The 72,089-nt window shown below is 38.1% G+C and overlaps 2 protein-coding genes across 6 annotated transcripts; both read right to left on the bottom strand.

Moving 5' to 3' along the window:
• Positions 1-18,111: 18,111 nt before the first annotated feature.
• Positions 18,112-23,241, bottom strand: LOC139437449 (transport and Golgi organization protein 1 homolog). Its single transcript, XM_071211484.1, has 6 exons — positions 23,195-23,241; positions 23,014-23,104; positions 22,718-22,856; positions 20,206-20,306; positions 19,030-19,109; positions 18,112-18,244 (listed from the first exon to the last, which is right to left on the bottom strand). The coding sequence occupies exons 1-4, from the start codon at positions 23,219-23,221 to the stop codon at positions 20,222-20,224; spliced, it is 342 nt and encodes a 113-aa protein (XP_071067585.1). The 5' UTR covers positions 23,222-23,241; the 3' UTR covers positions 18,112-18,244; positions 19,030-19,109; positions 20,206-20,221.
• A 2,508-nt stretch (positions 23,242-25,749) lies between these two features.
• LOC131275494 (septin-14-like) lies at positions 25,750-61,327 on the bottom strand. Of its 5 annotated transcripts, none has more exons than XR_009182957.1 (7): positions 61,041-61,326; positions 60,524-60,620; positions 57,278-57,446; positions 34,982-35,068; positions 31,830-31,952; positions 25,946-26,056; positions 25,750-25,839 (listed from the first exon to the last, which is right to left on the bottom strand). XR_009182957.1 is itself a non-coding variant. In XM_058286018.1 (4 exons), exons 1-4 carry the CDS (start codon positions 61,080-61,082, stop codon positions 56,218-56,220), a joined length of 435 nt encoding a protein of 144 aa, XP_058142001.1. In that variant the 5' UTR covers positions 61,083-61,327; the 3' UTR covers positions 56,207-56,217. The 5 variants fall into 5 exon arrangements, 1 of the variants encoding a protein (XP_058142001.1); XR_009182958.2 differs by having other exon boundaries at positions 25,756-25,844; XR_009182960.2 differs by lacking the exons at positions 25,750-25,839; positions 25,946-26,056 and adding an exon at positions 29,538-29,711.
• Between the last annotated feature and the right edge of the window lie 10,762 nt (positions 61,328-72,089).

Here is a 72,089-nt window from a genome sequence, read left to right as displayed (position 1 = left end):
ATCCATTGCACCTGGTGAGTACATCTCTGGGCATCCCTGCACCCCATAGTCAATGGTGCACATCATAGTCCACACTCTCCCATGTTCCATCCAGTGGGCTCTGGGGGGATCTACAATGTTCCGTAGTTGTCTGTGAAGCACCACCCAGGACAATTCCAAGTCCCGAAAATGCCTCTCCATCTCATCTCTTCCTCCCATTCCCCGCACCCAGCAGCCACCATGGCCACCCTTCCCACACCAATGCCACATTTTCTCTATGGACATTGGATTGGTTGTGTCCATTGCACATCTATGTCAAGTGGGGGCTTAGATTCCACATGGATACTGGATGCAGTCCTTCTGCTTTCAGTTGTAGGCACTCTAGGCTCCATGATGTGGTGGTTGACCTTCCTCAACTCCATGTTAGCTGAGTGGGGTAAGTCCAATAAATCAGAGTGTAGGAGCTGAAGTCTGTTGAGGCTCAGGGCCTGGCTATCATATTGTCAGTCCAGAGATTCAAATCCCCTAAATATATCTTAAACCCCAACACCAACTACAATTGCAGTAAAGTAGCATGAAAGTCTTGTGAAAAGAGATCCCATCTGAGTCCATTTCCATCATGCAGAAACACCAGCTCCAAAGAAGGGCCATCTGACATGGCAGTGAACCCCATCTGCCATGACCATAGGACCCGTGGGTCTCTTTATCCCTCAAAAGAACCAATACCTGGGGTTGTATCTACTTTATCTGTCTCTTAGACTCTGCTTAGTTGTGCATAAGGGCAATCCTTCTGACAATCTCCAGACTCTTTTTTAGAGACTCGTAGCCATATAAACTCATTTCTCCTTTCCATTTCCCCCTTACATTAGGTCAAACAGCATTTTAAAGTCATGTTATTATATGTAGACAGGGATATTCTGCTGATCCGCATTGAACCTTTAATTCAAGGTCATTTTCTAGTTGCATCTTCAGAAGGTATTTGGTAGTGATCCCTCAGTGCCAGGGAGGCTCATCCCCGGGTGTCATGTCCCGTGCTGGGGGGAATGCACTGCATCTACATGCTGAGTTTGGCTTCGAGACTGGCCACATTTGAGTAATATGAAGGCTGTCAGGAGGAAACTCCCAGGCACAATTCTGCTCTAGGCCTTGTTCTTATTGCAGGCGTATAGGCTCACAAGCATAGTCATTAGTATCAGGGGCTCACTGTTGGACCCTCATTCCTTCCTGGTTCTTACCATTGCACCTGGGGGACTGCCGCTGCTCCCCCAGGGACCACGACAGAGCCCCCCTGGCCAGAAACCCAGTATCCCCCCAGCTGTTGTTTTTAATTGTTTCCACTAAGAGTATATCTAAACATTACCATGCACCCTGGACATATGCCCTGTATAACTCCTTGTCAATCATATATAGCCTGTCAATAACATCCCATACCAGTATTCCTCCACCACCATTGTTGAACCACTCTGTGATCCAAAACTTCCTGTAAAGTGAATCCCAATATAATGTCAGGTTCCCTTAATAGTAAAATGGAATATAGCGATGAGTTTAAAGGTTAGATCTAGAGTACATATTGATTTGGAAAAATTTCTACATCCTATCTTTTTCTTTTCTTTTTTCTTAATTATTGAGCTTCTCTTCACAAGAGTCTTAGATCACAGTAATTCATATATACAATATACAGTACTCCCACACATCCACCATAAAACCTTTTCCCTTCCACAGCGATAATCTTTTAACTTATTCATATCATATTTACTGAGACTGATGTACAGACTCTGAAACAATAGCTTTCAAACAAGGTGACATCTGTGCTTACATTGTGGTCCATACTTTAGGATATACAGTTTTCTAAATTTTTTAGTTCTCCTATGTCTTACATTATGGTTTATATTATTAGTCTGTCGTCCCCTATATGTTTTTGGTGTAATATTACATGTTTTATATTCATCCTCGTGTACTCTAGTGAAACTCCTCTCTTGCCCCCACATTTACCTTGGTTCCATCCATTCAACATCCATTTTCCCCTCCCCTTGGTGCCCACAGTGACAGCCAATCTCCATTTCCCGAGGAACCACGTCCAGAGATACTCGCAACAGTGTTCAGGGCCTGACTTGCTCAACTGCCCTAATGCCCTGGGAGCCACCCTTTCTCTCGAGAGATACAGTTCTCTCTATTTGATGGCATTAGTCCTCCCCAGGATGTGGGTCCACACCAATTCTCACTTCTTGGGTCTCTACCCAATGGTACAACCCACCCTGGCAAAATGAGCATTCAGACATTCCCCAGGAGTCTGTCCCACATCAGACCATCCCCTCTGAGCATCCTAAACAGGTAATCCTCCTAATTATATTTTGATACGATTTTCTCAGCATTTTACTCTCAGCCAACACCTAACACTCTCCTATGTTCGTACGTTGCCCCTCCCTCCCCCCAATTTTGTGGGCAGTATTACCCATCCGCCCATCCCCAGCCCCCCTCAAACCCGCAAAGCCCCACCCAAAGGCAACCCCTTGCCCCCATTTTATCTCTTCTTTGTGCTCATACTTACCGCCAGCTCATCATAGATTCCACCCCTGCAGATGTCGGCTCACATCCTCCCTCAACCCCCCGATTTCCTGTAAGCCTATGTTCCAGGCTCTAGCTCTCTGAGGCAGCTTGCTTATTTCATATTATTGAGGTCATGTAGTATTTGTTCTTCAATGCCTGGGTTGCTTCACTCAACATAAGGTTCTCAAGATTCATCCATGTTATCACGTGTGTTTGTAGTTTATTTGTTCTTACAGCCGAGTAGTATTCCATTGTGTGTATATACCACATTTTATTGATCCAGTCGTCTGTTGATGGGCATTTGGGTTGATTTCAACTTTTGTCGATAGTGAACAATGCTGCTATGAACATTGGTGTGCATATATTGGTTTGTGTCCTTGTTTTCAGTTCTGCTGGGTATATACCCAGCAGTGGTATTGCTGGGTCATATGGCAAATCTATAGTTAGTTTTTTGAGAAACCGCCAACCTGTCCTCCAGAATGGTTGGATCCTTCGGCATTCCCACCAGCAGTGGATGAGTGTTCCCCTTTCTTCACATCCTCTCCAGCACTTGTATTCTTCTGTTTTTTTCATAGCTGCCAATCTTATGGGAGTAAGATGGTATCTCATTGTAGTTTTGATTTGCATTTCCCTCATAGCTAGAGATTTGGAGCATTTTTTCATGTGCTTTTTAGCCATTTGTATTTCTTCTTTGAAGAAGTGTCTTTTTAAATCTTTTTCCCATTTTTTAAATGTGTTGTTTATCTTTTTATTTTCAAGATATAGGTGTTCTTTATATATGCAAGTTATAATTCTCTTATCAGATATATGGTTGCCAAATATTTTCTCCCATTGTGTAGGTTCCCTTTTTACTTTCTTGACAAACTCCTTTGAGGTGCAGAAGGCTTTAATTTTGAGGAAGTCCCATTTCCCTAGTAGTTCTTTTGCTGTTTATGCTTTTGGTGTGATATTCATGAAGCCATTTCCTATTACAAGGTCCTGTAGATGTTTCCCTACACTGCTTTCCAAGATCTTTATGGTCTTGGCTCTTATATTTAGGTCTTTGATCCATCTTGAGTTGATCTTTGTATAAGGTGTGAGATGGTAATCCTCTTTCATTCTTCTACATATGGCTATCCAGTTCTCCAGGCACCATTTGTTGAATAGGCCATTCTCTCCCAGTTGAGAGGGTTTGGTGGCTGTATCGAATATTATATGGCTATATATATGAGGTTCTATATCAGAAATTTCAATTCGATTCCATTGGTCTGTGTGTCTCTCCTTATGCCAATACCATGCTGTTTTCACTACTGTAGCTTTGTAGTATATTTTGAAGTCAGGAAGTGTGATTCCTCCAATTTTGTTTTTCTTTTTCAATATGTCCTTGGCTATTCGGGGCCTCTTTCCTTTCCAAATAAATTTCATAGTTAGTTTTTCTAGTTCCTTAAAGAAGGCTGTGTTGATTTTTATTAGGATTGCCTTGAATGTGTAGATCAGTTTTGGTAGGATAGACATCTTAATGATATTCAGTCTTCCTATCCATGAACAAGGAATATTCTTCCATTTATTTAGGTCTTCTTTGATTTCCTTGAACAGTCTTGTATAGTTCTCGGTGTATAAGTTTTTTACCTATTCAGTTCAATTTATTCCTAAGTGTTTGATTTTTTTATTTACTATTGTGAATGGTAGTTGTTTCTTGATTTCCTCCTGATCTTGCTCATTATTGGTGTACAGAAATGGTACTGATTTTTGCGCATTGATCTTAGAACCTGTGACTTTACTAAACTCATTTATGAGTTCTAGAAGCTTTGTTGTAGATCTCTCAGGGTTTTCTATGTATAGGATCATGTCATCTGCAAATAATGAAATTTTGACTTCTTCCTTTCCAATTTGAATGCCTTTTATATCTGGTTCTTGCCTCAGTGCTTGAGCAAGTACTTCTAAGACAATGTTAAATAGGAGCAGAGACAATGGGCATCCTTGTCTTCTTCCTGAGTTTAGAGGGAAGGATTTTAGGATTTTTCCTTTGTTTTTTTTTTTTTAATTTTATTTTAAAAATATTACATTAAAAAAATATGAGGTCCCATTCAACCCCACCGCCCCCACCCCCACTCTCCCCACAGCAACACTCTCTCCCACCATCACGACACAGGATTTCTCCTTTGTAAACAATGTTGGCTGTAGGGTTTTCATGTATACTCTTTATCATGTTCAAAAAATTTCCTTGTATTCCTATCTTTTGGAGTGTTTTTATCAAGAAAGGGTGCTGTATTTTGTCAAATGCTTTTTCTGCATCTATAGATATAATCATGTGGTTTTTTTCCTTCAATCTGTTTATATGGTGTATTACATTGATTGATTTTCTTATGTTGAACCATCCTTGCATACCTGGAATAAATCCCACTTGGTCGTGGTGTATAATTCGTTTAATGTGTTGTTGAATACGATTAGCAAGTATTTTGTTAAGTATTTTTGCATCTAGGTTCATTAGAGAAATTGGTCTGTAATTTTCCTTTCTTGTGGTGTCTTTGTTTGGCTTTGGTACTAGGGTAATGTTGGCATCATAGAAGGAGTTAGGCAATGTTCCTTCTGTTTCGATTTTTTGGAATAGTTTCAGCAGGATTGGTGTTAGTTCTTTCCGAAATGTTTTGTAGAATTCACCTGTGAAGCCATCTGGCCCTGGGCTCTTCTTAGTTGGGAGATTTTTAATAACTGATTCTATCTCTTTGCTTGTGATTGGTTTGTTAAGATCATCAATTTCTTCTTTCGTTAATATGGGCTGCTTATGTTTTTCTAGGAATTTGTCCATTTCCTCTAAATTGTCATTTTTGTTGGAATATAGTTTTTCAAAGTATCCTCTTATGATAGTCTTTATTTCTGTGGGGTCAGTGGTGATATCGCCTTTCTCATTTCTTATTTTGTGTATTTGCATCTTCTCTCTCTTTTTTCTTTTTAGTCTTGCTAAAGGTTTGTCAATTTTGTTGATCTTCTCAAAAAACCAGCTCTTGGTCTTGTTTATCTGTTCAAGTGCTTTCATATTTTCTATTTCATTTAGTTCTGCTCTTATCTTTGTTATTTCCTTCCTTCTTCTTCCTGTTGGGTTACTTTGTTGTTGTTTTTCTAATTCCTTCAAATGTGCAGTTAGTTCTTCAATTTTTGCTCTTTTTTCTTTTTTGATATATGAATTTATGGCTATAAATTTCCCTCTCAGTACTGCTTTTGCTGCATCCCATAAATTTTGGTATGTTGTGTTATCATTATCATTTGTTTCAAGGTCATCATTGATTTCTTTTGAGATTTCCTCTTTGACCCACTGTTTTTCTAAGAGTGTGCTGTTCAATTTCCAAATTGTGGTGTGAAATCTGGGCCTCTGTCCCTTGCAAATTTCCAGCTTCACTCCACTGTGGTCAGAGATATTGTTTTGTATGATTTCAATCTTTCTGAATTCTTTAAGCCTTTCTTTGTGGCCTAGCATATGGTCTATCTTGGAGAATGATCCATGTGTGCTTGAGAAAAATGTATATCCTGCTGTGTTTGGGTGTAATGATCTATATATGTCTATTAGATCCAGCTCCTCTAATATACTGTTCAAATGTTTTGTTTCTTTAGTGATTCTCTTTTGAGATGTACTGTCCAGAGTTGATAGTGGTGTATTAAAATCCCCCACTATAATTGTAGCTGCATCTATTGTTTCACTTAGATTTTCCAGCGTTTGCCTCACGTATCTAGAGGCACCCTTGTTAGGAGCATAAATATTTATGATTGTTCGATCTTCTTGACAGATCATCCCTTTCACTAATATGTAGTATCCTTCTTTGTCTCTCACAATTTTTCGCATTTAATTTTGTCTGATATTAATATAGCTACTCCTGCCATTTTTGGTTATTTTTTGCTTGTATGATTGTTTTCCAACCATTCACTTTCAACCTCCATGAGTCTCTGGGTCTAAGATGTGTCTCTTGTAGACAGCATATAGATGGGTCATATTTCCTTATCCAATGTCCCAGTCTGAATCTTTTGATAGGTGCGTTTAATCCGTTGACATTCAGTATTATTACTTTCAAGGAATTATTTGTGTTAGCCATATTTTGATTGGATTTGTGTTTGTCATATTTTGTTTGTATTTTTTTCCTTCTATTTTTGTCTTTTTTGTTGCTTTTACACTCTCCTCCAACTCTGCCTATCCTGTTTTTTTCCTTTCTTCCTGCAGAACTCCCTTTAGAATTTCTTGAAGGGGAGGTTTCTTGTTGGTATACTCTTTCAGTTTCTGTTTATCTGCGAATATTTTGAACTCTCCATCATTTTTGAATGCTAGTTTAGCTGGATAGCGTATTCTTGGTTGGAAATTTTTTTCCTTTAGTACCTTGACTATATCATACCACTGCCTTCTTGCCTCCATGGTTTCAGATGAGAAATCAGCACTTAATCTTATGGAGCTTCCCTTGTATGTGATGGTTTTCTTTACTCTTGCTGCTTTTAGAATTTTCTCTTTGTCTTGAGCATTGGATAATTTGACAAGTATATGTCTTGGGGTGTGCCTGTTGGGGTTTATGACCAGTGGAGTGCGCTGTGCTTCTTCGATATGTACATCTGTCTCTTTCAGTAGATTTGGGGAGTTTTCAGCCATTATTTCCTGCAAGATTCCTTCTGACCCCTTTCCCTTCTCCTCTTCTTCTGGAATGCGTATAATATGTATGTTTGAGCGTTTTGCATTACCATTCAGGTCCCTAAGTCCTAGCTGGATTTTTTCTATCTTTTTATCGACCACTTCTACTATCTGTTTGATTTCCGATGTACTGTCTTCCTCATCACTAATTCTCTGCTCTGCCTCTTCTAGTCTGCTGATATTTGCTGCAAGTGTATTTTTGATTTCTTGAACTGTGGTGTTCATTTCCATCATATCTGTTATCTTTTTGCGTATATCTGCAATTTCCCCTCCAAGTGTTTTCTTCATGTTGTTAACCTCTTCCTTTACTTCATGAAATTTGTTGGTGATAAATGTTCTGAGATCTTTCATTGCTTGCGCGAAGTTCTGATCCCCTTACTGATTTTTAGTTTGTTGATTGGATTCAGCGATGTTTTCCTGATTACTGGTTTGGTTTGTAGATTTTTGTTGCTGTCTGGTCATCATATTATCTTGACGGGTTTAATCAGTTCCTTAGCTTCTTTGTCTAGTCTTGGAGATTAATTAGCCGTTGTTTTGGCATAAGTGTTATATCTTCTCTTTGTCACTTTGGTCTTCTTATTCTAATTTCTTATTGCTGGTTAAGTTGACTTTAAAGGAAAGCATTAGTGCTGCGGAAAGGCAATTGCGTAAGCAAGGAAAAAATGTGTAAAGTAGTATTGGTGATATATGTTAACAAAGCAACAATATGAGATCTGGGAGGATGGAGGTTAGATTCATGTAAATTGTGTAGAGTTATAGCAGTAGGTAGAGTACCTATAATGAGGCAGATGACTAAATATGGGAGGAAGATGGTATGAACTAAAAAGCTATTGTTTTCGTGAGAGAGGGAAAGAGAAAAGAAAGGTAATATTTTCAAGAATGCATAACAGACAGAAAACAAAACAAAGGTATTAGAAATTAAGAGTTAGACACTTTGTGGATCAAAGAAAGTGGGGTGGAATATAGGAGAGATAGTAGATGATGGTGGATATCAAGATGTAGGGGAAAGGGGATAGTGTAGATAGCCAAAATCTATTCTCACAGAAATGAGGCAGTGGAGGATGAGGAAACCCAGCAAATGTGAGGTGTTTCCTGCAGCACCTATTGTATAGTTAAGATAAAATAGAATAAGAAGAAGATGGGGGACAAGAGAGAGAGGGAAAAAAAAAAGACTTTGGGGGATATGCTGGGAGAAAAGACTAGGGGATAATGCAATGTTAGCAATCAGAACATTTAAAAAAATAGAAAATAAAAATAGAATAAAAACAAAAACAAAACAAAAGAAAATAAAAAAGAAAAAATGCAAACATTGAGGGCTAGGACATTCAAGGACCTCAGATGGGCCTCAGGGCGTGATGGATTCAGGGATGGAAAATCTGAGATATCGAGGACTCAAGAGATGTGAGTCTCTGGGGTGTGAGCCGCCAAGGTTTAGGGGACTCAGACCTGGCAACCTGAAGTCCGGTTAACAGGAAGCCTGGGAGCACCACAGTGCATCACAGCCTTCAGGGATCCCCGCAGCTGGGTGCCGGCCCTATGGGTGCGGTCACATCCACAAGCTCTATCCTGTGTTCTGTACCCCACAATTCACTCACTCACTGGGGTCTTTTCTGTGGATATCAGCCTTCCCCAGCCCCTATAAAACTGTTGCCTCTCCCTCAATAAAGTGGACTTGCGTGTTTACCTTGTCTCCGCGGTAGTTCTTCTGCCGTGCGCCCTCCAGTCCTGAGAGCCCCCGACAAGGGCCTGGCCTCCCTTGTCCCCAGTTCGTCGCCTGCTTCTCCGGGCGACCCCTTCGTTGCCTGCTTCTCCGGGTGACCCCTTCATCGCCGGCTTTGCCGGGCGACCCCGTCAGCCGAACCGCGCAACCCCTTGTGAGACCGATCCCTCGTCTGCTGCCGGACCGACCCCTCATCCCAAGTGGGACCGACCCCTCGTCCAGAGCTGGACCAACCCCTCGTCCGCAACCAGACCCCACCTCTACCGACCGAGCAAGCCGCCGCAACAAAGTTTAGTAATTTTAGCCTTAAACATTTCATTTATATCAACCCTCCTATTCAGGTAGACCAAATACTTAACTTCAGGCAAACAGTTCTATCTTGTTATTTCTGCTTCTGTATCCTATTCAAAGCATCCTCCTTACCTAAGATTTTCATCCCTGCTTTGCTCCTCATCTTCCCAGATCCAGCTTGGGTTTTGCCTCATTCTCCAGACTCCCCCTGATTCTCAATGGTCTAAATTGCATTTGTACTTCATTGGGACTTATGGCTTGCTATTAATGAGTGTTGAAATCAGTTAGCTCATATTCACTACCCAGTCTTCCATGAGGCATGGCAGACCTCTTTTTGAGTAAATTTTGTATGATATTCCTGCCTCTGTTATTTCCATAACAGTAATAAGAATAACATAGTAAGCCATATTGCTACTAAGGAATGCATTGATGTCATGGTTTCACTTCAGGGACTTTTAATCTTTGCTGTGGTTGGGAGTATGGATGAAGTAAAAGTAGGAAAAAGAATCATCAGAGGCTGCCGGTACACTTGGGGCTCCTACAAAGTAAGTAATATGAATGTGAGAGGACTCAGAAACAATTATGATAATATGCCATGAATGTCACCTCACAGTCTGAGAAAAGAACTTGAGCTTAAGCTAATTTTAGTAACTCTTGCTAAACTGTAAATTAAATTACTAACAGGAGACCAGATTGTGTTTTCAAATGTGCTGATGCTTATTTGACTATGACTGATTTTCATTAGAGTTTTCTGGATGCTGGATTAATCTAAAATCCACAGAGGTTGTATAGGACTGCCTGGTTAAGTCCAACGTGCCATGTGCATATTTTTTCTCTTTGTGTGGTAAACCATGACATTCAGATGATGGGAAAGATTTTGAACAAAAGGAACTTTCAGCCAAATTGAAGCATAAACACTGGGTTTTAAGAATGCCAAATAAATTAATGGCTACTAATAATTTATAAAAAATTCTTTTAATTTTAATTTTAAAGGGAGTTTTAGATTGCAGAAATGCTACATAAAAATATGAGTTCCTATATACCCCACCTTCTCCCCCTCCCTCACTTCCCAATTAACAATATCTTTCACTATTGTAGTACACTTATTATAATTGTTGTACTCATATTGAAGCACTGCTACTAACATTGGGCTACTGTTTTCATTATAGTTTAAACTTTGAACCACACAATTTTATAGGTTATGACAAAACGTATAATGGCCTTTACTCATCATTGCAATGTCATGCAGGACAATTCCAATGTCCCCCAAGTGCCCCATTTTATACTTATTCTTCCTTCTCCCTCTCCTCATTACCTCTGGTTGTCACTGCTTTTATATGTATGTTACAATTGTCCCATTTTTAGAATATTAATAAGTCTACATTTGTCCATGGTTGCATTTTCCCTTATGTTTGTTCATTCCTCACTCTTGAGGATTTTAGGGTGGTGATACCTGCTCTGATTCTGATTGAGAGGGGGATTAGATCCCATGGGACAAGTGGATGGAATTGATTTGTTTAAAAAAAATTCATGTAAAATAAAGCTCTAATTTTCTCCCCTAAAGAAACACAAAGCTAATTGTTAGGTTTTTTTCTTATTAAATTTTACTGAAAATGCTTCTTTCATAATTTTTATTACAATAAAGGACCGAGGTTTTTAAGTTAGAACTCCTACCCTACACTTTGATGTTAGACATTGCGAAAACAATATTAGAAGAAAAGTTTCAGAGAAAGAAAGAGAAGCAGTTCTGACAAAATATTGATCACAAACATATTTAAGTTCAATATTATAAGGAACTGTCAAACAATTAGTTTTTGTATCTTTTTTGTAGATTCCATTGGATTTTTTACATAGCCAGCCATGTCATCTGCATAAAAAGATAATTTTATTTCTTCTTTCCCTATGTACATGCATTTTATTTGTTATTTGTTTGTTTGCTTCTTGTTTATGTGTGCTATCACTGGCTAGAACCTACAGACTATGTTGACCAGAAGTAGGTAATGCAAAACCTAATTTTAGTATTAGGGCATTTCTGATTGGGAATTAGTCTTTCCTCTTCAATCTTTTTGGAAAAGTTTCCATAGTTTTGGTATTATTTATTCCTTAAATATTCAGTAGAATTCACCAGAGAAGCCCTCTCAGCCTTGAGTTCTTTGTGGGGAGATTTCTATGTAATAAAAATTTCTTTAATATATACAGGGCAACTCAGGTTATCTATTTACTCTTCAGTGATTTGGGATCATTTGTGACTTTCTAGGAATTTGTCTATTTTATCTCAACTGTCAAATCTATTACGTAAAGGTGTTTTTAATATTTCTTTATCATCCTTTTCAATAACCATAGAATTGTTAGGGGTTTCATACCTCTTATTCCCATAACAGTAATTTGTATATTCTTTTTTATTTTCCTGATATCTATGACTAGAGGTTTTTAGGTTTTAATGTTCTTATAATTCTCTATTATTTTTGTTTGTGGTCACATTGATTTCCACTACAGTCTATATAATTTTCTTTTTTTTCTGCTTTTTATGGATTCAATTTGCTCTTACTTTTCCAGTTTCTTGATGTAGAAGCTAAATCCATCGTTTTGAGATCATTTTATTTCCTGTTATAGATATTGGGTTGTTTACATCTTTTCTTAAATACTGCTGTAGTGGCATCCCACAAGCAGATGTTGTGTTTTCATTTTCATGCAGTTCAAAATACATTATAATTTACCTTTGATTTCATCTTTATTCCATGGTGTTTTAGAAATGTGTTATTATTTTCCATGTTTTCAGGTAAGTCTCTATTATTGATTTCTAATCTAATTCCATTATTGTCCTTCCGAATTTATTGAGGCTTGTTTTATGGCCCACAATAGGTCAATTTTGATTATTGTTCCAGAGGCATTTGAGAATGTTTATTCTGATATTTTTGCACATAGTGTTCTGTAAAGAACACTCAAATCAAGTTGGTGGATATTATAGCTCAAGTCTTTCCTGCTTTTGTATCAATTACTAAGACAGGGTGTTGGAATTGCTGACTTTAACTGTGCATTTGTTTATTTTTCCTTGCATTTCTATTCATTTCTGCTCTTGTGTTTTGAAGCTTTATTAGTAATTGCACACATGCAGTTTAGACTACTTGAAGCCTCTTTATTAATTGACCCTTTTTATTAAATGACGTTATCTGTGTCAGTATTCTTTGTCCTGAAATCGCCTTTTTCTGGTAATATAAACACTCTGCCTTTCTTTTGACTAGTGTTACCATGGTATGTCTTTTTCTACTCTTTTACTTTCCCTTTTATGTGTCATCTTTAAAGTGAAGTTCTTCTTGGCCATATAGTTGGGTCTTGATTTTTATCCAATCTTATCATCTGTGCCATTTATTTAAGGTCTTTAGACTATTAATATTCATGTGCTTATTGATATGTTTATGATGAAATTTGATTCTATTTTCTTCTCTGTTCTTTATTGTTGTTTTTTCACTTTCTCTGCCTTCTTTTTGATAAATTTTTAAAGTGTTCTTTAAACCTACGTCATCTCCTTATGTGAGATATTGGCTGTGACTTACTTTTTTAAGTTTAGTTGTTGTTTAGGGTTTGCAGTATAAATTTATTTTAAAGATCTATTTATTTCCTTCTGCCCCACCCCCATTGTCTGTTCTCTTTGTCCATTTGCTGTGAGTTCTTTTCTGTCTTTCCTTCTCTTTAGGTGGCTGGAGTGGAAAAGAGGTGTTCAATCACTTGTGCCACCTTATCTCCTTGGTTTGCTGTGACTCTTATTGTCTCTGCTCTGTGTCTCTTTTTGTTGCGCCATCTGGCTTCACTAGCTCTTCACTCAGGTAAACTTGCCATGAAGTCCTGCACTCCTGTGTGGGCCAGAACTCTGCTCAGGTGAGCTCACTGTGTGTGCTAGCTTGCATTCACCAGGAGGCCCCGGAAATCAAACCCTGGACCTACTAAATGGTAGATGGGAACTCAATCGCTTGAGCCGCATCTGCTTCCATGTCGTATAAATTTTTACCTTATCTCTGTTGGTAGAGGCATTGTACCACTTCGTGTATGGTAGAATTACCTTAATATAGCATCTTTCTACTTACTTCCATCTCACCTTTTATGCTACTATTGTTAAACATTTTAAATTTACATGTATAAACCCCACAAGAATTTGTTATTTTTTAAATAATCATCTTCAGAAGAAATTTTTAAAGAAAAAATGTATCTTATAAATTTACTCATGTATAAACCATTTCCAGTGCTGTTGATTCTTTTGTATTGATGTAGATTTCTCACTGGCATCATGTTCCTTCTGCCTAATGCACACCTTTTAACATTTCTTGTAGTGTGGATCTGCTGGAGATGCATACTTTCCACTTTTGTAAGTACTTATTTATTTTGCCATTGTTTTTTATTCATTTGCAAAAAAAAGTTGATTTTTATGTATTTTTGAATTCCATTTGCTAATGTTTTGTTGTATGTTATTAAAAAATTCCTTATTTTCAGAAAAGATTTTAACTTTTCTATAGTGAAAATGCTGTCGATAAGATTGGTATTGTCATTCTGAGTTCTGCATACATTGAGGGATAAGGAATAAAAATGGATGTTGGTAAGATTGGCAAGCAGAATTTTTAGCATAGAAGAAAAACAAATGCAGAAGAATGCCCAAAGAGGTCAAGTAAAAAGCTTGTAATCTTAGGAGGCAGATTTGGCTCAACTGATAGAGTGTCTGCCTACCATATGGGAGGTCCAGGGCTCAAACCCAGGGCCTTCTGATCTGTGTGGAGAGCTGGCCCATGCTCAGTGCTGATGCACACAAGGCGTGCCTTGCCATGCAAGGGAGTCCCCCATGTAGGGGAGCCCCAAGTGCAAGGAGTGTGCACCCACAAGTGGAGCCACCCTGCCTGAATAAAGCACTGTCTGCTCAGGAGTGGTGCTACACACATGGAGAGTTCATGCAGCAAAATGAGGCAACAAAAAGAGACACAGATTCCCAGTGCCACAGACAAGAATGCAAGAGGACACGGAATAATACACAGTGAATGGACACAGAGAGCAGGCAACTGGGGGATGGGGCAGAGGGGAAGGGGGGAGAGAAATAAAAAATAAATGTGTCTTTTAAAAAAAAACCCAAAAACCTGTAGTCCTGAATTGGTTTGGAGTCTAAATGTGAGCTGATGGTAGATTTTTATACTTCAAAAAAGAAGGAACATAAAATTTCTAGACCCATTGACATACCCAATAGCAATCACCCCCTAGCTCTCAGATAGTGATCACTAAATATAATTTCCCATTGAATCAATCAGGTCTGGGAACCCAAAGTCTGGGAACTGCCTGGGATAATCCTGCCAAAGAAGCTCTCAAAGACTTCTTTGCTGTGTCAAAAGAAGTCAGAATGCCACACTAATGAAAGAAGATGTTGATGTGATGGGAGTGGGGGTGTGAGGAGTAGGGTATATGGAAACCTCTTATTTTTTAATGTAACATTTTGTATGATCTATGAATCTAAAAACGTAACAAAAAACAAGTCATGAACCAACTGGAGCCTCTTACTGATGCTAAAAATTTAGAATCAATAACAATTAACTTTAGTGGGCTAAAACAAATTTAGTATATAATATTCATGCATATATGATGATACTTAAAAAACTCCATCACTTTTGGAGGATACTAAGGAGCCAACTCATTATTTTTCCTTATTTTGAAAAACCACTAAATAAAGTGAAAGAATCAAGCATAGTGACCCCCAACAATATATGCAATGCAGATAAGAATCTGAAATCCCTGGAAGCTTATTAGTTGATAATTCTTCACATGAATTTGTTATGTGCCTTGGTTCATGTAGTTTTCCAGATTGGACTATTGTCTTTCTGCATGTGTGTGTGTGTTAATATTTTTTCTTTTTTTAAATGCACCTCTTAATAATAAAGAAGATAATAGTTCCTCTTCAATGGTCCCACTTTATTTTCTTAAATTAAAAAGTTAGCTTCTCTGCAGTTCTCACTAATCTTTCCAGTTATGGTTCCTTTATCTTGAAAATGACAATCGAATTTACAAGCAATTAATGTACATATTGTAAAAGTCAAACAATATGAGGTTTACACTGAAAAACAGGAATCCTCCTTTCCCGCATCTCCCAACCCCATTTCTTTTTTTTTTTTTTTTGCTATTTACCTCCCTACTTCTAAATGACATGCTTATGTTGCAATTTGTTGATATTTCTACTTTATTTTCTACTACTGTGAAAAGTGAAGGTCTTTCACTCCACCTCTTTCATTCTACCTCTCTCCCACCCATGTAATTTACCTCCCCTATTCTTCCAGAAGACCTATACTCATTTTTATTAAATAGGCACTAACATGATCATGCCTATACAAAGACTGTGCACGAGTGAACAACACTGTATACTTGAAATACATTTCTAAAGGAAACAGTGTTTTCTGTGGTGTTGAAAATTGCCTCTCTTTTCACTTGCTTAGTTCTCAATGTGTTACTAGATAGCTGGGAATTTCTCTGTCCCAGCTGTCAAACTCCTGTGATTAGGTCACAGTAAGTAGCTCCCTTGTTTCTTTGGGGATATCCCTCCTGGGGCTCTGCCCTACTGCTCCCAGCTTCCCTGGGTGAACTCTTGGGCTGCTGCACCGCTGCTATCCCTGGAAGTCCCTTCTCATCATTCTATGGATTTCCCTCTTCCACAGAAGCCACAACTTTTACTTTCTTCTTTACTCCCTCATTTTTTCAGGGCTTCCTGAGAAAAAAGAGTTCATGGAAAGCAAATGTGTTTGACCTTGTATCACTGATAACATCTCTATTATATCCTCACTTTTGTTAATGTTGCTGGTTATCCTTTTCAGGTAAGAAATTTTTCTGTCAAAAACCTGAAGGTGCCCTGCATTGTCTTTTTTTCTCTCCTAGTTCCAGGTTTTTTTCTCTGTTTCTTTTGGTGGCTCATTCACAGTTGATCTTTCTTCAAATGTTTAGTGAACCTTAGCTGTGTGTATTAAAAGCAAGGCATTAAAAAGCCAAGGCTCAAGTAGTTGAGTGCCTGCCTCCCACATACGGGGTTGGATCCAATCCCTGGGCCCAGGATCTAAAAAAATAAAAATAAGCCAACTAGAAATTCTGAGAACACCCTTATCAACTGGTGAACTTTACTTACTGGAGGTAATTTTCACTGAGCGACCCTAGACCTCTTTTCTTAAGATTGTCAGTTTCCTGAGATAAGAAGCTCCCTGCCTCCCATGAGGAGTTGGGAGCTGGTAATAATGAAGGACAGAAAGAATTGAATGCCCATTTGATATGGGGGAACTTGTAAATATCACTCACTAAATCCATTGGCATGTGATATTTAGTTTCTCAAGTGCAGATTCCTAAGAAGCAAATCCCTATACCTGAACCAGGTTGCTACGTTTTTAGAAGCAAGTGAAGTGGAGAGGGAGAGAGAAGGGTTGAAAGGGAGTGGTGCACAAGGGGAGAAATGAAGATACTAGGGTACACATGGAGGGTAAGAAAGTTGAGGAGACTTTTGTGTTTGCAGCCTCTTAAGCAAAGAATTTCAATAAAGAAAGTGTAAGTGATCTAAAAAGCAATGGGAGGCAGTGATCAGAAATACCTAACACTGGGAATTCAGTGGCATTGTGCTGTACAAAATAAGGTCCAAGATGTAGAGAAAGGGTCATTGACTAGAGAGAGAGCCAAAAAATAAAAGTGCTGTCCATCCACTAGTGAAAGGATTTTTAAAATGATATATCAAATAGTGGAATATGATTTGACAAAACAAAGAGTGAGGTACTGATACATGCTATGACATGGATCAACTTTGAAAGCATCATGTTAAGTGAAATGAGCTTGTCACAAAAAGACCACATATTGAATGATTTCATTTATGTGAAAAAACTTTATTTATATGAACATTTAAAGTAGCTCTTGTATGCTGACACAACTGGGGGTCCTCTCCAAATCTCCAACTGGTTGTCCTGTAAAGCAAGAAGGTTTTGTTTATTTCAATCTGATCATAGTTTTTTCTATATACATTTTCTCCTCTATGGTATTTCTGAGCCCACTGATGTGATGTTAACGTGTGCCAACATCTGTTTGTCTGTGTGTAATGAAAACAGTCTTCAGATGGCAGATAGAGATCTCTGAATTTAACTGACTGGTATGCATCTTAAAATTATCCTTTATCTTGTGGAAGCTGAATTTTAATAAAGAGGTCTTTCCCTTACCTTTTGAAACAGCGATTGCAAATCTCTGGACCCACACTCTTTATACTCTTACTTCAGATTAATGCAGTTCAAAAAACATTTTTTGATAATCTTCGGTGTACATAAAGTTTTACTTAAACTGTGAGAAGAGTGCCCAACCTATGCCAGACATTTTGTAAGATACTTTCTTTAATGTACTGTATCTTTTCATCCTCACAATAACCTCATAAAATCAATATCATTCCTGTTTCATAGATAACAAAACTGAAAGTCTTAGGAGACCCCAAAGGAAATCTCTCTCTCTTGCACCCTGGAGGCCTTCACTGGTGTTTCCATTAGTAGTGATCATGACCTTGTGCTGCTTAATGCATGTGTCATTCTGACAGGACATTTTCAGCTCTTGCAATTGGGGGCAGGGCATAACCCTTCCAGAGCAGGACACCCAGAAGATGTGCAACACACATCTGCAGAATTGACATTTCTGGCTTTCTATAAACAGCCTATTTCCTTGTCTACAAGAGACACCTGCTGCCTGGCTCTGTGGGGGGGGGGGGGGGGGGAATGATGCAGCCCAGTGTGTGTCTTAAGAAACTTGAAGAAAGGCACAGTGTCCTTTCATTGCAAAGCTCTGTAGGATGACCTGAAACATTTTCTAGAAGGAAGGGATGAGAGATAGGAAGAGTCCAATTTACTAGTCTGTTTGTGTTGTTCTGATCATCTTACCAACTGGTGAAGGTGGAGGCAGCAGGTCAGAACTGAGAGGCCACCAGGGAGGCAGAGATGGCCCATATCGTAGCATCGCTGACAGAGGGCCTCCCATGGGGTAGAGCATGAGGGGGCGTCCTGGGAAAAAGGGGGATCCTCTTGAATCCTATTGATCTGCAGGTAAAGTTTTGAAAAATTTTGATGTCATAGACAAAAGCACCATTGCCGCGTAAAGCACAAACCCTAAGGAGCAGGTGTCAGCACCTGGCATGTCCCCTCCACTAGGATCCCAAATAGCAGCATCAGTGCCAGAAACTGTACTCCTCAGATAGACTTCATTTCCAGAACCTTCGCAGCCCTGCCTCCACCTTCATCATAGTAGATTCTTATTTAGAAATGAGATGAAACAGAAGGAATGGAAATGAAATCCCAGGCTCTGCACATGCGGTTCTAGATACTGTTTAGAGCCCTTCCACAATCTTATCATGTCTTCTCTCTGATTCTCAGACTCTGCAAGTAAAGGATGAACACCCTGCTGTAAATTTGAGGAAACAGACGTTCTGAGAAGAATTAGATCCATTCCCAGGGCCACACATTCTGCTTGCAGGTGCCTGCTCATATTCCCTCTGCTCGCCTCCCTGAGAAAAGAGTCATCTAGTCTCTGGAGGTTTTCCTGTGGGCACGAAGTTCTTTCAGATAGGTGTGGAGTCCTGGAGTTCTAGGAATGTACTTTCTGACAAAAACAATGTTACATATGGAAGTGAGCTATGTAGAGGTAACTCAATTGGGAAAGTGTCTGGTTTTTGTGCTTTAAAAAAAGAAGAGAGAGAGGGAGAGAGAAAATTCAAGTATAACATAACACACAGAAAGAAGTAAGGCCAGAAAATGGGATTAGAAGAAAAGAGAAAAGTTTTGTTCAATACTTGTTAGAATTGAAAACAATCGAGGGCAGCATTTACCTTGCTGTCCACCAGCTCCTCAGGGGGGGATGCACTTCTGCAGCTGCTGTTCTTCACGGGAGCAGCACCAGGTTCTGGATCTGACAAAGGACAAAGGACAAAAATCGGCTGAGGTCTATTCTGACTTGTAGTTCTGTGAGGAAGGATTACAAACCCTCTGCCTCCTTCCTCCACCATCTTAAACTCCTTAATCCACTCAGGTCCCTCACCAGAGGCAGAGAGTTTTCCAGACACCCCAAATGAAAGCTGTGGATGAGGGGAATGCCCATTCCCTGAGCTCCACAAAGTTCTGCCGGTAAGTGTAGGCGGCTCCCTAACAAATTAGTCAATTCTCGGCAGGGCAGGGCTCCAGTCTAGTGGGAACTCAACACTAAAACCAGGATCTCCAATATATAAAGGGAATTCACTTAGATTTAAGACACATTAAAAATTAAAATAACTGCCTTGGATAGGAAAATTTTCAGGAAAACTGAGGCACTGGTCTTTTTCTTCAAGCCACAGGTAGATTTTAAAAATTCTTTCAGTCTATATAAAACCTGACTTCCATATCTTACCAGGCAACATATGAATATTTATGACTGAAAATGGACTCATAGGCATTAATGCATGATAATGAGAAGAAGAAGAAAGATCCATGGGGCATTAGGAGAAATTCATCATCTTGGAGAGTAAAATTACAGAGAAAGACAATTTATGAATAAAGTATTATGCTACAGAATACAAATAAAGGAACCTCTAACAATAGTAAGCAAATGCTTCCTCTCCCAATACAGGCCTTGCAGTAGACTATCCACCAAGGGAAATCACAACAATTTCTTCACGCTTCAGGACAAACAACTTGCATACTAAAATATGTTGTTTGTGTTAGAGTTCTCACATAAATGGGAAAGTATATCCCTGGAACAGTTAACTTGAAGGTGGGAAGTAGGTGCTAACCGGATTCCTTTTCAGGATTTCTCTTCTACTAAAAGTAGCCTAGAGTTGGGGTGGGGGTGTCTGCTGTCCATGGGGGTGCACACCCCACCCTGCAAGGGGACAGGAGCAGGAGCCATTCAGGCTGTAGTAAGTGCTTGGGATGCTTTCCAGGCATCACAGTGATTACTCACTGGAACAAAAAGCCCTTGAAGTGGGTTTTACAGTAGAGAAGGAATTGCACATCCACATAAAGCTCCCTACCTCTCTGTGGAAGGTTCTACGCATCAGGGCTTCTCAGAATCAGTTTCATAATCTTGCTTCCTTTTTGAGGCCTTGAGATTTTGTGGATTATTTTCAACAAACTTGAATATAGAAAAAGAATGGACTGTAAAATACCAAAAAATGTCTTGTATGACTTTAAATGTATATAAGGGTAAAATACACTACCATGATAGCGCAAAGAGGGAAATAGATACAGTTAAATCTCAAGAAGAAGCGGTAAAAATACTACTTATTAGTAGATTAAATCAAGGATACAGAAAATGACCAAAAAAAAAAAAAAAGGGGGAAGGAAAATACAACCTATATCTACCCAATCTAATAAAGGAAATGTAGAATAACTAAAAATCTAAAAGATAGAAAGAAAAAAAGACAAAGGAATTGCATATACTTGCTGACATGAGAGGAACCTTAATGTATTCAGAGGTTACCTTACAAGTAAAAGGATTGAGCCGACATTCAGTCTCCATGTCTATCCACCATTTTGTTTATATCCATCTCTCCAGAAGAGATTTTGAGGCAGGTAAGTATCTGAGTGGGTAGGAGATTGCCAGGTGAAGAGCAGAAAATATATAGTGTACACAAAGGCAAAGAGGCTTCTGGAGGCCCAAGGGACCTGAGCAGAGTGGCTGCAGCTTGGGATGCATCAGAAGGAGCTGCAGAAAATGCACAAGGAGAGGCCACCAGGGACCTGCTGAGGGGAAGCTCCCCAGGCCCTACTGAGGAACCCTGGACTGACCCTGCAGAGCATGGAATGTCCCAGAATCAAAAGAAGGCAGGAACAGAGAACTTGCCTACAAAGAACACTCTAGCAACTATAGGGAGAATGAATCAGAGTTGGAAATGTGTTTAAAGATGGGAAAGTGGAGGTAAGGAGAGTAATTAGAAAACCTGGGCAGTATATTCATTTCGTGTGGAAGCTGCAACAAATGACCAAAGTGGAGGCTTCAAACATTTATTTTTAAAAAATTATTTTCTTACAGCTCTGGAATCCAGAAGTCCAAAATTAGTATGATGGGGTCCAAGTCGGGGTTTTGGCAGGCGGGGCCACACTCCCTATAGAGGCACTAGTTTGAGTCTGTCCTTGGTATCTTCCAGCTTCTGGTGGCTTGCAGCATTCCTTGGCTGGTGGCCGCTATCTCCAGCCTCTGCCTCTGTCTTCACATCACCTTCTCCTGTGAGTGTGTGTGTGTGTAAGCACCCTCTGCCTCGGTCTTAGAAGGAAAATTGTGATGGCATCGAAGGCTCACCTGGATAGTCCAGGATACTCTCTCCATCTGAAGATGCTCAATCACACTGGCAATATCTGTGCCACATAAGGCAACAATCGTAGGTGCCAGGAATTAGGACCTGATTTCTCTGTAGGTCATAATTCAGCCTTTCCAGGCAGGAAAGGTGATGGGGGACTGATCTAACCGTAGGCAGATAGGGGCATAAAATGGATGTGGGAGAAGCTAATTCCATATCATAAAGAAGAACAATTGGCATGTAAGTAACCAAATGATTACTGGTGGTAAATATAAGCTCTTTGAAACTATTTCAGAAATGAGAAATGGTTCTTTCTAGTGGGTCAGATATTTAGTGAGCTACAGTAATTTTAGGAAAAATTAAACTGTGGTTGCTCAATGAGCACAAAAGGAGGGAAAAAGCAGTGGTCCATTTTTGATGTTTAATGGCATCAGGCAGTAGCTCCTGAGCGATGAACTATTTTCTCAGCAAGACATGCTTTCATGGAAATTTCTGTGTACACTGAATAATAACATGTATGAGCAGCCAGAAATAGCAACAGATGCAAAAAACCCATTTTCAAGGAAATAAAAATGGATTTTTATGCAGCAAGAACACAAAATGCTGTGTAAGAGTTTATATTTCAAAGGTTACCTAACTCCAAATTTGAGATATAAATTCTGGAGGAATAATGAACTACTCAAAGCTTTCTATGGTCACAACTCCCACCCTCCTTTCCACAATGGTGTCCTATAATGTTTGGGATGAATATTTTATATTTATTCTACAATGTAAAACACCTTTGTTCGTTAAGAATTCCTTAAAGTCCTGGAAAATTTTATTCTTTGAAAAAAGATCACCTCATACCTGTCACTCAAGATTTTTATGAGCCAAAGCAAGAAATAGAAGAGAAATCTGAATCCAATAACTTGGTCAGAGAGAAAGCAAAGGTGAAAACAACAACGAAAAGAAAAAATACAGAGAGCACTGGAACATCAGAAAGACGGAGGCAGCTCAAGAGCCATAAATAGTGGTTTCTGGACCACCCCTCCCCCCCACTCAGCCCCAGAATTGCAGGCCAGATTCCCTGTAAAAGAACAATGAGGGTGATAGAAGTCAAGGCAGGCAGGAAGAAGCACAATTCTACGATGATTAAATATGGTAGACATAGTGTGGTACCTCTTCTGAGGAGAGATAAAATACGTTCATGAGTCTTCACGTTCACTCGTTACAACATCTGAAACAATGAACATATAAAACCTCTTACTCTTGTATGGCCTTCTTTCTCTTCTCATGGACTTCCTGGAGAGACTCTGTTTTCAGGGTCATGGATCTGCAGTCCTTTTCCATTGCTGCTTTCAAAGACAGCAATGAATTGTAGTCGTTTTCTACTTCCTTTAAGGATTCTGCAAAGGACAAATCATTCTTTAGCTGCAACTTGTTCACTTGGGCATTCAAATGTGTTTAGGGGGCTGAGGACAGAGAATCCTGAAAGGATTCTTTACCTTCACACTGCAAAATCATTTCCACTGAATGGAAATTTCTTCTCAACAAGCAACCCACCTGCCACATTGTCTTTATTGATTGTCAAAGCTGTCAGCCTCTCCTGTAACAGTTTTAGATCTTTTTCTACTTCCAGAATTGCATTTTGAGCCTAAAAGTCACAACAGGGAGAAAATTTTGTTACAAGTGAGGCATAGTAGGAACTCCCGGCACTTAGGATATTCTGTAGTAGGAGTTATACCTGCAAGACATCCACCATCTGAGGCATTCGATTTTCCACCCTCCCATTGCAATCACCTAAAAAACAAGAATTCAGTCTTTTCAAGAAACTCAACAATTATTTCATGTTTAAACAATTTTTAAAAACTACAATAAGATATTGGGCTTCAAATTTCGGGGAGTTCTGGATCACAGAGTGTTTCAACAATGGCAATGGAGGGATACTGGTATGGGATACCAATGACAGATGATATATGACTGACAGGGAGCTGTACAGAACATATGTCCAGGGTGCATGGTAATGTTTGGATATACTCATAGTGGCAACAATTAAAAACCACTGTAGGGGGGGTACTGGGTTCCCGGCCAGTGGTGCTCTGTCGTGGTCCCTAGGGGAGCAGCGACAGTCTCCCAGGTACAGTGGTGGGGACCGGGAGGGAGTGAGGGTTCAACAGTGAGCCCCTGATACTAATGACTATGCTTGTGAGCTGATAAACCCAAAATAATAACAAGGCCTAGAGCAACTTTGTGCCTGGGAATTTCCTTCTGTCAGCCTTCATGTTACTCAAATGTGGCCAGTCTCGAAGCCAAACTCAGCATGTAAATGCAATGCCTTCCCCCCAGCGTGGGACATGACACCCGGGGATGAGCCTCCCTGGCAACGAGGGACCACTATCAACTACCAACTGATGATGCAACTGGAAAATGACCTTATACGGAAGGTTCAATGCGGATCAGCAGAATATCCATGTCTACATAAAATACCATGACTTTAAAATGCTGTTTGACCTAAAGTAAGGGGGAAATGGAAAGGAGAAATGAGTTTATATGGCTACGAGTTTCTAAAAAAGAGTCTGGAGGCTGGCAGAAGGTTTGCCCTCATGCACAACTGAGCAGAGTCAGAGAGACAGATAAAGCAGATACAACCCCCAGATATTGGTTCCTTTGAGGGCTAAAGAGACCCATGGGAGTTATGGTCATGGCCGATGGGGTTAACTACCAGGGCAGATGGCCCCTCTTTGGAAATGGTGTTTATGTGTGATGAATCTGGACTCAGATGGGATCTCCCTTCATAAGACTTTCATGCTAATGTGCTGGAGGTGCAGTTAATGTTGGGGTTTAAGATATACTTAGGGGATTTGAATCTCTGGACTGACAATGTGATAGCCAGATCCTGAGCCTCAACAGACTCCAGCACCTACAATCTGATTTATTGGACTTACCACACTCAGCTAAGATGGAGGTGAAGAAGGACAACCACCACACCATGGAGCCTAGAGTGATTACAACTGAAAATGGGAGGATTGCATCCAGCATCCAGGTGGAATCTGAGCCTCCTCTTGACATAAAGGTGCAATGGACACAACCAATCCAGTGTCCACATAGAAGAGGTGGCATTGGATTGGGAAAAGTGGACATAATGGACAAAGGGTATGGGGAAAGGCAGGAAGAGATGAGAGGTGGAGGCGTCTTCGGGACATGGAGCTGCCCTGGATGGTGCTTCAGAGGTAATCACCGGACATTGTAAATCCTCACAGGGCCTACATGATGGAATAGAGGAGAGTATGGGCCATGATGTGAACCAATGTATATGAGGTGCAGAGGTGCCCAAAGATGTACTTACCAAATCCAATGGATGTGTCATGATGATGGGAACGAGTGTTGTTGGGGGGGGGGGAGAGGGGGGGTGGGGGGGTGGGGTTGAATGGGACCTCACATATATATTTTTAATGTAATATTATTACAAAGTCAATAAAAAATAAAAAAATTAAAAAAAAAAAAAAAACCCCCCCCAAAAAAAAAACTACAATAAGCTGTCAAGATTCATTCGGGCAATTCATTCTTAAAATAATTGAAAACTTAGGAAGAATGAAGACTGTGTGTAGAAGAAAAAGGTTCTCTTTGTTGTCCTAGGAAAGGAGGGGTGAAAATGACTCTCTTCTCTCCCAGATCTAACTTCTGTCTGGGAAAAGACCCAATTCCCACATTCCCTCTTCTCTTCTCCCCTGAAGCTTTCCCAGGAGTAGACACACACTGTATCACTTGAACACTTGTGGTAGTGACATTCAACTTGAGGAATGGCTCTAGGAACATGTCCATCATTAGCAGAGAAGGCCACTGCTCTTCCTATACCCCCACCTCTAAGGGCAATGCCCCAGTAGGTGGCTCTACCATCTCTGTGTTCTAACCCTGGCTGTAAGTCTTGATAACACACAGATGCTTCAGAGATGATGAGCACCAATAAAAAGACCATCTCCATGAGATGAGAAACAAGTCTGTCATCACATGGGACCTGACAGGAAAGTGTGCAGGACATAGAGGGGTAAGACCCAACTAATGCTGCTCTAACTTCCCCTCATGTGTCTAATTTCCATAGGGATAGGGGAAAGGGCTTAGAGTTCTGTTCTTGTCCAATGCTCTACAATGCCCAGCAACTACCTGGGCCCAACACAGGCAGACATGTAAACAAATCCAAGGATGGAACTTTATAATGCCAATACTTAGGAAGAGATACATCAAGTTCAAGAGTATCAAGAGGGTACTTGACTAAAGGCAAAGTGATCCAACCTCCCTGACATTGATCTTACCTGATAAATTTCTCCTTTTTAATGTATTTCCTCCTGTCTTTTTGGCCTGAGATTCATCTTTGCATCGTAGAGCCTTCAACTGCACTGAGCAATTAGTCAAAGCAAAAAAAAAGAACAAGAGAGAATCAGAAAGATTCTCCCACTTTTAATTAGATTTTGAACTGTGTACACAGGAATGAGCTTACTTCAATATTATCTTCAGGAGTCAGAACTCCCTCCAAATCTTTCTGAGTTGTTTTGAAGGATTTGCTTTGTTCACTGAGCTCCATGTGCTCTTTCAAACAGCTTTCGATGTCCTGTTACAACAAAAGTGAAAAAAAACTTTATTAAATAAATTAAATAAATAAGACTAAAGTAGGGATGGAGAAGTCATGACTCCCTGCCCCCTGGCTAGGCCTCTTGATCCTAGCCTAAGGCCTTTGGAAAAATGAGCAGAGAAGGGTTCCTCATGCTCAGTGCTAGATTAAGGACAGAAATATGTGTTTGCAGTCCCGGAAATAATTGTTGCCTTACTTTGCTTGGGCTGCCATAACAAAGTGCCACAAACTAGGTGGCTTAAACCAACAGAAATTGTCTCACAGTACTGGAGACTAGAAGTCTAAAATCAAGATTTCAGCAGGGCCATGAATACTTCAAAGCCAGTAGAGAAAAATCTGTTCTAGATTCAGCCTCAGAATCTGAATCTAGATTCAGCCTCTTCTAGCTTCTTCTGGTGTCAAACAATCCAAGGCATTCTCTGCCTCAGTCATTACACGGTGTCCCCTGCTCTGTCTGTCTGGGTCCAAATTTCCTCTTATAAGGACACCTGTCACATTAGATTGGGCAACTTGGACCCTTGGAGTCATTCTTTCTTCATTCCAGCCCATCTCTGTCCCTCTCATTCCAGGATGGCAGGTTCTCTGCTGATATGAACTTGTTGAAAACCCTGTCCGTCTTCTGTGAAATTTTGGGGTTTCTAAGCCATTAGTTGAGAGGGTCCTCCACAGGGAGGGAGATAATTGCATCTCCCTTCCTGGCTTCTGTTGAGATTGTTTGTTGGATCCACTTGTCACACATCTAATCATTTTTAGCAAATGGTTGTCCAGCCATACCCATGGCCATGTTTCCATAGTTAAATATTTGCATAGGCTGAGATTTTCCAAATGAATTCTTGGTTCCTATTTGTTTAACAGTTCATTCTTCAATTTACCTCTTTCCTGAGACATTTTATCACAAGTAGCAAGGAGAAACCAGATTCTACCTTCCAGCTTTGCTTGGAAATCTCCTTAACTAAAAGTCTGTCCTTATCACTTACAAATTCTGCCTTCCATACAGCTTCAGAGCACAATTCTTCCAAGTTCTATGCCACTTCAGGACAAGGATCATCTTTCCTCCAATTTCCAAAAACACATTCAGCATTTCCTTTGGTTCTTACCATTAGCAACTGCATTAATATTCCTCTTTCTAGCAGAATTCTGTTCATGATGATCTACATATTCTCTAAGACAATATAATCTTTGTCTACAGTTCCCTTTCCTTTTTTCTGTGCCCCCAACAGAATCACCTTTAACATCCATATTTCTACCTACAGTGTCTTCAGGGCAATGTAGGATTTTTCTATCAAGCATCTCAAAATTCTTACAGCTTTTACCCATTACTCAATTCCAAAGTCACCTCCATATGTTTAGATATTTGTTAAAGCAGCACCCTACTTCCTGGTAGCAAAAATTTTCTTATTTTGCTAGGGCTTCTGTTGCAAATTTCCAAAAACTGGTGGCTTAAATCTACAGAAATTTATTGTCTCACATTTCTGGACGCTGAAATTCCAAAATGAAGATGCCATAGGCCATGCTTCTTTCAAAAGCTGTGGGGAAGAATCCATTCCATGTCTCTTCTAGCATCTGCTGATTTGTTGACAATCCATGGCATTCCCTGCTCAGTCATCCCATGTGTTCTCCACTTTGTCTATATCCAAACTACCTCTGCTTGTAAGAACCAAACTACTCCAGAATGATCTTATTTTAACTTGCTTACATCCATTGGAAACTACCCAATTTGCAAATAAGATTACATTCTAGAGAACTGGGAATTAGAACTTCAACATATCAAATTTTCTAAGACATTAGTCAACCCACAACAATTATCTAGCAAGATGAAACAGGGCCGGTTTAGAACTTCCTTCTGAAAACCCTATTGCATACAAGTAACTGTTTAATAAGCAGGAAATTCACATGATTTATTTCCCATGTGAATGGATGAGCCTATCAGTGTCTCCAGCAAAAATCTGTGCCAGGCCTAGAGTTCCATATGATGATACCTCACCTGATCAACTGAAGCAGTAACTGCTCAAGGAGGATCTTCAAAGCTTTGATTCCTTGGCGTAATTAGCCTGTCCATCATCACTTCCTAAGGGCTACCTAGGTTAGTAACTGGTTGAAATATGACAGAATAAAGAGTCACCCTCCTGAAGGTTACAAGAAATTGTGCACCAGAAATGCAGAAGAGATAAGTAATCTGCACATGTCTCCATCCTGAGGCCACATTTCAAATCTGTGAATCTGTAAATGTGCATCGGAATCTTGCACTCACATCTCTTGACCAAACAGATTTGAGAAAAGACATTTAAGATGTGATGATTTTCAGGACTGTGATTTAAATCATCACTAGAATTATCTGTTCTTTATCTGTTCCTTCTCAATCTTAAGGTGAACCCTTTCTTTTTGATCCTAAAGTGTTTCACAGTTCATCTTTGCTTCACTACCATGAGAGTCACGATGTTTAATATTAATCCAAAACAAAACATTCGTATTAGAGAATTAATTGCCAGGATCACAACAGACATTGTACCTTATGCCAACAAGATATCACAGCTTTTTGTGGGTATGTGTGTGGATTTTTTGATGTTTGTTTTTAAAGGAAGTACTGGTGATTGAACCTGGGACCTCATATATGTGAGTCAGGTGTTCAAAATTAAGCTAAACCCGCTCTGACATCTTACAGTTTTTATATTCTAAGATACTAAACACTTATTCCTCATAAAAGGTAAGGCATATAATGAAAATTCTGAAATAAGTATAGACAGCTTTGCTCCTGCAAATTCAGAGGCATTTGGGAAAATGCTATCTTTTAATTTTTCTCTAGATATTTCTTATTCTGATATTTGCATATAAGGTAGGAAGAAAAATGTATTAGAATTTCAAAAGAAACACTGGGGCTTAGGCTAAAAAGAGAAACATCAACTCATATTTCAAACCTATGCCCTATATTTCAGGTAAAAAGAATTGACCATTTTGTACCTAGTCAAACAATCACATAACGAAGTAAAGAATGAAGGAAATACTTGAAGTCATAAAATTTCATGGCATCCACAACTTTTCTGTTTACAACATAGAGTGCTTCATGAATGCATGACAAGGGGAAAGCAAAGGAGATGGAAATTTTTTCAAGTGAAATAGCGCAAATGAAACTTTTATAATGGTGATTCAAAACATTGCTAAATTTACTTTAAAAATTCTCTCTTCTTCATTAAAAGGGGTAGGACTGTTCAATTTGGGGCAAAATCTCAAGAATCATCTCTTAAAGATTTTTTGTTCTGATTCATTTCTAGGAGGGCAGTGCTGATTGATGTGAAAATTACCCATGGAATTGTGGGAAAACATTCCTCCTAAGCCCTTAAACATAAAAAGCCATTAAAGCCATTCTGACAGTAGTACTGGAATTCTAGAGTCAAAAGAAGGCTGAGTTTCCCAGACTCCCAACTCTTACTGCTGTCAACAGCATGGAAAAATATAGGGCTCAAAAGACCTGGTGTACAAAAAGGCTCAAAAGCCAAATTATTATTAATAGCAGCCAAACTCTTTTCAAGTCCCGATGTTTGACATGTTGATGTCTCTTAGATTCTGATGTAACATGCAGAGACTGACTTACGTTATGCAGGAGTTCATTAGGTCCTGAAAGTGTTGTGATGTTATCCTAAGGCAAACCATATTGAGGCCAGTAAGAATTAATCGTTACTTTTACTTACAATTTTCAACCGGTGCACTAAGGCAGATATATTATTTTGGAAGTAAAGCTCTATTTAATTATCCCTTACACATGCACAAATCTACTTATCTGTCATAATGGAAAAGTGGGGCAATTTAAAAAGAAAATGCTTAAAGCTTCAGTTGCTTGAAATCATTTACTTCTCAACTCCAATAGCCATAATGGGGTCCAGAGCCACAAATTGTTTTAGAAAGTTGTAACAAAACAAACGTAAAATCTTTGGACTGTGATAGACTTCTTTCCCTAATGAAAAAGTATTGTTGAAATCTTACTCAGAATTGGTTAACTTTGAATTGGCAAACTATTCCAATAAGCCAGGTCCTATGTCTCTCCCAGACCATTAAAAAAATCAGAGGTCATCTAATCATTAAATGAATGGGACAGTGCTAGAGGAAATGCACAAACAACAAAAGAAATATTGGCCAACATCTTCCAGAAAGGACAAAAGTGCTTCCAAACCTCCAGTCATCCCCTGAAGAGATAATTGAATTACGGCTCAATAAAATTCAGCCTGGACCCCATTTAACCCTTGTAAAGGGTCATTGGGAAACTATTTCCACATTCAAATGTTAAAAGTGGTCATCAGGTGCTGAGGGCAGCCCAAAAACCTTGCTGAGATATTGGAATATTATTGTATATGCACACACCATTCGTGATAATACTGCTTTTGGAAAATGGTTCCAGAAACAATGGGAAAGTGATGTGTATACCTCTAACATCACAGCCTCACTCAGAAGGCAATGAGCTTCCTTTCCCCCCATGTCCTGCTAAGCAGAAGACAAGGGAGAGCAGGAGGAGACATGGGCAGGCAGCTGAGAGCAAGGACAAGGGCTTCAACAGCCAAGATCTGTGCTAGGGCAGCAGGCCCAGGATAAAGACAGCTGATTCCCGTGAAAATAAGAACTGAGGTTGGGTGTTTGAAAGGAGAGAAACAGGGATGGAAACAGAGCACCTTTGTATTGTGCACTTTTCCTTCTTCTGAAGGAACCTTAGATTTCTAAGGAATTTTCCAATCAATATGCAAGGAGGAAAATTCATTTACCATGTTAGGACCATTTCAGTAAAAAAACAGGGAGAGTGCACCCAACTTTAGAAAGATTTGTAGACAAAGCATCTGGGCATTTTGACTGATAAGTTGCAGTCACCTGCAAAGCTCATTTTATGCAAAATAATTTGTTCCAAATTATGTTTTAAAACTGAGGATTTAAGGCCAAATGTGCTAAGGTCTTACTCTCTCTTCCATTAACATGTTAAAAAGAACCTAAAATATACATCAAGTATAAAGTCCCCTCTCTCAGTTAAATGTGTTAGAAAGATGAGGGAATATGAGAGAACATGAACAGGAGACCCTGCTTTTACTCTGCATTTCACTCCTTAAGGGTGATGTTTGAATATCAACTAACTGGGTCCTAGTTCTGGCCTCAGGCTTTATCCTGTTGTTTTTCATAATAAATACTACAAATGTTTGCTTTGCAAAGGGATTTCTTATTTCTCCCATTGGTCAAAACCAGATCCTTTTAGGTGATTATATGCATAGATATATGAGTTAAACAAGTCCCCTACTATTGTGCATTTAGGTTGCTGCCAGGTTTGGAGTCTAACAAAGACTATCCCATTAAATATCCATGGTCAAAATCTTAGAATGCATGTCTGACTAGTTCTTTAAGTTAGATTTCTAGAAATGGACTTATACTGAATAAAAACATAGGAACATTTTTAGGGTTTCAGATACTTATTATGAAACTGGTTTTGAGGATAATTGTATGAGTTCACAGTTCTAACAATGTATGAAAGTGCCTGCCTGATACTCAATGTTTACTTTTTGATATAAAGAATTTATACTTTGAAGATTTCTCATTGAGATTATACAGTTCTCTTGTTCCCTGGGTTCTTTCTAAAACAATTATTTTACAAGGGTAGCTTCAATTTTAAGCATTAATTTGTATGTACATTGTTAATCTAAAACAGAATAAAAGAACCATGTCTATGAAAGTGCTGCTTTTTTACAACTCACAGTATGCCTACAAGTTAATTTAATATACTCACAGCTAGAATAAATTTCCAGAATAAAATAGCAACTGAAATAATTCCAAAGGAGGCAACAATGCTGACAGGAAATCCATAAAAATCAGGTCCACATATGTAATTGTAAGGCAGAATATCAAGTAGCTGTAATTGTAATAGTTGAAATTATGAGAAGCCTTAAAGCAATGTAGAATATAGCAAATAAAATGAATCACTGATAGTTACTTTAAATCTACCTCAAAGAAATAACCATGCCCTTCAAAAACTCTCCAAAACAAGGAGCTACTCAAGAAAACTTGAAGTTGGCAGCTTCATGTTTTTTTGTGTGGTCTCAGTGTTGTTACATATTGCAAATTTGGGAGTCCTTAAGTAGCAAATGGCTTCTAGGTCACTATGGGCCCTACCTGATCCTATGACTAACACTGTAGTGGGATCTGCCTGATGAAGTGTTTTTGGGATAAGTTGATTTTTACCTTGCATAAAATAAAACAATTTTAAATACAATGGATCAATGAGCTGATTTAGAAGTAATCAACTTTTAAGACAGTACATAGAACTAACATCATGATATTAAGAGGACACTAATAATATGCAAATTCTGTAAGATTTTGATTTTCATTCTATTACACTCTTATGGAATGAAGACAAAGATTTCCTCAGAGTAAGTTCAGACTGCTCCTGATAACTGCTCTCGATAGACTGCCCTGGATTTAACTATATAGTCATGAAAGGTTGATACCTTAATTCCAACAGTTTCTTTGAAAACAGTGCTTTAAATAGAGGTAGTCATCCAACAGAATATGACTCAGCAATGGAATGGAATGGTTTAGTGAACCATATTGATGAATTAATCTCAAAAACACCATTCTAAGCAGAAGAAGCAAGACATAAAGTACATATGACATTGGTCCATTTACATGAAATTTTTAACAGGCAAAATTTACCTGCAGTGAAGAAAAGATTATCTGGGAAGAGGGCTAGTGGCACTTTCTGACATGATAATGTAATATGACTTGACAGGGATTTGCATTACACTGGCATGTGCATTTTGCAAACATTAGTGCATGTACACTTGAGGTATCTATGTTTCATTGTAAATGTCTCATCAAGAGGCAATCCATAAAAGGATATTAAGCTCTATTTGAGGATTGCCATAGTATTAAGGGGAAGTGTACTGATGTTTGAAATTTAGCTTGAAATGTACCAAATATAAGATGGATGGATGCATGAGAGAGAGGGAGTGAGGGGAAGAGAGAGGGAAGAAGAGAGGGAGGGAGGGAGGGGGGTCAGGTTGATGGGTGATGGGTGGGTGGATGGGTGAATGAAGGGACAGACAGATTTGTGATTAAGCAAGTATATAAAATGTTAAATATTCAACCTCACTGTATTTGAACATGTTGATAAAGAGGTACACAAAACTGAAATACCATGCAAATGACCATTCTTTTGCACAAGAATGTGGTAGTTCCAAAAATGACTGCTGTTAACAGGCTAGGGTTTGAATAATTTAAAGCACAAACCTAATTGTATTTTTATTCCAAAACCCTTTTTCACAGAATTACAAGCTTTAAATAATTGCTGGAATAATCCCGCACAGGGAATGCTTCTTGGGTTTATGTTATAAGTTTATGGTATAGCCATACAATATAAATATGTACAAAATCATGGATAAATCTCAGAAAAAAAGTACTAGAGTTTTCTGCCAAACCCAGGCAACTGGTCAGCCCTTTGCTGCCCACTTCGGCTACTGAGGACCTCAGCTTTGCATCAAAAGTCCCAGCTGTGGCTTTGGACAACATGAAGGTCATTTAGGATTGCAGGGCTATATTATTTGACCTTGATTTCATTAATACTCATAATGGAGTAGTTTGAGTGCAAGATGACCAACTAGGCAGCTTCAAAAAAATGGTTGACCAGTGCATGAAAAGATGTTCAACATCACTAGCCATTAGGGAAAATCAAATCAAAACCACAATGAGACACCATTTCATACCCACTCAAATGGCTTTTCTTAAAAAGCCAGAAAATAACAGGCTAGAAAAGGATGTGGAGAAATTGGAAATTTCTTTCATTGTTGGTGGGAGCATAAAATGATGCAGCTGCTATGGGAAACAGTCTGGTGTTTCCTCAAAAAGTTAAACACATTTACCATATGAACCAGAAATTCCATTCATAGGCATATACCCAAAAGAATTGAAGGCAGGGACTCCGATATTTATACACTAATGTTCATAGCAACATTATTCACAATAGCCAAAAAATGGAGACTGCCCAGGTGTACACTGACAGATGAATGGATGAACGAAATGCAGTATATATATAAAATGGATTATTCTTCAATCATAAAAAACAGTGAAACCTGTGAGGCCTACTACAACATGGATGAACCTTGAAAACATTATGCTAAGTTAAATAAGCCATGAAAAAAAGGACAAATGTTGTATGATTCCATGTATAAGAAATTATCTAGAACAAGCAAATTCACAGAGACTGAAAGTAGATTAGAAGTTACTAGGGGCTGGGGGAGAGAGGTATTAGGGAATTATTGCTGAAAGATTAAAGAATTTCTGTTTTGGGTGAAAGGGTTTGGATAATGGATGGTGATGATGATGGTTGCACAATATTGTAAATGTGATCAATGACACTGAATTGTGCTCTTAAAGGGATTAAAATCGCACCTATGTTAAATGTAGATGTCAGCACAAAATAAAATACAGTTGCACCAGTGAAAGAGACAGGGAAAAAGAGTACATGCTCTATGATTCCTTTTATATAAAATTCTACCAAAAAAATCCTAATCTATATTGACAGAAAGCAGGTCAGTGGGTGAAGTTTCATGGTGGAGCAGGGATGTGGGTGTGATTACACAGGGGCACAAGGAAATGTTTGCTGGTGATGGATATGTTCACTATCTTCATTGTTAAGATGTTTTCATGGGTTTGAAACTAGGGCAAAACTCAGTCAACTGTACATTTTAAATAGATACTATTTGCTGTGCATTTTTTTAGAGCTCCATAAAAAAAGTAGAAAAATCAAGGCAATGCACAAGCTATTAGATTTTCATTTTCTTAATTAAGTAAATATTCAAGGACTTTCCACAATTATTGGTATTCAACTTAGGAACTTCAAGCCAGTTCATCACTGAGAATAAAAAAGAGAAATCCAGAACTTACATCAGTAAGGAATTCTAGTTTTTCAGTAGTGAATTCATAAACTGCTTTAATCAAGTCCGTTGAAAAATATCTAAAAGTACACCCACCCTGTAGAAAGAATAGACAAAAGGACAAAGACCAATTACAATTCTGTACAACAGATAACCATGAGAGAATGCTTAGCTGTGAGGAGACAGGTAATGGCTGTCAATATTGACAGAACTGAGAGGCTAGATAGCGGCGGTTGTAATTACACTGAGGTCTTCACTGCAATGAAAATCAAGTACGGAATACTGTTAGGCAGAAAAAAATAAAATAAAAAGGAATATATTTAGAATGAAACCACTTAAGCTTTTTTTCATCATTCAGCTTCATTCCTTCATATAGGACACATAATGCCAAACTTTTCAAGTAGATAGAGGATCTGCAAAGTGTGGACTGTAAGTATACTGTGAGATAAAAACTATGAGAATCTAATCTGATTAGAAACCCAATTCTAACAAGAATTCACCTTTAAGTTTCTTGAGTGTATGACTAGTGCAGCAAAAGGCAAAGATAACATTCTTTGAAAAAGTATATTTCATGAGTGTTAAAGTGAAAATAAATTTTTTATGTATTCACAATAATCCACACGCCAAGCTTCAGTTTCACATCAGTTAACACCACTCAATGTGATCCTAGCAATGGAAGAACTTTTACGATGGTTGTGGAGGCAGTGGCAACTGGAGATTCTGAGGAGAGGGAGAGGGAAAAATAGGTGTGGACTTGGGATTGTCCCAAATGACATTGCAATGACAGATATAGGCCCTTGTATATCTTGTAATAACTTGTAAAAATGTGCGGGAGAGAGTTGTAAACTACAATGTAAACTATAATCATTACTTAATGACAATGCTCCCAGATATGTTCATTAATTGTGGCAGATGTACCACACTAATGAAGGATGTTATTAATGTGGGAAAATATGTGAGCAAGGCACATGGGAATCATCTAATTTTTGTATGTGTATCATTTATGTAATCTAAGTTTCTCTTAAAAAAATTAAAAAGTTCATTGGGGAAAAAAACCCTCTACAGGCGAGTGGATGGAACTCAGTGTTTGAGCACCTGCTTCCCATGCACAAGGTCCTATTTTTGATACTCAGTACTTCCTGAAAAAAATAAAAAAGATAAACCATCCTCTCTAGAGGACTGTATGTAGCTCACTGGTTGAGCAAACACTTCACATGTCTCTCTGAACTACCTCACACTTTCATATTCAGAAGCCACCATCAGAAAGGGAACAATAGCTCTTGGCACAATCATTAGGCATGTGGGTCAAACACTCACAAAAGCCAAATGCCAAATGCCATCTTAGTCACATCCTGGTAAAGCATCCCCGTTCCTGAACACTTGGTCTATCTGGTAACTGTCTAGACACCAGTATGCACAGTGGAGCACTAGTGATATTGACGGGGCACTAAAAGCTGCAGTTCTGAGGTTAATATCTGAAACACACAAAAAAATCAATACTGCAGAATGCAAGCGAAGACACAATAACAATCACCTTGAGAGCTAGGAAGAGCTGATTTTAAGTTTCTTATGTGGAAAGCTTGAAAATGAAAGAAGAGGTTGAGGGGAAAACCACCTTTTTCTTAGGAAAATCTGAGTGAATCCGGAAAAGAAATCAGAGATATATGAAGTAAAGAAGGACATTTGCTTTTGTTTGAACTTTGTCCCTGAGACCATGAGAATGGAAATTATCTCCATGTCCAAACACCCGTCTTTCTGATGCTCGATTTTAACCCGTAACTCACCTCGGCCAAAGAATCATCAATTTGATTTGGAAAATCACGTAGCATATTGCTTCAACAGAACAAATTCTGTATAAATAACTCTCAGGAGACAGGTAAATAAGAGCCACTCCCCTGTATGGATATCATCCTGGAAAGCAGGAGAATGGACAAGACCCTGACAGAGCCTTGACCTTTCTAGGGGAGACAAAGCCAGGCAAATGAACAACCGAGCAAGGCAGAGAAGACAATGCCAACAAAGCATCTTGGAAACATTCTCAAACAGAGATTGATTCCCTCTGGCTGGGCCTGGAGGATGTACTTCCAAAAAGTGCAGAGACTAAGAGTTGACCTTAACCCTCAAGGATTTCTAGAGGTGGACATGACCAGAAGGGATGGTCGTGGTCGGACTCAAGACAGGTGAATTTGTCCAAATGCTCAAAGTTGAGGTCAGGAGAGAGAGAGCTTACCTGTGTGAAAAATGCAGCAAAGTCCCCGACCCCACAATTCTTCCAAGAGTAAAGGTTATTTACAAATAAACAGTTCTTTCCTTTGTTAGTATTCACAGAAGCAGAATAGTTTCTTCTTTGTGTTGAGTGAAGTGACCAGGATTCTGTTCCTACATGTGAATGTACATTGAGTCTTTCTAGATCCCTGCCTAGGAATCTGGGATATACTAAGCAAACAAACAAACAACACCAATTTCTCTTCATGGGGTTTCTCCAAATCTTGTTGTTCCTCTTCTTTTTTGTGGGGGGAAGGGAGAGTTTCCTGTTTTTTAAAAGTGAATTGTTACAGTTGGAACCGAGTTTTTCTCTATGGTTGGACAAACCTAAGGACATCAAAGAAGGACCTATCCTTCTCTGGGTAAATCAACAGGCTGCACGTGACACATTTCAGGCTGGAAGGATATTAACTCAGCTCCTTCCTGGTCATTTTCCTTGCAAAGCTCCCCTCCCCTCCTTGTATACATCCAAACAGGCTATAGGCACTTATTTCCACATCTGATTGACTTCTCAGGGTTCCCATCAAAACAATTGGCACTGATCTCCTGTGGGAAATCTCCAGAAGCAATGGTCATCTGAAGGAGGTGAAGGAAAGGGATGACCCAGAAGTTGCTAAAAAGCCACAAAGAAACAGGAAAGTACAACGTGCAGACAGCATTTTGTTTTTTTAAACAGACAAGCAATAATGCCAAGGATTAGGTACCACCCTTCCCAGGGTTGTCAAGCTTTCAAGAATAACATAGTTCTAGAAAAAAAGCAAAGTACACACGGGTTGAACTCTAAATTTGCACAGCCTGAAGCAGGATCTTAAACAGAGCTTCCAGGAGCAAAAAGCCTAACATCGGAGTAATATATATATATACACACATATTTTAAGGAGGCCCTAGCGATTGAACCCAGCACCTCGTACATGTTAATGAGACAAACAACCACTGAGCTAAATCCACCCCCCAATGAGAATTGGTGTTTTCGTTTTGTCTTGAAGCTGTACCCATGATGCAACCTGGGACCTGTACATGAGAAGCCGATTCTCAACCACTGGAGCTACATCTGCTTCTGAACAGGGTCTTACTTTTAAAAGCTAGAGCTTAGCTGTTCAACGTTTCCAACATTTCAGCCTTTCCCATGCCTGGAACAAGCAAGGCCGCAGACCCAGAAGTCGACATGGGCAGCAGTTCAGTCTTGTTAAGAAACCTGCGCTGAAGTCCTGGGTCTGCCAGGGAAGAGCTGGAGCCCAAAGACCTCCAGGAACATCAAATTCCTAAACCACAGTATTTTAACTGCCCAATAACCAGGAAGGAACTTATGTCTGCTCAATATTTGCTCACACTGGTGGGTGGGTGACCAGGCACCTGCCAGGACAAGACAAGCAGAAGGAGCCAGAAGAGCTGCCCCAGCACCTCCATGTCAGCAGATCCAGGGATACAGGACCAGTAGCAGAGGAGGGACAGGGGAGGGGGGCAGGGAGGGAAGGGGCAGGGGCGGGGGGAAGTAGGGGGTGGGAATCTGGGCCGGAGGGAATGGGGGTGGGAATCTGGTGGAAACAGGTGGACACGCTGGAGAGGGTTTGTAGGAGGGTTCAGAGACAGGTCAGTAGATTAGCAGGTCAACAGGTTAATTAATAGCAAGTCAGCAGGATGCAAGGAGTGGAAAAGAGGGACTGGCAGAAGCAGGAGGAGGACGAGAGCTCCTTCTTCCTCTGAGTCTTCTCCTGTTTGACCGCTCCCTTGGCAACGGGGCTTTATAAACCCTCTCCCTCGTCCAATCACCTCCCTTGAAACCTTCACGCGCCCACATTCTTATTAACCACTCTCCGCCCCCTCCCCCTGATTCCCTCCTTGTGCCATCCTAAGGACAGCTCCTCTCTGGAGCCTTGGCGGACCTTCTGAATTCTGGTCCTTCCCCACCCAGCTCTTCCTGTCTTCCCCTACGCCCCAACCAATTCCTGCTTTGTGGGATCCTCCCTCCTCTATGGAAATCCCTTGTTTTTAACCCGTTTCCAAGGTCAGTCTCTGCTCTAAGTCCCCTTCCTAGGGTATAAGAAACATCAGCACAGCCAAACCAGGGTAGGCTAGCTACAGAGCACTTTGCATGCATCCAGGACCTGTAGCTTCTCACTACAGCATCTGTTGAGGTTACCAGTCAACTTCATAGCTCAACAAAACACTTTGGTGTTGTGAGATATGAAAATGATTAAACTTTTTTTTTCTCTTCATGTTTTTCAATAAGGAGACCTTGACTATGTCACTTAAGTAATCTGTTTATCTGTATATCTTTTTGGACACTGGAGGAATAACTAAGTTAGTAGTTGGAATTTCATGAGATTAAAGTGTCTAGACAGAACATTTTAGGAATTATGCTCCCATGTTACCGCCTTTCTCCGCCCCTCCTCCCCTTCCAGCCCCCACCGCCCTTCCCGCCAGTCCCGCCCGTATTGCCAACCTACAATCTGCCCTCTTCCCCAGTCAGCCTATCCACAGCCGCCCCTTAGCCAGCCCTCCCTTCATCACACTCCTCCCCCTACCCAACCTTATATAACTAAGTGTACTTCCGTAATAAAGCAGACCTGTTCCTGCGCTCAGGCGGTCTCTGTGGTTTTTCCCCAACCGCGCGTCCCCAACGCCTGGAGAGCCCCGGTGCTCTCTCCCTGGAGCACCCCCCGCCGGCGGTCCGGTAGGAGCTGACCCCCCCCAACTCTTGGGCCTGAGCGAGACAGAGACCTCCCCGCTCAACAACACTCCCATAACTAGTTGAGCTGCCTTTTCTGTTACTTTACTTTATGAATTTGAAATGAAGATATTAAAAATGGGTGGGGAGCGGAGGCAGGAATGAGCTTGAAGAGGCTGCCACTGACCCAATCAGGACAACCTGAACATTAAAATGAATCATGGCAACAATGCTTTATAACACATTGGAAACAGCAAAAAGAAGTAACCACGAGTTGCCCATACACTTAAATGTTTAAATAGGAGGCTGGAAGAGGAGAAATCTCTTCTGTACAGGAGATTACCAAGAATTGAAGGTAAAAGGAATAATGGAAATAGCAAATTACCATCTTCTGATGATCAATGGAATAATGATTTGAGCCCCAAATCATCGATGCATGCTAAAGTCATTGGGGGGAAGCAGATATGGCTCAAACCCTTGGGCACCTGCCTCCCAAATGGGACATCCTGGGTTTGGTGTCCAGTGACTCCTAAAGAAGATGAGCAAGTCAGCGAGCTGACAAGAGAGGCTGTAGTGAAAGGGTGATGCAAAAAGATGATTACACAAGGACACACAATGAAAGACATAGAAAACAGGGAGTGGAGGTGGCTCAAGTGATTGGGTGCATCCTTTCCACATGGGAGGTTGAGAATTTGGGTCCTGGTGAAGCCTAGAAAAAAGGTAGACATGAAGACAGTGAGTGTGAAACAATGGGGTGTGGGGGTGGGTATAAATAAATCTTTAAAAAATTAAAAAAACAGTCATTGGGAAAAGAAGGTTGAACAAAGGATATGGATAGTGGAGACCATTGCAAGCAAATAGTCAAACTTAGTATCATTAATAATAAACTGTTTTCATATGGCTCCTGATGGTGAGACAGTGAGGACAGGATATCATCTAGATAGTAAAGGAATGAAAAAAAGGGGGAAATAGCATAGAAAAGTCTGGGAAAAAAGAAAATACATTACAAAATGGTGACTGTAAACTGAAAATTAAGAGGATAACATTGAGTTTAAAGAATCAAAGTTCTTATTAAATGCTGACAACTGTCAGATTATATTAAACCCACCAAGAACAAAAACACAAATGTATGCACTTTATATGAGATACATCCATAGCTTAAGGATACAGAAAATTTTAAAATCAATCACTAAATAACTAAAATACTAATTAAAAGAAAGCTGCTCTGGTTGTGGTAGTATCACTTAAAATTATATACGGGAAAAGCATTAGTAAACATAAGGAGGGTTTTCACAGAAGAAAAGAGGTTCAGTTCACCAGAAAAGAAATCACAATGTAAAATTGTGGCTACAAACACATAAAGCAAAATGTGGCAAAACAACAAGTAGACATAGTCAAATCCATCCTAGCAAAGTGGAAGATTTTTATATCACCTCTCAGTAATTGCTTTAATAAGCAGATTAGAATTCAGGAATGATTTAGAAGATTGAACAATAAACAAACTAGCTTTATAAGTACATGTGGATAGTACACTGACCCACTGTGGAAGTTACATTGTTTTCAGCACACATGGTATATTTACAAAAATTAAACATAACTTGGCCCTAAAAAAAGTATCTATAAATTTCTGAATAGCAAAATCACAGGACACATTTTCTTGAATCATGACACCACTGGCTAGAAATCAGTGATAAAATATAACTAGAAAGCCTACAAATGTGTGGAAACGGAAAAGTACACTTTAATTTTTGTGGTCAGTCATAGCTTCTCCCCTTTCATTTCTGATTTTATTTATTTGCATCTTCCCTTGCAACAGCAGAATGAACATTCTTCTCAAGTCCACATGGAAAATTCTCAAAGAGAGACCATATTCTATGCCACAAAAAACCTCAACATATTTAATGGAATTGAAATCATACAAAATGGTTTTTGGCCAAAATATAAAACAATTAGATATCAATAACAGAAAGAAATTTGGGCAATGGACCTATATGTGCCAATTAAACAACAAGCACTGAAATAATCAGTGAGTCAAAAAAGATATCACACAAAAAAATCAGAAAATAATTGAAATGAACAGAAATGAATTTACAACACACCAACACTTATCGATTCATCAATACAAGGATTAGATGAAACTTATAGCATATACAGGCCTATATTAAAAAAGAAAAACAAATCAACTCAATAATCTAACCATACATATTAAAAAGTGGAAAAAGAAATGCAAACTAAATCTAAATTAAGCACAAGAGAAGAAATAATTAAATTAGAGCAGAAATTAAAGAAATAGAGAAGAAAAAACAAGAGTGAAAATCAACCAAGCCAAAAGTTGGTTCTTGGAAAATTTCAATAAAATTGACAAACCTTTTGCTAAATTAATCAAAAGAAAAAGAAAGAAGACTCAAATAACGAAAACCATCAATTGTAACAAATGTACCACACTAATGAAAGATGTTTTTAATGAGGGAAATTGTGGATGGGGGAGAGGGTGGGGTATATTGAGTTCCCTGTATTTTTGATATATCATTTAAGTAATCTAAGCCCTCTTTAAAAATAAAAAATTAACTAAAAAAAAAGACCAAAATAGACAGGACATTACTACCAACCTTGCAGGGTAAAAAAGAATTTTAAAAGATATTATGAAAAGTTGTATACCATTATATTAAGTAACAGGTGAAATGACACATCACTAGAAAAAGACAAATAACTGAAACTGACTTAAGAAGAAATAGAAACAGTTTAATTGGATTAAGCAAGTAAAGACATTGAGATTGTAATTAAAAAAGTATCCACAAAGAAAAATGTTTTGAACCAAGGTAGAGTTGGTGGTTGCACAATACTGGGAATATACTAAATGTTGCCGAATATCTCACTTTAAAATGGTTAATTTTCTGTTTGAGAATTTCACCTCAACTTTTAAAAAAATACCCACAAAGAAAAGCTCATCCCCAAAGCTTTGACTGGTTATTCCCAGAAAACCTGTGAAGAATTAATATCAATATTATATAAACTCGTCCAAAAAAATGGAAGGGGAGGGAATACTTACAACTCATTATATGAAGCTATCATTACCTTGATACCAAAACAATACAAAATATGACAAAACAAAAAACTACAAACCAATATCTCTTAAAAGTATAGAATAAAATTGTTTAAAAAAAAAACTGCTAGAATACCAAATAAGCAACATATAAAATGAATTATATGCCATGACTAAATAAGATTCCTGTGAGATTCTCCAGGAGTACAAGGTTGGTTTAACATCTGAAAATCAATGAACTTAATTCATGATAACATTTGATTTAAAAGGAAAACAAAAAAGCAGTCATCTCAATACATGCAGTAAATGATCTGATAAAATTGCACACTGTTTCATGATAAAGACACTCAACAAACCAGGAATAGAAAGAAACTTTCTAAACCTGGTGAAGGAAAACAATTAAAAATAAAAATTCATAGCTAACATCATGCTTAACGATGAGAGATTGTATGCTTTCCCTTAAGATCAGGGAAATGTCAAGGATGCCCATTCTCACCACTTGAATATAACATTTTAATTGATGTCTAGCCAGTGAAAGTACACAAGAAAAGAAATAAAAGGCATCCAAATTGGAAAAGAAGAAATAAAACTCTCTCTATTCACAAATAACATTATTCTGTATACAAGATCTTGAGGAATCCATCATAAAACAAAGTAATAAAAGAGTTCAGCAAGGTTGCAGGACACAGGATATTATACAAAAACCAATTTTATTTCTATACACTTTCAATGAGTAATTAAAAAAATGAAATTAAGAAAATAATTCTATGTATAATATCAAAAACATTTTTTAACTAGAAATAAGTTTAACAAAAAAGTAGAAAACTAATACTCTGAGAACTACAAACTAGTGTTGAAAGAATTCAAAAATCTAAACAAATGAAAAAAATACCATGTTCATGGATTGTAAGACTTGGTAAGATGGAAATAACCCCCAAATTGATCTACATATTCAATGAAATCCCTGACAAAATCCCAACTAAATTATTTTCAGAAAATCACAAACTGATCCTGTAATTCATATGGAAACTCTAGGAACCCAAGTTAGGGCAAACAACCTTGAGAAAGTAGAACAAATTTGGATGACTCACACTTCCTGATTTCAAAACATACTACAAAATAACAGTAATTAAGACAGTATGAACTGCCATGAAGTTTGACATGTTGGTCAATGGAATAGACTTGGGGATCTGGAATTACAAAGGTGCTGTTTTAGTTTGCCAAAGGGCTGCTGATGCGGATTACCAGAAATGTTTAGGCTTTTATAATGGGGATTTATTTGGGGTAAAGGCTTACAGTTCTGAGGCCATGAAATGTCTAAATTGAGGCAGCATCAGAGGCACTTTCTCACCAAACTCAGCTACTGTTGATCTTGCTGTCTGGCCAAATGGTGAAACAAGATAGTCACCAATCTATGCCAATGTGCCTGCCTTCCCTTCCAGAATCTGTCACTCAGAGCTCACCTGTGACACAACTAGTCATAGGCATGTCTCTCTCCAGACCTCCTCTATGAGTCTCAGTAGCTCTGCTTTCTTTCTAAATTCAGCTTCAAGCTATCAGACATATGGCTCATTTCTCCCTGGGGTTCAGCATTTTGAGCCTCTTGGGGGCTTCTTTCCATGTAGTTCAGCCTTGGGCCAAACTGGAGTCATTTCTTTCACATTATAGTATCAAATACGGCACCTTCCTTTTCCTCTATGTAACTATCTCTCCTGTGTCTCCATTTATATCAGATTGGGCAAGAGGGTGGACACTCAACTTGAGGTGCTGAAGTAGTCCAATCAAAAGGACCAAAGCAATTTTATCAAGTAATCTAATCAAAGTTCCTTCAACTGAATTTAGTGAGTCTAAGTGTAACATACCCACAGGAATCGATTAGTTCAAAATCTTAATCTTTCTTTTTTGGGATTCACAAAATTCAAACTATCACAGGTGCCAAGACCATTCAGTGGGGAAAAACAGCCTCTTCAATAAATGGTTCTGGGACAACCAGGCAGCCACTTGTGGAGGAATGAATTGGATCCTTACATCAGTCCACACACAGAAAAATTAATTCATAAAGGAGTAAAGATCTAAATATAGTAGCTAAAACTACAAGTCTCTTAAGAAAACACATAGGAGCTTGGATTAATGACCTTTGAATTGGCATCATATTCCTAGAGATGACACAAACGCATAAACAACAAAAGAATAAACAAGATAAATTGTACTTCACCAAATTGGCAACATTTGTGCTTCGAAGGATGCTATCAAAGAGTGAAATGAGAGTTTCCAGGAAGTTGGTATCACAGTAGGCAGGCAGCGAACAGCTCTCTCACAGAACGAATGGAGAGAGAGCCAAAAGGTGTCCAAGGGACCTTGTTTGGGGTCAGCACAACAGGACAGTGGTGCACAACTCTCAGAAGGGTGAGAGACAGAGAGAAAAAGAAACTAAAACAAAAAATATGAGTTACCAAAAACTGTGGCAGCCAGGAGTTTTCCCATCACCAGCCCTCAAAATTAAGCCTGGATAAAACCCATGGCTCATGGCAGCTGACTGAGAGGGGAACAGATGTCTTCCTTCCTGTCAGTTGTTATAAGGGGAAAAGGAAAGGTGAGCCAGAAGGCTTCTTTTCAGTGAATTCAGCCAGCACAGCCTGTTTTGAATCTCAGGTCTGTCCAGACCAGAAACACAGAAAAGCAGAAGTGAAAGAAACACATCCACTGAAAGGTGCTATGATGAGTGCCATCAATTGGGCAGTGAGGGAATTGCAAAGAAATATCTGCTTTTTGGTCTCCCTTTAGTCCCACCCCTGGGAGAAAATTGCCCCATTAGTGAGTCTGTGGCCTGATTTTGATAGTGTAAGTTGGGCAATTTGGGAGAGTTAGAATAAGTGGAACCAAAAATCAAAGAAAAGTAAAGAAAAATCCAGAAAACTACATAATAGAGAGAAATTGAACAGAGTAAATTCACCAACATATTAAGATGCCAAGACATCTCCAAAAAATTCTAAGCCATATTAGGAAACAGGAAGAGATGGTCCAGCTAAAGTAATAAACAAAATACCCAGAAGAGATATAGGATTTAAGACAACCAACGAATCATAATCATAAATCTCTGAAGTCAGTTCCAAGAATTGAAGGAAAATATGACTAAAGAGTTAAAGGATGTTAAAAATGCACTTGGTGAACATAAAGAACAATTTGGAAACCTGCAAAATATCAGAGCTCATGGGAATGAAAGACACAATGGATGACATTGAAAATACATTCATGGCACAAGAGCAGATTTGAATTGCTCAAAGAAGAATTCGGGATTCTGAGGATAGAACATCTGTATTTGAAAAGACAGGTGAACAGAAAGAGAAAAGAATGTAAGAAATGGAACAGCATCTCAGGGAATTTAATGACATAGCAGAAGGCAGAAACATACACATTGTCAGTGTCCCAGAAGGAGAAGAGAATAGAAAAGGGTAGAATTGAGGAAATAATGAACAAAATTTCCCAACACTTATGAAAAGCACAAACATCAATATCTAAGAATGACAGTGCACTCCAAACAGAATAAATCTGAATAGACCTATTCCAAGAGAATCACAATTCAGAATGAGAAATATCAGAGATGAAGAGAAGATTCTGAAAGTGGAAAGAGAAAAGCAAAGCATCGCATACAATGGAACCTCTATAAGACTAAATGCTGATCTCTTATCAGAAACCATGGAGTCAAGAAGGAAGTGGTACGATATGCTTAAGGTACTGGAAGAGACAAACTGCTATCTGAGAATCCAGTATCTGGCAAAACTGTCCTTCAGAACTGAGGGTGAGTTTAAAGGCTTCACTGACAAAAATTGAGAGCATATGCTACAGGAAGACCAGAATTACAAGAGATTGTAAAGGGAGAGCTGCAGACTGAAAGGAAAAGTACAGATAAGAGGCTTGGAGAAGAGTATAGAAATGAAGATTTTAGGAAGTATAAATTGAAGGGTAAAATGGCAGACAATAGCAAGGTATAACAACAGAAAGACAAAGAACCAAATGAATGAAGAAATACCTTTATAGTAAAAATTTTGAATGGCAATGATTTGAACTTCCCATTTAAAAGACAGACTGATAGGATGAATAAAAAATTATGAGCCAATCTTTGAACACATGTTGCATGAGGTCAAATTCTGTTTGTTGACCTAAAATCTGGTCAGGCCCTCCGTCACAGCCTGTGTTTTCAGTCATCAGGTAAGAGCATTTTCTTCTGTTTCTACTTTTGTTTTCCTAGTGGTTAGATTTACCAGGGGAAACCATCAATTAGTAAGTTTTCTATTATTGTGCTGCAGTGTTTCAATGCTATATGCATATCTGTTTCTAAAATTGGTTCTATCTTTTAATAAAATCTATGGTTTGTGTCTCTGTGTTCTAAAGTTGTAGTGATGGATACAAACTCTGTAAATATATTAAATGCTTTTTAGTGGTACACTTTAGAGAGATTGCATGGTATGAGAATTCTATTTCAATAAAGCTGTTTCCAGAATAAAAAGAAGAAGAGGTTGAGGACATAGAGGCTTTAGCTGATGACCTTGAATTCTAGAGTGTACATTAGAAGGGTTTGGAAGTTCAAGAGAGGAGTGAAAATTGAGGCAGAGTAGAGATCTCCACATCCATATGTGGCTAGGTGCCTAGGGAAGGAGGAATTTCCTGCAAACTTGGAATATAAGGAACAACCATCACAGAAAGGCTGGTTCCATTCTAATTTTAGATTCTTTGAGACTGGCAAGTTTTAAAAGGTAACCAGGGATTTCTTGTCGATGGAGGGTGGGGTCATTCTCCTAGAAGCTAGTTGTCTTCTTCCCTTAAAATATATTCACATGAGCCTATAAAATAATTCAAGTTGGTATCAAAGTCCAAATCACCATTTTCACATACATTTCATTTCAAAAAGTAGCACGTGTGGAAAGAATAACCTAAAGAGGCATTTAATTTCCTATGAAATATGAGAGGAGGACTTTGGACTCAATGGTAGCAGACCATGACCCATTTCTCTTCACACCTAGGTCGTAAAATTTGCTTTTCTCTTTGTGACCCAGCTCTTATCACAAGCCTGTGGAGAGTGTTTAGCTGCTCCAGCCAGACTACTCTTAATTAGCTCTAGCCACAAAAATATTCACAGAAAAAAGAAAGGTAACCTGGAAGAAATTTTCCTAATTATACTAAAAGTCACTCTTAATGGAATTGCAATGTAATAACCCACTGGAATAGCCCTTCCCTTATTAACTTTTTAAAACTTCTATTTCTGTCTTTTATGAATATTGAGGGGGAAGCATATGTGTCTCAGGTAACTGGGCTCCCATCTATATATGGGAAGTCCAGGGTTCAATTCCCAGGGCCTCCTGGTGGAGGCAAGCTGGCCCACATTTTGAGCTACCCCACAAAGAGTGCTGTCCTGGGTGGAGAGCTGGCCTGAGAACAGAGCTGACTTAGCAAGATGATACAATAAAAGGAGACACAGAGGAGAGTCAATAAGAGATGTAGCAGTCCAGAGAGAGGAGGTAGCAAAACAGAATGAGTTCCTCTCTTTCACTCTGGAAGGTCCCAGGATCAGTTCCCCATGTCATCTACAGAGAAGACAAGTAGACAGAGAGGAACACACAGCAAATGGACACAGAGAGCAGAAAATGAGTGCACAACAATGAGGGGGGGAATAAATAAATATATCTTTAGTAAGTAAGAATAATTATGAGAGACTGATGGAACCCATGTCATGGCTGGAACTTGGCAAAAGTACAAAAATTGATGTACAAATAGTGAAACATTGCTACTAACAAAAGTCATTGATTTACTTTATGCTTTATACGTTGGGCCATACACTTTTATAAACTTTAATGAAATTTAACTTGGTCTATATCCAACATTGCATTAACATATAGAAGAATTCCATCACACCTAAAATGCCCCATGTTCCATCTGTTCTTATTCTCCCTTCCCCTAACTTTGGGGTCCAAGGTAACCACCAAGATTAACTCATTGGAACATAAGATTCATAGTTACTTGCAACAACATTGAGGGCTTGACATACTGGCCTGTCTTCTCCTTAAGACTCTGCTCATGCTCTCAAGAGTCCCCCACCACTCTATTTGAGAGCATAGCAGGACTCTCCAGGATGGGAGTCCAACACCTTCCCACTCATTATGTGGGTCTCCAACCACTGATACAACACACCATGAAAGGATCAACACTACACATTCCCTAGAAGCCTGCCCCAGCTGTGCCCTTTCTTGCATACCCCCCACATGCAGCACCCTAAGTAATCCTCCCCTGCCATATTTGGCAAAAGAACATTGCCAACATTGTAGTTTCAACCACATACCTGCAAATCTCCAGTTCCATGGACAGTCCAACCTACCCTCCTGCCCCCTCACAGACCAGCACCCCCAACCTAGTAGCATCACTGCATCACAGTTGTGCCCGTCCACCATACAACTATGCAATTCCACCTTATCATAGCTTTTGTACATATGGGTTTTGACTCACAAACTTCTCCCTTTCTGTCTCCTGTAAACCTATCATCCAGACTCTAACTCTGTGAGTCTGCTCAATTTGCTTAGTTCATATCCGTGAGCTAATGTAATTTTGTCCTTCAGTGTCTGGCTTGCTTGACTCAACATGATTTCTTCAAGATTCATTCATGTTATTCAGTGTATCAATACTGCATTCCTTCTTACAGCTGAGTATTATTCCATTGTATGTATATACCAGCGTTTGTTTATCTGTTCATCGGTTGATGGACACTTGGGGTATTTCTAACTTTTGGCAATAGTGAATAATGCTGCTATGAACATTGGTGTGCATACATCTGTTCGTGTCACTGTTTTCAATTCTTTTGGGCATACACTGAGCCGTGAGATTACTGGACCATATGACAGTTTTCGAGAAATCCAAATATTATAGGCAGAACTGACAGCTTAGGAGTCTGGCTGGAATTTATGCTCCCTAATGTGACAGAGTTGGACTCAGTTGTGGTTTTCCTACACAAGTTCATCTGTACCTTTTATTGGAACCTATAATTAGTAGTAGAGTTGATAGGTGTATGCCCAAAAGACTTGCATTTTTGAGCTGTCCATGTGCCAGTTGGGCCCTGAATCTCAACAGTGTTGCACCACCTACTCTCCAGTTCATTGGACTTACCCAGGACATATAACAAGGAGATGATGATGTATAATGAGCATCTCAAGGAACAGAGAGTCTGCAGCTGCAAGCAAGATAGTCCCATCCATCTGCCCCATGGGATCTAAGGTCCCTCTCAGTTAGAATTGTAGTGGGCATCACTATCCCAGAATCCTCAGGATTGGGGAATACCCGATGGACTAGAGTAAAGTAATGGCTATTCTGCTATAGACTTATTGTGACTCTAGCAATGGAAGAAGTTTTATCATTGATGTGGAGGCAATGACCACTGGAGGTTCTGAGAGGATGGAGAGGGAAAAATAGCTGCAATTTGGGAGCATTTTCAGACATTGCAATGACAGATACAGGTCATTATAAATCTTGTAATAAGTTACAAAAACAACAATATAAACTAAAATCCACATTTAGTGGCAATGCTCCAAAATGTTTTCACCAATTGTAACAAATGTATCACACTAATGAATGATGTTATTAAAGTCGAACAATGTGGGAGTGATATGAGTGGGGCATATGGGAATCCCCTCTATATTTCATGTAACATTTATGTAATCTAAGCATCTTTGGCAAGTAAAAAATAAAAAAGTATGTTTAAAAATGCTATCCAGAGCAATCTAGAGATTCTCTAGCATCCCAGTAAAACTTCCAACAACATTTTTTCAGAAATGGAAATATTGATCTTCAAATTAACATAGAAATGCAAGGTACCAGAAATAGCCAAAATAATCTTGAAAAAGAACTATGTTGGTAGAGTCACACTTTCTGATTTGAAAGCTCACGTCAATGCAACAGTAAACTAGTCAGTGTGGTACTGGCATAAGAATATACATACAGAGTGTGGAAGACTGATATTATTTTATGAATCCCAAAAAGAGAAAGATTATGTTTGTAAATGAATCTATTTCTCTGTGTGGTACCCTTCGGTTGCATTAAACTTAGCAGAGTGGATTTTTATTTAATTACCTGTAAAGATTGTTTTAGGGCTTTTTATTCCACTATGTCAGTGAGGTGTGACTCACATTTGTCCTTGCCCCCTTGCTGGTTCTGATATAAACTCACTTTGTCCTCAGATGGACAGAGGAAATGCAACCCAGCAACCTGATTTTGTATCTGCAATGTGTGAGAGGATAACTTAAGCATGAAACCCCAAGAGACTGGGCCCATGGAGAAGCTCAAGAGAAAACCTGCCCTGCTCTATGACTGATAGCTTACAGGTGAATTTGGGAAGAGAGCAGAACAGGCAAGACGGACATGGAGGCCCAGAAAGAGGCAAGCTCTTTGCCAAATTGCAGCTGAATTTGGGAAGAAAGTGGTGCAGGTGAGTCTGAAAGACCTGATCCAACATCATATTAGATGATGAGTGAGAGGAAGCTTGAAGGGGAAGGCAGAGACGAGGCAGAGATTGCCCACCATCTTGCTTTAGCATGAGGCAGCTGACTTATTGGGACAGTGCCTTTTATGGTACATCAAGTTGGACTATTCACAAATTGGAACTGTGAACTGTGAGCTTTTACCCCAAATAAATATGCTTTATAAAAGCCAACACATTTCTGGGTCTTTGCGATGGTAGTCCATTGGCAAACTAAAGCCTAGACCAATGGAAAAGAATTGAAAGTTCAGAAAGAAACCCATACCTTCATGGCCAATTGATTTTTGATAGACTATTCAATGGGAAAAGAAGAGTCTTTTCAATGGGAAAAGAAAAGTCTTTTCAAAAAATAGTGCTGTGACAACTGGATAGCCAAATGCAAAAGAATAAATTTGGACCCCTACTTCATACCATATACAAAACATATCTTGGAATGGATCAATGATCTAAGTATGAGATCTAAAAGTATTAAAGCCTTAGCATATAACATAGGGGAAAATCTTCATGACTTTGGATTTGGCATTAATAAATTCGGACAAATTAGAAGTCACCATAATTTTTAAAAGCCATTAATCTATTTTTTATCCCTATGCCCAGTGTTATATACATGGAATCATATAATATGCAGACTTTTGGATCTGTCTTTTCATATAACAAAATGCATTTCGATTCATTCAAGTTGTTTGATTCAATAGTTCAGATTTTCTGTGGTGTTGTGTTCCAATTTATGGATTTTCTACAAACTGCTTGTTTATAAACCTTTGGTAATATGGTTGGGTTTTTCTAGGTTTTTAGAAATTATGAATAAGGGTGTTAGAAAAGTGGTGTATAATTTTGTGCGTGTGAACAAAAGTTCTGCAGATTTCCCCTCTGTTCCTATAATTAAGCTTCAGTCTTAGGCTGCCACATTTTCCTAGAACCTGGGTAGGGAGGAGAGCAGTGGCAGTACACCTAACTCAGTTTTCCAGCCCCTCTGTCTCAGCTGTAGTTGTGGGTCCAGTTTGGATTTTGCCCATCATGCAGAAGTTGAGCTTTTGTTTTATCTTTTCCTCTTTCCACAGCTGCAGTGAATTTTCACCAGTTACCTAGGGGGGAGACTGTTTTTAATTTTTCCCCATTTGATTAAATGTTTTGTTCCACAAAGGGACATGGGGAAAACATTTCAGGCAATTTCATGTCTTTGGTTGCTGTTCTCTTCTGCCAGGTTTGTCAACAGATACTTTCTTATGACAATCTCTGATCTTTCCTGTGAGCTCCCATTTGGGTTTAAGGAGAAAGAGCCTGTAAGAGGGAGAGAACCTCCTCTGTCCAATTTTTGCAGTCCATAGGGGCTGTGCTCTGGCTGGTCAGTCCACCCTTAATCTTCACCAAATCGTGAACGATTCTAGCTGAATTCTTCTGTGAGTCTGGTTGCATCCACCCCAGGTAAGTGAGTCCTTGCATCTCTTTTCTCCCTGTAGGCTCCTGGTCATCTTAGACTGAGTCACTCGGTTTCTCTGTGACCATTTTCCAATGGATTTGAAAAAAAAGTCATGAATTTGGAATTAATTTGTTTTTCTGTTGTTGTGTTTAAGTATGGGAGCAATGTTCTTTCCAGCTCTCTCTGTCCAAGAGAGAAACCTGAACTCACCTCCTATCCTTTACTGAGAAATTTGTTGTAGTTTGTTAAAACATGATGCTCCTGGTTCATCTTCTATATCCCCCTGCTCACCCTGGGAATCAACTACTTCTCCAAGGATTCCTGATTCCTTTAATTTAAAGGATATTTAGAAAGCAAGATCTGGGCACCAGATGTCCTCTTTCTATTGGGGTGTCAATGCTTCTTGGCCTTCTCAGCAGACAAAGGTTGGAAGTAATATAAGTACAGTAGCTCATGTATACATATACTTATATATTTATTTCTAAATCTGCCTGTATTTAAAAACCTGATTATATTTGAAAACCTCTGATTAAAATCCAACAATCATAAGGTTTATTCTAGATCTGCCCCTTTCCTTGATTGTAATTTCTTTCCCAACAATGAGAAAACTGGCTTTCCATATCTATAATATATTTCTTTACTCATTTAACCCAAGTTTTTATGCATAAAGTCATTTTAAAATTGCTAGCCCATTCTGTGTGAGAACTAAATTTACTAACTAGAATACAATAGCTATGCAGAGGAGTTTTTTTTGTTGTTGTTCTCAGCATCACCGTATCAAAATATTGTTTTCCCTAGTTACTCTTAGTAGGTTCTTTCCTTTCCTACCCCTTTCATTGTGGTTGTTATTTCTTCGTAATAGATTTAGGTTCATTTTTTAAAGTTTGCATACTATTTTGGATTTCTCCTACAGTATGGTTGATATTTTTAGAGATGATGTAGATTTTCTTTCATTTTACTTTCATCAGAGTTATAAAATTCCATATTTTTCACCTCTTTGGTTTGACAGCACATATCCTCAGAGGTTATTTTCTCACTTCAACCAGAAAGTAAGTGGTGATTTTGCTTAATCCAGTCATGATTGTCAGCTGTTCTGACCTCCCCAAGTATGTATTTGTTTTTGGGAGGGGGTGTGTATTTACCTAGTTTATTTAAACCAAGCCTTACTGGTATCTGTCCCATTTCCTAATCGATATCTTAGTACACTTAATCTATAGACACTAAAAGAAGCCTTCTCTTTCTCTGTCTCCTTCATTGGACCTTGTCTCGGCTTGCCAGGCTTCTCTGACAATATCACCCAAAAGGTTGGCTTAACAACAGGAATTTATTGGCTCATGGTTCCAGAGGCTAGAAGTCCAAAATCAAGGCCTCAGGAAGGCCATGCTTTCTCCCCAAATTCTGTTTCAGTCCAGTGCTGGCTTGTTGCAATCCTTGGGGTCCCTTGGCTTTTTCTCTGCCTCCTGTTGCGTGGTCATCTGTCTCCCTATGTCTGGGATCTCATTTTCTGCTGACTTGCCCCTTCTGTGTGGCCTTCTCTGCCTGTGTCCAAATTTCTCCTGGTAAGTCTGATAATGGACCCCAGGAGTATGAATTAAGGTCCACCCTGATTCCCTGGGACCATCCCTTAACTGAAAATAACATCCTATTTACACATGAGTTCACACCCACAGGAATGTAGATTAAGATTAAGAACATGTCTTTCATTGGGGACATAAATAATCCTATCACAGGTTTATTTCATTTATTCAGTTAGGTTACTCTTTTTTAAATTTTATATACAGTAAAATTCATGCTTCATAGTGTACATAGCTATGAGTTTTGAAAAATGCATAGAATTGTGGATCTTTCTCAGGACATAGAAAGGTTCTACAACACTCACTCTGCAAAAGAAAACCAAAAAATTCCCTTGAACTTTGGTCTTTTTATCCCTGTGCTGATTCCACACTGCATTAATTATTTTAGATTTATCACAAGGCCTAATATCTGAAGAGCATGTCTTATTTTGTTTTCTTTAATATAACTTGTGCATTCTTAGTCCTTGGCACTTTTTTGTATATATGCATACAAAATTGGGTTTCTGTTCGGGATTGCATGGAATTGATAAATTGTCTAGCCATTTCTATAACCAATGTAAAGCACAGTTCTTATTGTTGGTTTAAATTGTTATCTTTGTATGGTGTGTTATGCACATTATCTTTTATCTCTATTGATTCTCTGTTGAGATATTCTGTCTAATGGCGATAATGGTGTATTTAAGTCCTACACTATAATTGTAGAGGCTTCTATTCCTTCACTTAGGTTTTTCAGTGTTTGCCTCTCATATTTGGAGGTGCTCTGGTTAGGTGCATAAATGTTTATGATTGTTCTTTCTTCTTGAAAGATTACCTCTTTTACTAATATTTAGTGTTCATTTTTTTCTCTTACATTAGTGTTGTGATTAAAGTTAATTTTGTCCAATATTAGTATAGATACTCCTGCCATTTTTGGCTAATGTCTGCTGGTAAGAATGTTTTCTAGCCATTCACTTTCAACCTCCTTGAATCCCTTGGTCTAAGGAGGGCTTATTGTAGACAGCATATAGATGGGGCTTATTTCCTTACCCATTCTGCCAATCTGTGTCTCTGACAGGTGAGTTTAATCCATTAACCTTCAGTGTTATTATTCTGAAAGAATTACTTACATTAGCCTTATTTTCTTTGGATTTGTGTATGTCAGATGTTTTTATTTGTCTTTTTGTCATTTTAGTTGTTCTGACACATTCCTCCAACTCAGACTGTCCTGTTTTTTTTTTTTCCTCCTGCAGAACTCCCTTTAATATTTCTTGAAGTGTAGGTTTCTTATTGGCATACTCTCTTAGTTTCTGTTTATCTGTGAACATTTTGAACACTCTGTTGTTTTTGGATGTCAGCTTTACTGGATAGAGTATTCTTGGCTGGAAATGTTTTTCTTTCAGTACCTTGTTATGTCAGACCATTGCCTTCTAGCCTCCATGGTTTCAGATGAGAAATCAGCACTTAATTTTATTGAGCTTCCTTTTGTGTGAAAATTCAAATTCTAAAGATGATGAAAGTTAAGTGTATTTTTCAAAATGATTTTTAGGAATCATTGAAATAATAAGTTCTACAAGTGCTCTAAAAATAATAAAATTACAGACCATAATTTCTAAATGGCAGTGTTTCTAAAGGCAGTGTTAAGAAACATGTTAAATGGCTAAGCTTTGAAGAACAGCAAGTAGCTAAAAATGTCTTAACTGAACACTTGAGATTAAAGCTCTCATCCAAATGAGTACAAATTACATTAAATTGGCAGTACTTGCCTCCTTTTAAGCTTCTTTAAATGCAGTTTCTTTTTCCTTTACTCTTTCCTTTACTTGCTGCATAAACCTGTTTCAACTCTTCTTCCTCTCTCTGGCATTGATCATAGAACTCTTGTCTTTTGACTTCATAGATCTCTTGAAAACTAAACAGGGATTTTTATACTCTCATATTAATGTGTTAATATAAATAAACATGTACAAATATGTATATTTTTAATGTTATTTCCCACATAAGAACATTTAGCAATATACTCTCATGTGTAGCCATGCAATATATGGAAATTTCTATATCAGGAGATGTAAAAAGCAGGCGCTCTATTTAATATGCATTGATACTAAAGTATGTAGAAGTGTATATTAAAAATGGTAGAATTTTGAAACACATATATCAGTGAATTTTTGTTCCTATTCCCTTTCTATTATATCACACACTTTCACATCTTTAGATAATAAAATTTGGGGAAACCTCTAATTTATGAGACTATTTTCAAATTTTAAATAAAGCTAGTCACCTTTCTAAATATCATTTAAAAGAGCCAGTTCAATTTTGGTTGTCTTCAAGGAACCATAACTGATACATCTGTATTGTCGTGCACTGCCATACTTTGGCAGCATATATCCTCTTCCTCTTCAATGAGGCTAACCACATCTGCTCTCAGACTTTTCACTTACCGTTCATGATATTACATCACTGTTTTTCATCATTCCTCCTTCCAGCCCTTTTCAATATTCTTTGCCAATTTGGTGCAATTTTGCCAATCTTCTTTTCGAGTCTCTATTTTATATTTATATTTCATATAAATATATTTATATGGAATTTTATATTTCATAAAAAAATAGAACAAAATAATGTAGTTTTCTCTCAGACATATGTTTCAACATATACTGAAATAAAAGAGACCTTGTATTAGGTTGCTCCTAAGAAATATCTCCATCTAAGTCATTAGATGATTGAAAACGTAAAAGTCAAGATGCAAGAAATATGATTATTCTCCTTTCCAATTCATTCCTTCTCATGGTTGTGGGGGGAATTCCAAATTATGCATTTCTTTGTCTTTGCAAGTTCCCCCACTCACCTGACTGGCTGGTTGTCTGCACCCACATCTGTGAAGCCCATTGTGTGGAGTTCGTAGCACCTGTAACGTTCATAGTGTCGAGTGTGGGTCTGTTCTTTCATGTCTCCCATATTTGTGCAAAGGAGAATATCCCAGAGTTTAACAAAGTCATGGTGATTTTCATTTTCCACTAGTGAGAAAAATAATGAAGTTGTAACACTCTTTATCAATCCCTGGCACTCAGTAATGAAGGCATGCATGAGAAACACATTTGAAATGACATATAGCTAACAATTTAATTTATTAATAGTTAATCTGTTAATAATTTTTAAAGTACAATTTTGGTTGCATTCTATATACCAATTATAAGTACAGTTCATTAATGGACCAGGAAATTTTCTTTGAATGTATAATCAAATGCATAAATGGGAAATAGAAAAAATAGTAAGTTATATTAGGATAGGTTGTTTTCATTTATAATTTTCTTAGCAACTTACTAAATACACTCAGGATATATTACAGAGACCTAACAGAGTATGTAAGATAATTTCACTAAAGTGAGTTTTGTTAATGCAAAGACCTTAACATCTGTGCATGTTTTAATTATCAAATTCTATTTATGCAACCCATATTTATGAGACTGCATTAGTCAATATTCGAAATTAATGAATAAATTCCTGTGACTTTCTCTCCTGTTTGTTGTGTCAAAAGACTAAGCACAAGAAATTATTGCATTGTATATGATATTGTGACTAAATTATATATATAGTTCATAAAAAGATGTCATTTTAAATGTTTCTTAAGTTCAAAATTTTCTAATGAGTTAATTTGTTTCATTTTCTTTTCTTCTTTTTTTAAAAAGATACATAGATCACAAAAAATGTTACATTAAAAAATGTAAGAGGTTCCATATACCCCACCCCTACTCTCCCCCACTCCTCCCACATCAACAACCTCTTTCAATGCAATGAATTGTGGCACATTCACTGCTTTTCATGAGTACATTTTGAAACACTGCATGGATTACAGTTTTCATTGTAGTTTCCAGTCTTCCCCACTCCATTCAGTTGGTTAAGCCAGGAAATGTAACGTCCAGCATCTGTCCCTGCAATATAATTTAGGACAATTCCAAGTCCCAAAAATGCCCCACATCACATCTTTTCTTCCCTCTCCCTGCCCTCAGCAACTACTGTGGCCACTATCTCCACATCAATGACACAATCTCTTCATTGCTAGAGTCACAATAGCTTTATAGTAGAATGCCAGTAAGTCCACTCTAAATCATATTTTATTCCTCCATTCCATTGACCCTGGGATGGTGATGTTGACAGGTTAGCTCAGGGGATTCCTGCCTAGCACATAAGTTAATTTTTAAAACCAAAGAATCTGGAATCCAGTATGGGTAAAGATAATCTATTGTCCATTAATTAGCATTAAGGTATATGAACCAGACAGTAAATTATTAATACTTCTTTTTATAATATTACAACTCATCATAAAATGATATAATATAAATGTCAAGGGTCTAATTTACCTTTAGCCAAAGGTTAATTACACTTCTTTGGTTTAGAAATGGTTGCCCATTCTTTTTTCTAGAGACCAGTTAAAAATGCTTCATAAACTTCCTTGTCGCTCAAATGTAGCCTAAGCCTAAATTTGCTAAGGCAAACTTAGCATATAAATGCACTACCTCCCCCGCCCTAATTTCTGGGACAGGACTCAGGGGGATGAGCCTTCCTAGCACTGAGGGATTATTACCAGGAGCCAACTGCCAATGCATTTGGAAAAATACCTTGATCAAAAGGAGGAAATATTAAATGCAAATGAGCTTTTATGGCTAAGAGATCTCAAAGTGAGTTTTGAGGTCATTCCAGAGGCTATGCTTATGCACATCTCAGCAGGATCTCATTCATGGTCACAGTAAACAGTGCCTCAAACACTGGAGTTTCTGAAGGCTCTAGAGACATCTAAACATTATAGACAGGGCAGATAATCTCAGGAATTCAGCACTCTGTCAGTGGGTCTTACTTTGGAATACATGTTCCCAATGTAAAGGGTTAGACCCATTTATAATTTCCCTACACATGGCTATTCTGCCTCTTTTATTTGAACCTATAATTAGCACTATACTCATTAAATACATGTTCCAGAGACTTAAATCTTTGGTTTGTTCATATGCCTTTTGAGCCCTGAATCTCAGCAGAATTGGAACACCTACTCTTCAGTTCATTGGACTTGCCCAGGACTACTAACAAAAGGAAGATGATGGAAAACACCCATCCCAAAATATAGAAAGTATCCACAATTGCAAGGAAGACAGTTCCATCCATTTGGCCCTCTCAATCAGAATCAGAGTGGGCATCACATCCTAAAATCCTCAAGAGTGATGAATGAACAAACGAAAGTGGGCAATGCAACTATGGGTGGATGTAGACTTATTATTACACTAAAAATGGAAGAATTTGTAACATTCATATAAAAGCAGTAACAACCAGAGGTTCTGAAGAGAGGGAGAGGGAAGCATAGGTGTCAAATGGGGCACTTTTGGTACTTTGGAATTGTCCTGCATGACATTGCAATGACAGGTAAAGGCCATTATACATGTTGTCCTAACCTGTAAGATTGTGCTGTGGAAAGTTTAAAGTATATTGAAAACTATAAGCCATGGTTAGTAGCAATGCTTCAATATGTTTCATCAATTGTAACAAGTGTATCACAATAATATGACTTTGTTAATGAGGGAAGTGAGAGTGGGGAGAGGGTGGGGTATGTGGGAACCCCTTACATTTTCATGTAACATTTGTGTAATCTAAAACTTCCTTAAGAATAAAAATTAAAAGAATACTTTATAAATTATGTAGCAATTAGTTTATTCAGCATGGTTAAACACCAGTATTTATGCTCCAATTTGGCTGAAAGTTCCTTTTGTTCAAAATCTTTCCCAATCATCTGAATGTCATGGTTTACGCACACAAAGAGAGAAAATATGCACATGGCACGTTGGGCTTAAAGAGGCCGTCCTACCCAGCCTCTGTGCATTGTAGCTTAAAGCAGCATCCAGAAAACCCTGATGAAAATGAATCATGGTCAAATAAATATTAGCACATTTGAAAACCAATTTGTGCTCCTAGCAGTAATTTAATTTGCAGTTTAGCAAGAGTTACTAAAATTAACTTAAGCTAAAGTCCTTTTCTGAGACTGTTAGGTGACAAGCACGGTATATTATTATAATTGTTTCTGAGCCTGCTCACATTCATCACACAGTACCTTGTAAGACTCCCCAGGGGTACTGGCAGCCTCTGAACATGCTTTTTCCTACTTTTACTTCATCCATACTCCCGACCACCGCAAAGGGTAAAAGTCTCTGGAAAGAAACAATGACATCAATGCATTCCTTAGCACCAATACAGCTTACTATGTTATTCTTATTACTGTTATGGAAATAGGAAATAGGAATATCATACGAAATGTACTCAAAAAGACATCTGCTCTGCCTCACAGATGACTAGGCAGCGATTATGAGCTAACTGATTTCTACACTCATTAATATCAGGCCATACACACACATGAAAATTACCTACTGAACAGAGCTTAAAGCAAGGCATCCTGCTATGGGGAATATAAAGAGTAGAAATTTTTAGTAGATATATCATTACTCTTCTGTTATCTTTCTCCTCAAAAACAAAGGTAATGTTTAAGGAATATGAAACAAACAAACAAAAAGAAATAAAAAAACGTATGGGAGCCCCACGTACACCCCACCCGCTCCTGCAGCATCCACAACCTCTTTCACCGCTGTGGCACGGTCGTTATTTGCTGAATGCATTTTGGAGCGCTGCTGCACCACATGGATTGTGGTTTGCACTCTCCTCGGGTACTTTCGGTGGGTTGTGGTGGCATGTATTGGTGTCCCGCGTCTGTCCCTGCGGTATCCTTTGGGGCACCTCTGGGTCCCGGGGGTGCCCCCACGTCGCGTCTCCTCTTCCCTTTCCTGCCCGCGGTGGCTGCCGTGGCCACTCTCTCAGGATCGATGCTGCGGTTTCTTCCGTTACTGGTCACGGTGGTTCCATGGCGGAGTACCAGTAAGGGGAGCCACATTTTATTCCTATTTTTTCCTTATGTCCTACTAAGTCTGGTTTCTGAAACTATCTCTAGATATTATAATACAAATGTTTGGATCAGTCTTCTTTTATTCAACAAATATTTAATGATCCTGTAGTATGTATATGCGCTATAATAGACTAGGATTAGAAAGACAAACAAGGAAAGTCCCTGCCTGATTTTTCTCCAAGCACACGTATGTAGTATAGCAGAGTGGTTTTGGAATCAGACAGGCTTGAGGTTGGGTCCCAGCTGTGTGACCCTGTGCAAAGTATTTAACCAATTTGTGCCTCATTTCCCTAACCCATAAAGTGAAGAAAGTAAGAGTACCTAACTCATTTAATACATATTTGCTGAACACCTGCTATAAAGAGAAAGGAATGATGTGTACTCTAGAATAGAGTGAAAACTGTACCGTATAACTCCCAGTGAAGTCTAAATGCAATTTAGAGCATTAAGAGTCAGGTGGAGTCTGGAGAATGAGGAGCAACCCAAGCTGGATGTGGGAAGACGATGAGCAAAGCAGGGAGGCAGACCTTAGGTAAGCAGAAGGCTTTGAATAGGATACAGAAGCAGAAATAGGCAAGATCTGCCATGGTCTGCCTGAAGTTAAACAGGTTCATCTACCTGAATAGGAGGGTTGATATAAAGGAAATGTCTAAGGTTAAAATTAGTAAACATTGCATTAAATATTTATATTTAGTAATTAACAGCAAAATATAAAAAGAATTATATACGATGTCCAAGTGGGGTTTGTTCCAGGAATGCAAGGTTGCTTTAGTACCAAAAGTTCATTAATGTAATATATTATATAAAAAGAATAAGAAGAAACAAACAAAATCACATAACCATCTCTATCAATGCAGAAAAAGCATTTGACAAAATCTGAAATGCTTTCATGATAAAAAACACTCAACAAACTAGGAATACAAGGGAACTTCCTCAACCTGATTAAAGACATGTACAGAAAAAATCTACAGCTAATATCAGAGTTAATGGTGAAAAGACAGAATGCTTTTCCTCCTAAAATTAAAAACAATAACAAGTATATTCACTTTCAGTATTTCTGTTTAACATTGCACTTGATGTTCTAGGGCAAGTAGGTGAGGGAAAGAAAAGAAGTCAAAATAACTCCATTCACAGATGACATGGTGTTTTTCATAGGACACTCTAAGGAATTCATGAAAAATTATTAGCACTAATGAATGAATTCAGCATGGTTGCAGGATACAAGATCAATACACACAGACACACACACAGTTGTATTTCTATACATTTACAACGAACAATCCAAAAGTAATATTAAGAAAGCAATTCTACTTACAATAGCATAAAAATAATAAAATACTTAGAAATCAATTTGACAGAAGTGCAAAATTGATATTCTGAAAACTACGTAAAATTGTCAAAAGGAATTTTCAGAGATCTTAATAATTGGGAAACATTCCCTCTCCATGAATCAGAGACTTAATATGTTTTAAGATGGCAATACTCCCCAAACTAATCTACACATTCAACAGAATCCCTATTAGACTGTCAACAGACTTCTTTGTAGAAACTGACAAGCTGATTCTAAAATTCATATGGAATTGCAAAAGATCCAGGATGGCTGAAACAATCTTGAAAAAGAAGGAAAAGGTGAAGGACTTGTACTTTCTGATTTCAAAACCAACTACAAAGCAACTGTAATCAGACTGGTATGGTATAGGTACAAAGACAGACATCCATATCATTGGACTAGAATTGAGAATCTAGAACAATAGATCAAAACCATTCAATGGTGGAAAGAATAGTCTTTTGAACAAATGGTGCTCAGACAACTGGAGAGCCCCATGCAAAAGAATGATATTGGATCTTTAGCACACATGATATACAAAAATTAACTCAAAATATACCAAAAACCTAAACATAAGAACTAAAATGATAAAACTTAGAAGAAAATCAGAATGAATTTTCATGATTTTGGATTTGAAAATGGATTCTTAGGTATGACATCAAACAAAACACAACAACAAATCAGATAAATTGGACTTTATAAAAATGTAAAACTTTTGTGTTTCAAAGGATGCTGTATTAATCTGCCAAAGGGGAGCTGATGCAAAATACCAGAAATTGTTAGGTTTTCAAAAGGGTATTTATTTGGATTAGGGGCTTACAGATACCAGGCCATAAAGCATAAGTTACTTCATTCACCACAGTCTATTTTCACATGTTGGAGCAAGATGGCTGCCAATGACTGTGAGGGTTCAGTTGTCCTGGGTTCCTTCCTTCCAGGGTCTTGTTTATCTCTAGGATCAAGGTTCCTTTCTTCCCAGGGCTTGCATCTTCCTGGACTTCCTTGTCTTTCTTCCTGAGGCTGGCTTGTCTTTCCTCTGTGAGCTTATTTCCTGGGGCTCCAGTTTAAGGCTTCAGCATCAAATTCCAACATCAAAACTCCGGCATCAAAGACCATTCCAACTCTGTCCTTTGCCATGTCTTTTATCATGAGTCCCCACACATCGAGGGGTGGAGACCCAACACCCTAATGATGTGGCCCAATCAAACCCTAATCATAACTTAATCATGCCCAGGTACAGACCAGATTACAAACATAATCCAATATCTGTTTTTGTAATTCATACCCATATCAAACTGTTACAGACATGATTAAGAAAGTGAAAAAGACAATCTACAGAATGAGAGAAAAGATTTTCAAAACATACCTGATATATATGAGATATATATGTATATATCACATAGTATATAAATAACTCTTACAACTCAGAAATAAAAAGCCAAAAATTCAATGAAAAAGACATAGGGAAAGGATCTCAATAGATCCTTCTCCAAGAAAGATATAAAAATAGCAAATTGACACATGGAAACATGCTCAAAATCATTATTTTGTTATGAAAATGCAAATCCCAACCAAAATGAGATATCATTTTATGCACACTAGGATGGCTAGAATCAAAATGTCACATAATGACAAGTGTTGACAAGGATATGAAGAAATCAGAACTCTCATAATGATGCAGGTGTTTTGTAAAACTGTCTCAGGTCCTCAAACAATTAAACCCAGAGTTACCATATGACTCAGATATGCCACTTGTAGGCATATACCCAAGAGAAATGAAAACATGTCCACAAAAAACATGCACATGAATGTTTATCACAGCATTATTCATAACAGTCAAAAGAGAGAAACAACTGAAATGTCTATGAACTGATGATTGCATCAGCAATATTTGGCATATCCATACATGGAATATTATTTGGCCAGTAAAGAATGAAGTATTTTTACATGTGACCATATGAATAAACCTTGAAAATACAGTAAGTGAAAGAAATCTGTCACAAAAAATATGCATTACATGTGGTTGTTTGAAGCTGTATGTATCTCACAAAAATGTGTGAAACTTCATCCATTCCCATGAGTATGAACCTTCAAACGCAGAGTGAAATTCAGACAGAAAGAGAGAAAAAAATGGAAGTAAGAAGCTGAGAGTCAACAGAACCCAGAAGAGAATTCAGAAGCCAGGAGAGGCCGCCATGTGTCGTGCAATGTGACAGAGGAGGCAAGGACCCAGGCTGGCTGGCAGCCAGCCCCAGAATGCTGGTCTTCAGGAAGAAAGCATCACCTTGATGACAACTTGATTGGGACTTTCTGGGCCTCAAATCTGTGAGCCATTAAATTCCCATTGTTTATGTCTTCTCTTTGAAAGGAATTTACTTTAGCAGCCTAGAAAACTAATACCTAATATGATTTCATTCATCTTAAATGTAAAGAACAGGAAAATCTATAGAGAGACAGATTAGTCATTGCCTAGGACTGATGGGAGTGCAGAGGGCTAGAAAGGTGGAATAGCTAAAAGCTATGGGGTTTCTTTTTGAGATGATGAAAATGTAAAATTAATTGTGATGATGGTTGCTCATATATGAGAATATACTAAAAACCATTGAACTGTACACTTTAAATGGATTCATTTGGTGAATGAACTCTATCTGAAAAAAGCCATTAAAAAGGAATTGATTCTCAGTGAAATTTTTGTCAATATTAGGAAAATAAAACGTTTCCCATTCTAGACTTTGAAAAAAAATTACCTTGTTTTTGGTGACACTATGTTACTAATATTGTTATTTATAAACTATATTTTCATTTCCACATGTAAAATATAACTAATATTCAACAGTTAGAACCTTACATTCATTGATGCATTCGTTTGAACAGTAGTTTCACCACCTATTGAGAACTGGTGTATTTCGATGACATTGCTGCCCAATTCTCTCATTATCTTACTCTGAAACATCTATAAATCATTTTTAAATATTATATCTGATTTTGCAATCATTGGTATAATGTTGACCTATTAAGAAGGAAGTCAAACAAAATCTCATTTTAGAGAGAATTTGTTGTCCATCCTTTAGGTTTTACAGTCAAAGCCTTATCATCTCTGACAATTAATTTTATAATTAGATAATCACTGGCTGCCATTCTTAGAAATACCTCCCTTCAAAATTGCTTTCCAAAATATCAATGCTTTTTTTGTATGTCAAAAACCACAGATTTATTAGAACTTCTTATGCATATGCATTTTAGATTCTGTAAGAAGTACAAAGGAGAGTTATATACCACAAAATATAATACAATAATGCCGGCATTTATAATTACTCAGATGGTTACCTTTACCAGAGGCCTTTATTTCTTATGCAATTTCTAATTACTGTCTAATTTCCTTTCCTTTCAGTCAGAAAAACTCCCTTTAGGATTGCTTGTGTGGCATGACTCATGGTGATGAACTCCCTCAGCTTTTGTTTATCTGGGAATGTCTTAATATCTACCTCAAGTTTGAAAACCAGTCTCTCTGAACATAAAATTCCTGTTAGGCAATTGTTTCCTTTCAGCACTTTAAATATTTCATCCCTCTGCCTTCAGTCCTCCATGCTTTTTGGTGAGAAACTGGCCCTTGATCTTATTAGGACTCCCTTGTACATAACTCAGTTTTCTCTAGGACTTTACAGGACTCTTGTTCTTAACATTCAACAGTTTGACTATCGTGTGTCTGGATCTATTTCCTACTTTATCCTGTTTGGGGTGTATTGAACTTCTTGAATTTGTATAATCATATTGTTCACAAAATGTATGAAGTTTTCTGCCATTATTTCTTTGAATATTCTTTCTGCCCTTTTCTCTCTTTCTTCTCCTTGTGGGATCCCCATAATGCATATATTGGCGTGTCTGACGGTATCCCAAAGGTCTCTTAGGCTCTGTTCTGTTTTTTCAATTCTTTCATCTTTCTGTTTCTCACTCTCGATCATTTCAACTGTCTTGTCTTTGATATCACTCACTGTTTTTGAGATCTCTTCTTCCAGCTCTGATCTCCTCTTAAAACCCTCCAGGGAAATTTTCGTTTCAGTTATTATGATCTTCAACTCCAGTAGTTCTGATTGGTTCCTTTGAAAATCTTTTATCTCTTTACTGATATTCTCATATTGTTCATTGTTTTCTAGATATCCTTTAGTTATTTTTTATACTATCTCTTTGAACATACTTAGAATCATTTAAAAAAAATCTTTGCCTACTATGTCCAACATCTTGTCCTCTTCATTGATGGTTTTGTTTTTTTGTCTCATTCCTTCAGATAGGCCTTAATTTCCCGTTTCTTTTTCTTGTAATCTTTTGTAACACATTATTAACTCTGGGCTATAGTATCTGAGCTGTCTGAGCCTTTAATTTGTCTCCAATTCTTGATAAGGACATATTTCCTTGAGTGCCTGGAGTAAGACCAGGTAAATCTGGACAGTGGTTCTTATTTTCTCTGCCTCTGGGTACAGCTTCTCCACCAGTTCCAAAGAGTACCAGATGGTTTTGCTTTACCTCAAAAATGATTTTCTTACTTTATATCTGTGCTTCGGACTATGTTCCATAGCAATAAAAACTGCTACAAGTGGGGATAGTGAGAATCCAAAGGGCGGCTAAAATTTCGAGCAGATTCAACGAGTCTTTTGATACTCAGTTGAGTTATATCTAACAAGCTTGTTCAATCTACAGCCGTGGGGTCTTTTGCAGCCATGGCAGCACCACAGCCTTTGACTATGGCTCCACAGTTCCCTCCAACAACCGACTCCCCCTAGTCTGCGGCAGAAACCATGCTGTCCCCATCAGCGCTCTTTGAAAATTTTTTATCAGAATTTAGGTTTGGAGATGTCAGTTTTTTTCTTCTTCTTCTCAAGCTCTCTTACACTTGCAACATATCATAAGTAAATAAAATGTCAGCAGTAGGGTGAGGTATTCTAACTCATTAACAATTTCATTTCTTATTAAACTGTGTGCCAGAAAGTCAAAATGAGAGCTCTTTTCTCAAAACTGTAGAACAATGAAATTTGTCCTTCTACCTGTCATTCATGCATGTCCCCTTGTTCCAATAAATCCATCTTAGTCAATGCCCCATTTTCATAAACCTAGGTGTATTTGTAAGTGGATTTGCTTTTTTTCACAGAGACTCCCTAAAAGAAAAAAAAGTACTGGTTGGGGGCAAAATACACCAAATGTAAGATAAGGAATATAATTGGTAGTAATATTTTGATGATGCTCTTGTATAGTTTGTAACAAATGTTTCATACCAGTGCAAAGAGTTGGTGGAGGGGTGATGTATGAGACCCTTGTGTGATGTTAGGTATGTTTATTTTGTAAGTTCACAATTTTTACTATACACTTTTTGTTTATGTGTGTTCATGTATGAATGATATACTTCAATTGAAAAAAAAAGCCAAAAAAATTAAAAGGTGAAAAAAAATATATAGTCTGTTTCTTGGTACCATACTTTAAAGGCTGAATTTGTGTGTTTTTGTGGGTATCTATTTTTTTTGCATGCGTGTGCACAGCACCTTTTAAAGAAATATGTAGATAATTCCTTTTTACACATGAACATATTATATATTTGAGGTTGAAATTTATTCATACCTTTTTTACTAGTTCTACAGTCTGATCACTCGTGTCCTCATGCATCTACATCTTAAAAATTAAACTTTGTAGAGAATAACAGTCTGCAAATTCCAAAATATATTTTATTTCTGTTGAAAGGCAATATCTTACCAATCATAGGATACTCTGTCAAGTTCTGTAATATATAAAGAATATCAATAAATCAGTTTTGGATAGATTGATTTTATTTTAGGTTTCTGAAAGTACATTTAAAAGTCCATGGGCAAGTCCAGGGCCTCAATATTATAAATATAGATGTTCATAATTTTGTTTGATGGTAATAGATAATTTAAGAGCTTTCACAACCAGAGCACAAAACTGCTAAGGTAAATTCAAGCCTAAGTTAAGTGTCTTTGGTTGCATTGGTGAGAAAGGTGGGAAAAGATACCTTCAGTAATTGTAAATCATTAACACAAAAGAGAAAGGTAATTTCTGTGACAGTAATGCCTCAGAAGTTCAGATTTGAGGAACAAAAGGCAGCTAATGCAAGAACTGATCAATCTGGAGGAGAAGGCAGGAGAAACACTCTGCGAGGCAGACTCTTGCTCTCACCTCTTAGTAATGATCTTGTGATGGGGATTTCCGATTTCTTAATGGCTTAAATGCCCCAAAAATTTAAAATAAAACTCTGCATCCTTGACTATTGAATGTAAACCAATTAAGAAATAAACCCAAGAAGTAGCCCCTCTGTGGGATTATTCCAGCATCATTTGAAGTTTGTAATTCTTTGAAAAAAATTGTTTTGGAATAAAATTACAATTAGGTTTGTGCTTTAAATTGTTCAAACATCTAGCCTATTAATAGCAGTCCCTTGTAGAAACTCCATGCTTCTTGTTCAAAAGAACGGTCATTTACATGGTATTTTGGATTTGCCTACCTCTTCATCAACATGTTCAAATAGTGAGGCTGAATTTTTAACATTTTATGTACTTGCTTAATCACAGATCTGTCTGTCCATCCATCCGCCCATCCACCCACCCATCACCCATCAACCTGCCTCTGCTCCTTCCCTCCTTCCCTCCCTCTCTCTCTCCCTCACTTTCCCTCTTATTTTTGGTGCAGTTCAAACTAAATTTAGACATCAGTACACTTCCCCCTAATACTATGACAATCCTTAAATAGAGCTCAATACTGTTTACAGATTGCCTGTTCTTTTTAAATACAATTATAATGAGAACACAAGACTTTTAAATCAAGACTTGAAAAATGTTTGAAATAATTCAATTCAGTACATGATATTTTTGAGGGGTTGGAAAAATTTACTAGATGTGGAGAGTTCATGATGAACTGCCAGGTCATCATATATCACACATTGCTTCCCTTTTGTGACCCTGCAGTAGTTATGATGATTCACTTGTTCCCTCTCATGGCGATTTCACTTTGTTAATGAGCATAATGTCATCTATCCATTTCCTCTTGATGAGCCATTTACAAGAATGAAACACACATACCTCAAGTGCACATGTACTAGTGTTTGCCAAATACACATGCCAGTGGAATGCAAAACTCTTTGAAGTCATAGCACACTATCATCATCTCAGAAGGTGCCACTATGCCCCTTCCCAGATAATCTTAGCTTCACTGCAGGTAAATTTTGCCTGTTAAAAATTTTATATAAAAGGAACAATGTCATATGTATTTTATGTCTTGCTTCTTCTGCTTAGAATGGTGTTTTTGAGATTAAGTCATCAAGGTGTATGGTTCACTAAATGATTCCTATCCATTGCTAAGTCATATTCTCTTGAATGAATATCTTCATCTAAAGACCTGTTTTCAAAGAAACAGTTGGAATTAAGGTATCTAGCTTTAACGACAATAGAGTTAAATCCAGAGCAATTTATGTAGAGCAGTTATCAAGAGTAGTCTGAACTGACTCCACAGAAATCTTTGTCTTCATTCACATAAGAGTGTAATAGAATCAAAATCAAGAATCTTGGGGAAATTGCACGTTATTAGTATTCTCTTAATATCAGCATATTGGTTCTATTTACTGCCTTAAAAGTTGATTACTTCTAAATCAAGTCATCACTCCATTGTTTTTAAAATTGGTTTTATGCATGGTAAAAATCAACTTACCCACAAAAACATCTTTCAGGCAGATCTCACTACAGTGTTAGACACAGGATCAGGTAGGGCCCATAGTAAACTAGAAGCAATTTCCTACTAAACGACTCCCAAATTTGCCATATATAACAACACTGAGACGATACAAAAAAATCCTGAAGCTGACAACTTCAAGTTTTTCTTGAGTAGCTCCTTCCATTGGACAGTTTTAAAGGGCATGGTTATTCCTTAGAGTTCGGTTTAAACTACCTATTGATGATTCATCGTATTTGCTATATTCCATATTTCTTTAAGACGTCTCACTAGTTCAACTATTATAATTTCAGCTACTTGATATTCTGCCTTACATTTTCCTATCTGGACCTGAATTTTATGGATTTTCTGTCAACACTGCTCACTCATTAGCGATTATTTCAATTGCTATTTTATTCTGGAAAGTTATTCTACCTGTAAGCACAGTAAATTAACTTGTAGGCAAGTTGCGAGTTATAAAAAAGCGGCACTTTTATAGTCATGGTTCTTTTATTTTCTTTTAGATTAATAATGTACATACAAATTAATGCTTAAAATTGAAGCCCACCTTGTAAAATAATTGTCTTAGGAAAGAACCCAAGGAATAAGAGAACTGTATAATCTCAATGAGAAAACGTCAATGTTCAAATTCTTTATATCAAAAAGTAAATATTATGTATCAGTCACTTTCATACAGTTTTAGAATTGTGAATTCTTACAACCATCCTGAAAACCAGTTTCATAATATGTATCTGAGACCCTAAAAAGTTCCTATCTTTATATTCACTACAAGTCCACTTATAGAAATCTAGCTTAAAGAACTAGTCAGACATGCATTCTAAGACTTTGACCATGGATATTTAATGGGATAGTCTTTGTTAGACTGCAAACATGGCAACAACCTTAATGTAGGGGACTTGTGTATCACATGTATCTATTCTTTTTTTCTCTTTTTAAAAATCGTTACATTAAAAAAATATAAGAGGTCCCCATATACCCCCCACCTCACCTATTCTTGTAGTCACCTAAAAGGATCTGTTTTTGACCAATGGGAAAAATAAGAAATCACTTCACAAAGCAAACATTCATAGTATTTATTTAAAAAAAAACACAGCAGGATAATACCTGAACGTGATACTAGGACCCAGTTAGTTGATATTCATAAGTCACCCTTAAGGACTGAAATGACTTCAGACTCCAGGTAAAAGTGGTGTCTTCTGATCATGTTCCTTCTCATTCTCTCATCTTTCTTGCACATTCAACCAAATGAGGGGACTTTGGACTTGTGTAAAATTTAGGTACTTTTGAACATGTTAATAATGGAAGAGAGAGTAAGACCTTAATACATTTGACCTAAAGCCTGAGATTTAAAACATCATTTGGGAGGAAGCAGATTTGGAACCCCATGCGCAAGGAGTGCACCCCGTAAGGAAAGCCTCCCAGTGCAAAAGAAAGTTCAGCCTGCCCAGGAATGGTGCCGCACACACGGAGAGCTGACACAACAAGATCATGCAACAAAAAGGAACACAGATTCCCGTGCCGTTGACAACAACAGAAGCGGACAAAGAAGAACACCCAGTGACTAGACACAGACAACAGACAACTGGGGTGGGGAGGGGGGAGAAATTAATTAAATAAATAAATCTTTAAAGAAAAGAAGAAAACATCATTTGGAACTAATTATTTTGCATA

The sequence above is a fragment of the Dasypus novemcinctus genome, chromosome 23 (assembly GCF_030445035.2).
Source record: "Dasypus novemcinctus isolate mDasNov1 chromosome 23, mDasNov1.1.hap2, whole genome shotgun sequence".
Classification (NCBI taxonomy): domain Eukaryota; kingdom Metazoa; phylum Chordata; class Mammalia; order Cingulata; family Dasypodidae; genus Dasypus; species Dasypus novemcinctus.
The sequence above is the reverse complement of the archived record's forward strand: the minus strand, read 5'-3'. Positions and strand labels throughout refer to the sequence as shown.

Excerpts from the sequence above, each read along its gene's own strand:
- LOC139437449 (XM_071211484.1), bottom strand. The coding sequence starts at position 23,221 with ATGCCTCAGATGGTGGATGTCTTGCAG. Across the intron at positions 23,105-23,194 it reads AGATGGTGGATGTCTTGCAG|GCTCAAAATGCAATTCTGGA; the intron begins GTATAACTCCTA and ends TGTGACTTTTAG. Across the intron at positions 20,307-22,717 it reads AGAAAGAAGGCCATACAAGA|TTTGTTGAAAATAATCCACA; the intron begins GTAAGAGGTTTT and ends TCTATATTCAAG.
- LOC131275494 (XM_058286018.1), bottom strand. The coding sequence starts at position 61,082 with ATGCATTCAGCAAATAACGACCGTGCCACAGCGGTGAAAGAG. Across the intron at positions 57,447-60,523 it reads CCCCTGGGGAGTCTTACAAG|TGGAAAATGAAAATCACCAT; the intron begins GTACTGTGTGAT and ends TTTTCTCACTAG. Across the intron at positions 56,345-57,277 it reads GCAGACAACCAGCCAGTCAG|TTTTCAAGAGATCTATGAAG; the intron begins GTGAGTGGGGGA and ends ATCCCTGTTTAG.